Source organism: Amphibalanus amphitrite, unplaced genomic scaffold (assembly GCF_019059575.1).
Source record: "Amphibalanus amphitrite isolate SeventyFive unplaced genomic scaffold, NRLGWU_Aamphi_draft 001412F_arrow, whole genome shotgun sequence".
Classification (NCBI taxonomy): domain Eukaryota; kingdom Metazoa; phylum Arthropoda; class Thecostraca; order Balanomorpha; family Balanidae; genus Amphibalanus; species Amphibalanus amphitrite.
In genome coordinates, this window is record NW_024882905.1 from 113,878 (window position 1) to 180,630 (window position 66,753).

The 66,753-nt window shown below is 50.2% G+C and overlaps 6 protein-coding genes across 9 annotated transcripts; 1 reads left to right on the forward strand and 5 right to left on the reverse strand.

Moving 5' to 3' along the window:
• Window positions 1-531: 531 nt before the first annotated feature.
• Window positions 532-25,046, reverse strand: LOC122372877 (innexin shaking-B-like). Its single transcript, XM_043350532.1, has 4 exons — window positions 24,167-25,046; window positions 20,679-20,898; window positions 8,628-9,201; window positions 532-1,263 (listed from the first exon to the last, which is right to left on the reverse strand). Exons 1-3 carry the CDS (start codon window positions 24,713-24,715, stop codon window positions 8,687-8,689), a joined length of 1,284 nt encoding a protein of 427 aa, XP_043206467.1. The 5' UTR covers window positions 24,716-25,046; the 3' UTR covers window positions 532-1,263; window positions 8,628-8,686.
• A 1,268-nt stretch (window positions 25,047-26,314) lies between these two features.
• LOC122372882 lies at window positions 26,315-37,330 on the reverse strand. 2 transcript variants are annotated; one of them, XM_043350546.1, is made up of 9 exons: window positions 36,906-37,330; window positions 33,961-34,083; window positions 33,487-33,590; window positions 33,078-33,216; window positions 32,662-32,819; window positions 29,829-29,946; window positions 29,462-29,631; window positions 28,935-29,128; window positions 26,315-28,390 (listed from the first exon to the last, which is right to left on the reverse strand). In XM_043350546.1, exons 6-9 carry the CDS (start codon window positions 29,923-29,925, stop codon window positions 26,806-26,808), a joined length of 2,046 nt encoding a protein of 681 aa, XP_043206481.1. In that variant the 5' UTR covers window positions 29,926-29,946; window positions 32,662-32,819; window positions 33,078-33,216; window positions 33,487-33,590; window positions 33,961-34,083; window positions 36,906-37,330; the 3' UTR covers window positions 26,315-26,805. The 2 variants fall into 2 exon arrangements, with proteins under 2 accessions (XP_043206481.1, XP_043206482.1); XM_043350547.1 differs by having other exon boundaries at window positions 33,479-33,590.
• On the reverse strand, window positions 32,658-37,064 carry LOC122372876 (probable tubulin polyglutamylase TTLL2). The gene is made up of 5 exons (XM_043350531.1): window positions 36,906-37,064; window positions 33,887-33,910; window positions 33,487-33,590; window positions 33,078-33,216; window positions 32,658-32,819 (listed from the first exon to the last, which is right to left on the reverse strand). The coding sequence occupies exons 1-5, from the start codon at window positions 37,062-37,064 to the stop codon at window positions 32,658-32,660; spliced, it is 588 nt and encodes a 195-aa protein (XP_043206466.1).
• A 6,223-nt stretch (window positions 37,331-43,553) lies between the features above and the next one.
• Window positions 43,554-52,200, reverse strand: LOC122372881 (metal regulatory transcription factor 1-like). Its single transcript, XM_043350544.1, has 7 exons — window positions 52,138-52,200; window positions 51,120-51,251; window positions 50,274-50,494; window positions 49,250-49,400; window positions 48,396-48,527; window positions 47,757-47,922; window positions 43,554-46,743 (listed from the first exon to the last, which is right to left on the reverse strand). The coding sequence occupies exons 2-7, from the start codon at window positions 51,227-51,229 to the stop codon at window positions 45,598-45,600; spliced, it is 1,926 nt and encodes a 641-aa protein (XP_043206479.1). The 5' UTR covers window positions 51,230-51,251; window positions 52,138-52,200; the 3' UTR covers window positions 43,554-45,597.
• A 468-nt stretch (window positions 52,201-52,668) lies between these two features.
• On the forward strand, window positions 52,669-61,719 carry LOC122372871 (40S ribosomal protein S4-like). 3 transcript variants are annotated; one of them, XM_043350524.1, is made up of 6 exons: window positions 52,669-52,850; window positions 55,676-55,934; window positions 56,441-56,538; window positions 57,950-58,121; window positions 60,224-60,353; window positions 61,532-61,719. In XM_043350524.1, the coding sequence occupies exons 1-6, from the start codon at window positions 52,848-52,850 to the stop codon at window positions 61,650-61,652; spliced, it is 783 nt and encodes a 260-aa protein (XP_043206459.1). In that variant the 5' UTR covers window positions 52,669-52,847; the 3' UTR covers window positions 61,653-61,719. The 3 variants fall into 3 exon arrangements, with proteins under 3 accessions (XP_043206459.1, XP_043206460.1, XP_043206461.1); XM_043350525.1 differs by having other exon boundaries at window positions 52,810-52,832; XM_043350526.1 differs by having other exon boundaries at window positions 52,842-52,999.
• A 261-nt stretch (window positions 61,720-61,980) lies between these two features.
• Window positions 61,981-62,959, reverse strand: LOC122372873 (PR domain zinc finger protein 13-like). The gene is made up of 2 exons (XM_043350527.1): window positions 62,542-62,959; window positions 61,981-62,263 (listed from the first exon to the last, which is right to left on the reverse strand). The coding sequence occupies exons 1-2, from the start codon at window positions 62,736-62,738 to the stop codon at window positions 62,140-62,142; spliced, it is 321 nt and encodes a 106-aa protein (XP_043206462.1). The 5' UTR covers window positions 62,739-62,959; the 3' UTR covers window positions 61,981-62,139.
• Between the last annotated feature and the right edge of the window lie 3,794 nt (window positions 62,960-66,753).

Genomic DNA, 66,753 nt, shown 5'->3' on the forward strand with positions numbered 1-66,753 from the left:
AGAGGCCACCGCGATGCATCATGTATGCACGCAGCATTGGTGTTGGTGCACAGGCTGTGTACGCCCCTCGAAGGCAATCTAGGACAAACGGCCGTCGACTGGTCGTCGCGGCGGTCGCAGGACCCCGATCGACCGCTTCATGTGGCGGCGCCGCAGGTTATTTGCTCGTCAGCGAGGCACTAAAAATACAGTGGGCCAGTTTCAGCGTTCAAACAGTTCGATTTGCCACGCTGTAAGTCTGGTCGGAATCGATGCAATCATCGCTGCGTCGCGCGGCGTGTATCGACAGTCGTCGGCAGTGTCCGGAGGGGCCCAGCGCCGCCGGAACGGCTCCACGACGCGCCGCCCGAAGGTCAGACGCGCGCCGAGAACTGATCGACGACGAACGAATACCGGGGGGCAGCTATCAAAGTAATAATTTACAGTTCACCGTCAATGTGTCAGTCGTCGGATGGGTGCACTATAGAACGGTGCAATGACAGATGGACACGAGAACCACACAGTTCACACACGACAGAAAACACCACACAATTGGCATCACGAACGCGATCTTGTCCTTTATTCTTGAAAGTAAAACAAGAAACTCCAAAAGCTTAGATCAATGACACACTACCGCACCGCACAGCTCTGAAACGTCTGGCGGTATCATAACACTTCTAGCCGCTACATAATATCTTCATTTACATGCAAATGTAGCAGCGTTCAAACCTCAATTGTATTCATTTAAGCACAAGTGCAGATGTAATGATGGAGATACCCTTACGATGTCTACTTTTCGTGACTAGCGACACGCTTAGTCTCTTCGAGAAGAGAAGCTCATCTAAAACGCTCCTACAGCTCGGCAATCGGCCACAATAAGAGCAACTCAACTCTACCAACACATATGCACTGCCCAATTGAAGCATTACGCAATCAATCACCACGCAACGCAGGCCGACGCAGACGAAGGCACGAATCGGCTCCTCGGATTGCACAGGCGGCAGAGGCCGCCCGCGCCCACCGGAAAGACAAAGAGCACGTCTGTCCTCGCAACTGAAACCGATTCAGACACACAAAGCAGGCAAAATAAACTGCGACTTCTGGGGGCTGACCGCACGCGGGTATGCCGGCCGGATGCCTGGACGGCCGCTGTGCCGCCGGCGCCGGCGGGTTGGTCGATCATCGACCCTGTTCGGCAGCTGCGCGGGCACCAGTGTGACGCCGAGACGGAGTCGGCCGACGGCGGTGACGGGAACGGCACGTGCACCAGGACCGGGCCGCGTCCTGCCGGCCACACACGACGGGGCACCGTCAGACACCGCCGACAGCAAGGGGGGGGGGGGGGTCCGCCGACGGCTCACGGCGCTGCGGCCACAAACCCGCCGAGCCGCAGCCGACGGGCGGCGGATGGCTGCCGGGCGGGCGCGGGGGCCGTTTGGCCGCCGGCGGCGTATTTACCCGGCGCCGCTAACTGCCGCGGGTCGCCCGGGAGACTCGGGTGAAACATGCGTGCAGGGGAGGGCGCCGCGCCGCCGCCGCCGGTAGAGGCCTGCTGCCTATTTGATGAAGGCGTGGGTACTGGGTAGGGTGGAGGCAGCCTTGACCCGCCCGCGTCCTCCGCGGCCCCTGGACACCCGATAATGAGGGACATCAATTACTTGACACATCCGGTCAGGGCGGGGAAATGAGCGCACGTGAGAAAGGAGCGCCATCGTACCGGTCTAATGTGCCCAGTATCACCTACAGGCTACAGCATGTAGGTATGTACGCATGTACGTATGTATGTACATGCCTACCTTTGTAAGGGGACAATTTGTTTTTGTTTTTATTTGTTTTGTTGGGTTAGGCCCTTTCGGTCCAAATGAGACCATTTCAGAGCCGGGAGGATGATGGATATAGGGGAAGACATTGGTCTGGGCAGGCACCCTAGTGAGTCACCGGGGTTGAGCTCGTCCAGAGGACAGGCCACCCAGCCCCAAAGGGGACAAGACTCGCATTAGTTAAAGTAAAAAATTGCAAGGAAATGAAATGACAGATGAGCATGATGATTAAGGACGACACAACAACGTATATAGTAAAAGATTTAACAGCACGACAGAATGCTGATAATAATACCTTAGCCGCGGCTTTGAACAGTCCTAGTTCGCCAGTGACACTTCGGTAAGCATTTTCCAGGTTTACGCGGGAGTTTTTCTAATTGAGCCTTTCGAGATGACGTGACTGAGTTAACCTGTGCCCAAGAAGAATGTTTGTCGTTCGAAACCTCCTTATCCTAACTATTTTTGAGAATCAAGCGAAGGACGACAAACAACACCGTTGTTTTATGGGGAGAAGGGTTTAATTTTGTATGTTGCTTATACTCGCAATTTTCCACATCACCAAAGATGCAATCAAATCAGATAAAGAAAAGAATTAAAATGAACAATGGCTGCAAATAATGTAGCCAGGAGCCTGTCACTAAAAGGGTTAGAGCGTAAAGCGATCAGCGATAGTGAGAATGAGCCTACATAATGTAACCTGACAATTGAGGTTGCGTAAAGTCATGAGAGGTCCTGAAATGCGGCTCCTGGCTGAAAACGTTTCAATGGAATGAGGTGCAAACAAAAATGAATGACGAACACGTAACAACACACGCCTGTAGGCTTTTCGTTCCTCAGTAAGTGGCTACGGCGGCGAGTTAGAGCGTGGAGAAGGGATGTTTAAACATCCCCTCCCCAATTCTCAGCACGACAAGAAAAAAGAAATAAACCAACAAAGTAGGCAAACGCTACAGAGCCGCCGCCGCAGCTCAGGCGGAACTCTTATACATATGTATGTATATGATAGGCAGGTGGTACGAAAAAGCGCGCAGATCGACGATGCACAAGAAATAACCGAGCCGAAGATCGGGAATATAGTTATTTAAATGCCATGGGCTAGTGTGAATGGGCAAAAAAAAAAGACTGACAAAAATGACTGAAAATCAACCTGCTTCGGCACGTATATACCCCGCTTCCTATCATTTTTTTTTTTTTAAATAAATTTAGTCCGAATGGCTGAATGGGCGGATTTGAGGAATCAGAGCCCGCACATAGCTTGTTGTGCTGACCCTGACCCCACCACCCGATCGCGCAATTCCAGTTGTATGGCAGAATTTTGTCCGAACGTTTTACGTGCCCTCACGACTGGACACGGTCCCCTCCGCTCACTCACGTTACCTGGCTTCTGTGCGGCCCCTGCCACAGACACGCACGCCATTACACGTAGGAGCTAAATGTGGCCGCCCGCACCGGGGCTTGAACCGGGCTCTCACTTCCGGCTAAGCGTCGAATTCCGGCGCATTTATCCACTCGGCCACGGAGAGGACGAGGATGGGTGACGAGCACCAAAATTTAGAAATCATGATGGGTGACGAGCACCAAAATTTAGAAAACCTGTCACGATAATTTACGTCAGGACATTGCTGTAAAAACCTTAAAGCTGGTTTTTGGAACGATAACCACAGACCTTCATATTGCGACCCCGGATGGGTAGGTATTATACTATCCCCTATTAAAATGTCCACAATGTTCAACACAAACCCGTGCCGTCAACCTGAAATCGCTGGCTCGGCGGGCGCCAATTTTTCGCGCGTAGTACCTACACTGAAATCGCGTGTCTCAGCACCATTTATCCAAGGTGCTCAATGCGAATTAGCCGCGGCTAAGCGACAGCTCATAGCTGCGACGCTGAGCAGAAGGCACGCAACGCGCCGCACAGATTGGGGCCGAAAATACGGCGAGCCCAATGACAAGCGATCATATAATTGGATTAGTCAAATGAAGAGTTAAATACGTCCGGTAAAGCAAGAAGGGGATACTGAGACTAAGGGTCTGTTCCAGTCGCACTTCCTAACACCTCTAAACTCGTCCAAGACTGCTTCCTTGTTCCAGTGGCAGCTCTAGCCCCTACAAAGCCAAGGAGGGTCCTGCTCCAACCTCCTTTATCTTGCTCTTGGAGTTTAGAGGTGTTAGGAAGTTCGACTGGAACAGACCCTAAGGGTCATAGCCACTGAATTGAATTTGAAGTTAGATGCTAACACTTGGTGTACACTAGACACAAACAGGCTCTCCTCTCCAACTCGCTCTCCAAGTTCAGGTTCTGACATTTACTTTCACAGTTTCAGCTCACCCTTTTAGTCCATACGTTTATTGAAGTGCGGTAACAACAAATATTTGAATAAAATAAATGCAAAATTTAAAATTAGACTTCATATAAATTCATTTCCGCTGAACTGCATCAACTTCATGAGCCAGCCCCCTCGAATGCAATGCGAAGGCGACGCGATACCAAATTTTTGGACCCAGTTGCGGCATTCAACAGTGGGCGAAATTATATAGGAGCGGTAGCCTTTGCAAAATAACCGAAGGTTTGTTGTCAATAGTTAAAACACTATTCTTTAGAATTGTTTTTCTATTGAAAAACAAATCTGAGTTCCCTGAAAATTTGGCAAAAGCTGCCTGAGATCAGTACAACTTGATGCTCGAGAACACGGCTGTTCCAAAAATTCTGATTTTTTCAGGATTTCTAGTGGGCCAGGTGATCTACGTTCTGGTATGGGTCTCTCCTCCGCGGACAATCTGGTGCACGTGCCACGGGACTTTGAAAATTCCCATGTTAAACCAATGGGGAAGATGAAAAAATGCGTTCCGCGGCAGATTGCACGAAAACGATCCAAACGACCCCCTATTTTCTTCCATGCGGATCAACCACCATTCGGTGCAACCCATGGGTATGTCGCAAAGTGGCCGGAAAAGTCCAGAACCACGTGCCACGTGCCGTTGAAAATGACCCTGGTCACCCTGCACACCGGAAATTTGGATTTTGGAGTTTAGGTCATTTCGGCACACCCGCGAAGCAGACTATGACGTGGGTGACCAAACAATGGGTGTCATCTGGTCGGCAACTGTTTAAAGGGACCCTCCCACCTTCAAAAAAGTTAATGAATTGGCACGAAAGTGATGTCGCTCGGTTCAGAAAGAGCGAAAACGAATATCTACCAAATTTCATCGAAAAATATTCACCGGTTTTCAAGATATTAGACTTTTACTTTTGTTTACTTTTTGGGATCTCCGCTGTTCCTACCGACTTTATTTGAAAGTGCGGCATTTGTTGCGCGCAAAGCAGCATATACCACCGCGTGCTACCAAACGTTTTAGTAAAAAATTTAAAAATCGTTAGATCTCCGCTGACGTCACAAATTCTAAGGGGGCATACCAATGCACTAGCCCCTTAGAATCCGAAAACTGCAAGTTTGAAATTCCATATCTCCGAATTAAAGCATTTGTCGATGTTGTGAGTGCCCAAACCGGTATTTGCAGGCCATGGCCACCAATTTGGCTATCTCAACTCAAAACTAATGTTAAGGTGGGAGTGTCCCTTTAAGGTGTCGTCCAGTGGGTCAAAGTGATAGTTCCAAACTTTTGGGATCCACCATTCTGAGGATTCTCTTTGACAATTACCTACGTGTCTTGTTTTCAAGCTGCGCGATAACTTCGTTCGAAATCATGCAATGCCTTGATGGATTTTCAGGACGATGCGCTCAATATCGCCGATAACCTTTGCGTCACCAAAAGCTCGGCTTTTGACAGATTCGCGGCTCAAGTTGATACACAATTCATTTCGATAAAGCCGCAAACAGACATGATTGATTTCAGATTAGGCCACCCAAATATGGATCATTGCGCACACAGCGCCGGCGAAATCAACCAGATACGGGCGGCGGGCGCAAACACCCAGTGAATCCATCGACAGCAGCGCCAAGAAATTGGAGCCGATATGCAGTGCCGGGTGAGCCCGCCCAGTGAATGACGCCGCCCCGTGGCGACTGTCCGCGTCAGAGTGACGTCACGGGCGCCACCGCACGTGACGTCACGACACAGGAGCGTGACGTACATACACGCCCCTGTATAATTTCCCCGTCACACGACGGTGGCCGGTGCCGCGGCCAGGCCATGCGTCGTGAACGACAGAAGCCAACGGCCAGCGTACCGTCGCATGACAAGGCGCGTCATAAGTCGCATGTCAAGCCTAATAGCAAACAATTAAACGGACACGTCAGGCGCCAGAGCCGTTGCTACATAGTTCCCAGGTCAATGCAATTACTCTGATCGATCGAAATGAGTGACCATTAACCAAAATAATAGTAGTAAGCAATAGGTGTAGAGTAGATTTGTGCAACTCATTTTCCAATGCGCAAACCTGCTTATCAACATAAGGCAAATGAAAAGCCAACAAATTACAAAAAAAGAGCGTAAAGTCCCGTAGATAAGCTGGCAGAGCGTTGCCCAGTTTTGAGTCGCTCCCGCGCTCTTTACCATAAAACTATAAACTCCTAACGGCAGGGATGCGGAGCCGGAGCCGGAGTCGGAGCCGGAGCCGCCGGAGCCGGCATATTTTGCCCGGAGCCGTGAAACAATATAGCCCGGAGCCGGAGCCGGAGCCGGAGCCGCCAAAAAAGGGGGCGACTCCGGCTCCTTTTTATTTTTTGAAGAGGAAAAAAAATTGACCTAGTTCGGTTTGACAGTACAAGGCAGTAAAACATATGGTACTATTGGTCTCAAGATAAGGGCCCAGGCGACCTGTAGTTTTGGTGCGGTGAATACCCTCACCCTCGCCACAACTCGAGTGGGGGTGGCGCTGGCTGGGAGAAGGGGTGCACTCGGCCCGAGTTGTGGCGAGGGTAAGGGTATTCACCGCATCAAAACTACAGGTCGCCTGGGCCCTTATCTTGAGACCAATAGTACGTCATGGGCCATCAAGTGAATGAAAAAAGCCGAATATCCCCAGTATCCCACAGTACGCAATCAACTTCCTGTCTGCTCCTCCCCCCCCCCCACGTCTACTACATCCCCCAGAACATGCCCAGAACATGAGGACCGGTCATCAGGTGACGGCCATTGTTTTGAAGCTAGTGCAGTGGACTGCGACTCCCAGCACCGTCTCTTCCCACCCCACCCTCACCCCACCCCCCAATGCAGCCGAGACGGGTGTCAGCTTACGATGGTTCAGTGAACTCCGATTCGCGGCGACTGCGTTTCCAATGCCATCGCTTCCTAGTCCTTTGTTCTGCCTGTTCTCTCCGAGGCGCGTTTGTGCGGGGACGCGGTGAACCGGTCATGGCAAAGAGTAACGCGTATAACCAATCCAATTTTTCTTCCACCCGTATTTAATTGATTGCATAGGGGATGTACTGAGTCGGAGCCGGAGCCGCCGGAGCCGGACCATTTTACTCGGAGCCGGAGCCGGAACCGGAGCCGCCATAACATTTCACCCGGAGCCGGAGCCGGAGCCGATTTTTTTCTCCGGAGCCGGAGCCGGAGCCGGAGCCGTCTGAAATTTCCACGGCTCCGCATCCCTGCCCAACGGGGATGGTCCGCAGTTGGTAGCAGTCACCGAAGCCAGTTGAATAGACGGACAGACAGTAGCGGCGGAACACCTTCAATTAAGGGGGGGGGGGCACTGCCGACTTTTGGTCCCATTCTTTCCATGCAGCGCCCATAAGGCTAATGTTAAAATGCCAAAATCAAAGGGGGGCACGGTGCCCCGGTGCCCTCACCGTTCCGCCGCCTATGCGGACAGAGTGTGTCCGAGTTCAACGTATATCAAAAGTAGGATGCAACTTGAACTGATGCTCATACCATAGGTCAAAATAATATGAAATTCATCATTTTGATACATTGTTGGAGGAACGAGATGAGGTCAATTTTCATCCCACCTTTGATAATCATGCCCAAAGAAACGTCGCACTACATAAACTGTACAAATCATCAACTAATTAGCCTATTAGTGGATAATTTTCAGCGCAGCGAACTTCTGATCTTGCTACCAAGTACTCTTGAAACCATTCCAAGCGAGGCCACCGCACACTATCCATCCGGCCGGGTTACTCGGCTGTCGCATGCGATTTTGTCGCGCGAGTTCTGATTCTAATTCAAGCAGAATATTTCACCGTGAACATGTTGGTACCGGCTGAATTCCAAGAAATTATATTTTTGAAAGAATAACTAAAATTATTATCAGTGTGCAATATTACGTGACACACGGAAGAGAGTCAAGCAGACTACAGTTTGAAATATAAAACTACTCATAACTTGTACACATATCAGTAAAAATGCAAAATCAATTCATAATATTGCAACTTGAGTACAATAACTTAAAAGGTTGACGACTCTAAAACAGCCTTAACTTGAAATATTTACTTAATAAAGAATATTCACCTCATACGACACAAGCTTATGGCATTTCGAATTGTTAGCAACCCTCATAAAGGTTGCATTACGGAACGGCTGCGGGTTTTCTCCTGCTCAGACGGAAAGTTCTTATTCGGTCATTGCGTAAATATCGTTAAGGGTTGAATCCTTAATAATCATTTCACAATATGCGATGAATGCGCCTACAACTCTGAGACATTCGGTTGGTTATTCGACCGTGCGATGTAGAGACTCGCACTAGACAACCGCTCCTGTAAAAGCCGAACGAAGCGGCCGAATGGCTAGTGCGCGGTGGTCAATACTAATTACAGTGCGTTTTCCCCAATATTTTGCATTCACAAGATGTCACTGCTGACGAAGGTGCAGAGCGAGGTGCGTTTCATACAGAGCCCCCCGCTCAGCCGTATGGGTACTGACCTGGCATGAGGCGCTCAGACCCGGGCGGGGGCCTGCGAGCCCGCACGGCCGTTCCTGTCTCAGGCCTCCGAGTAGTCCTTGCCCTTGTGACCCAGTCGCCGGGCCAGGTCGCACATCACCTCGCTGAAGATGACGGCGTCCATGTTCTGTCCGAGCATGTAGAGCAGAAACCAGTCTCCGATACGCGACCGGCGGATGATGACGCTGATGGCGTCCCGGCTGACGAACCGCAGCCGCATCTGCAGCGAGACGGCGCGCAGCTTGGGGCTGACCATGAGCAGCAGGCGCGCCATGCTGTTGAGCAGCGTCAGGCCGGCCAGGATCAGAAACCAGAACCACAGGAACAGGTACAGCTTCTCGTTGACGATGTTGAGCGGCAGGATGCAGAGCACGTCCAGCACCTCGATGTTGCTCGACGGCCCGTACTTGCGGAAGATGCACTTGGTCATGCGTGGGAAGACGCGGACGAGCGGGTCGATGCGCAGCTCCGGGTCCTGCTCCGCGTAGGCGATCACGTCCAGGCCCAGCGTCAGAAACTCCCCGTCAAAGAACCGGTCGATCAGAAATATCTGACCTGAAACAAACACACGAAAATGTAAGCTACACTGTTGTAGCCACAACAGCACTATGCGTCTACGACAGTACAACGTGAATAATGGATGCGCTGAAAGTCCAAGGTCCCAGCTGACCGTCTGCGTGTTTGTTCACTGTTCGCCTAGCCAGTGTAGTAAAGACATTGCCTGATAACTGCTCATAATTACCCCGGTTAGTCAAGACAATGCAAAAATCCGTAGCTGTTTTCCGACAGGTAAGTCGTCAAATTCATTTATGGGGCCACCGGTCCTGGTTCACTGGGGAGGTAGGTGGAGGTAGCGAGGGTGTCCGAGACCGACACGTAAAACCACCCCGACTTGAAGGAGCCGCGGCTAGTTAGCAGGGATGATCTTCTTACACCGACTACACACCAGCCGTCCCCTTCATGGTACGCCAGCGCGGCGGCGAAGGTGCGCGGCGGAGGTGCGGATCGCAACGTGCGTCGAACCAGGGCCAGGGACGCACGGGGCCGTGGTGGGTCAATGCGACAGCACCGTTGGCCGTCGCTATACACACACAAGCCCACGACGTAACTGCACGGCCGCAGGCGATTACCGAGCTAACCCGTCCCGCGTACGAGAATGGTTTGATATATGTGACCATTTGTCACAATGACATAATGCCACACGCCTGGATACATATAACGAAGGGGGTTAGGGTATCGCCTCATATCGTCAATGCTCTGAGCGCTATCTGTGCTGATGCATATTTGCGATCCAATTCGGGCCTATGCTAGTCACAGAAAAAATAATTATTCAAACGAAGGCTAGGCGCTGGGCGGGCGGCGATGGAGCCCATCAGCCGGTTTTAGGTCAAATAGGTACTTGAGCGACCGCCTTATCAGACCTTAACCGCCTTTTTAGCTGTTATCCAGGTGCGCATAGGTCCGTATGCCTGAATTCATCATACATGCATCCACGCATAAGCATGCACATTTCACACAAACGGTAGCCTTGACGAAAGTGAAAAGTGTCGTCAGTAACCACTAATTACATAGAAGTGACTTCCGACAAATTCACAGCGGACCTTTGATGTGAAGGGTCAACACTGAAAATGAGCGGACCAAACGAGCAATCTAAAGCACTCGGTCGTGCCCAGTTGAAAAAAAGCTCAGTGACGTATTTGTTGCCGACAAACTGCACTAGGTAGTTGGTGTTGCGGCTCATTTCGGCTCTGATCGTAGCTGCCGGGCCGGGCCGACTCGTGATCCCGGCCGGCGCCGCTCCACGCCGCCGCCGCCCCCATCCCCCTGCCATGCCGCCGGCAGATGGGCCGTCCTCGAGAGAGTTTATGGCAGTGATCGGGTGACGGGACGCTTCTCTCTCCCTGCGACCGTGTTCTACAGCTGCAGTTGTATGAAAGGATGCGCTGTTACCGGAGGGACTGACCCGGGGGGAGGGGGTGGGCTGGTGTGGCGTCGCACGTGGAACTGTGTCCCCGGCGGGCCGGAGCCGTTATGCCGACATGTGCCGACCGCGTGGTAGGGTTACCAGGACGCTGTGTAGTGTGTAGCTTCTTTGTTATTTCATTACTTCCGTCGCCATCTGTGTCCTCCCGACCCAGTATATAAACGAGGCGGGAGCAACCCTCGCTCTCACTTCTTTACTTTTCGGCGCCGAGAGAGCACTGCCTCGCTCTCTCTGGCCAACTCTTCTTGTCAGTGATACTGTGTTGTCATCGCCTATTCGCCATCTGCAATACTCACCAGTTCGGAAGAATCTTGTGTTTGTGAATGGTGAAGAGTGGAGTGCAGCGGCGGATAAGAGCACGGGGAGAGTGGCACACAGTTCGCACAGTCTTCTATTTCACGGTGACCGGGTCTACTTATCATTCCTATCTGATTCCTTATTTTCCTAATACCTCTTGCTCTCTGAAAAGAGGGTTCCTTTGTCTCTCTGTAAAGAGGGCTCTATATCTAGGTCTTAACATACTCTCTGTAAAGAGGGTTCCTTTGTCTCTCTGAAAAGAGGGCTCTGCATACCCTTTTAGGTCTTAACATGCTCTCTGTAAAGAGGGTTCCTTTGTCTCTCTGAAAAGAGGGCTCTGCATACCCTTTTTAGGTCTTAACATGCTCTCTGTAAAGAGGGTTCCTTTGTCGCTCTGAAAAGAGTGCTCTTAAACCTTGATCCAAAATTATATTCATTCATATAGCATCCACTTCTGATATTATAAATTCCCAATTTCACCTCATTACCATATCAACCTATATCCTGTCAGGCCCCGGTCGCCACACCAAATGATGCGAGACGTCAACACACACACAGTTATACAGTCCACTGAGTCAAGTTGAAGAACGTCTGCAACATTTTCTGGTCCTCCGGGCCGGATGATCCCGGCCAGAGGTGAGAAGTCAGAGGAAGAGGCCCAGAGGCACAGCCCGCAGTAGCAACCCTCGCCAGTGTTCGTCAAGTGGTATCAACTCGCCCCCTGCAGGATCTAAGTGAAGACTAATGGAAGATTCAAAGGAGGGAGAAGACAGAGAGATGATGCTACGGAGCGGCGACGGCGCTGGAGCAGAGAATGGACGTGCTGCTGGAGAGTTGGGAGCCCTGACGCCTCAAGACTCAACAGAGGAAAGCAACGGGATGGCGATGCCGCAGAACAGAGTCGATGGCGGAGTGAAGGAAGTAACAGCCACCGGTGAGCTGAAGACCCTGAAGCTGCAGCGTGGTCGCAAGGCCGCCCTACTCACCCGTGCCTGTAACACGGCTGAGGTACAAATCGATCGCTGTGCAAGTGAAGAAGAACTTAGGAAGCGGCTTGAGTCCCTGAACACGGCCCTGGAAGGCTTCCTGGATATAAATGGTGATTATGTTGAAAAGGTACATGAAGTGGGTGAGCTAGAAGAGGCGGAAGAGTATGCCGCCCGGTTGACGGCACGGCACGCCTCAGCAATCAAGGCGATTAAAGAGGCCATCAAGTTGAAGTCCTCAGGCTGCTCAGCGTCCGAGACAGAGGGGAAGCCGATGTCGCTCGCTCCACGGCGAGACGGAAGTAAGGTCAGTGGGTCCCGGGCTTCAAAATGCTCAAAGGCCTCAACAGTGGCAAGGGAGGCTGAAATAACTGCAGAGATGAAGGCCCTCGAGCTGAAGCATCTCAGGGCAAGAAAGGAACGAGAAAGGCAGAAGAAAGAGCAAGAGGACATGCTGAGGAAGCAAGAGGACATGCTGAAGGAGCAAGAGGACATGCTGGAGGAGAAGGCTATGGAGGAAGAGGTTGAACGAGCGCTTGTGAAGGCACGTCTCTGCAAGGCAGCTGAGAGCGACCTTGAGTGGGAGAGACGGCACGATTTCGATGGCGAGAACGTCGCTCTGGTCCCTAGGGAGTGCAATGTGGCGGAGGGTCCAGTAACGGTCGACCTGCCTCAGCGTAGACCACCGCCACAAGAACAGCGCCGAACACTGCAACCTGAGCAGCAGACAGCCGCAAACAACGCCGAGCTGCCGAGCAGCAAGAACGAACAGCATCCCGCTAACTGGGTGACAGATGTTCGCTCTGAGCAACAGCCTTTGTTTCATCAACAATCGGCGTTTGTGAAGAGCATCCCACGTCTTACCCTACCGACGTTCCGAGGAAGCGCTCAAGAGTGGCCACGCTGGATTGGGCTGTTTAAAGCTTTGGTGCACAATCAGCCGTCGTTGTCAGACTCCGAGCGCATGGCACACCTTCAGAACGCGGTAGAAGGACCAGCTGCTCAAGCAATCAATGGCATGCTCTTCGACGGGGAACTCTACCAGGAGGCTCTCAAGACCTTGCAGGAACGCTTCGGCAGAGAGGAAGACATCATACAGGCCCACCTGCGGAAGGTCTTCACCTGCACCCCGCCATCCCTCATGGATCTCCCAGCCATGGAGCAATTCTACTCAGTCGTCCACAACACGGTGACAGTTCTTCGTAATCTGGGCTACTCAAGCGACCTAGCGAGCAGCGAAAACTTGAGAAGAGTGGTGGAGAAGCTACCAGTCGAGCTTTGTCGAGAGTGGGGCCGAGAAGTGCATAGGCTCCGGCCAGTGCGACCCACTCTGGAGGCGTTTAGCTCATGGTTGAAGATAGAAGTCGATGTCCTTAGCCACTCTGGCAGCCAGTTTGTCACAAACGACAGGACAGAAGCAGCCAAGTCCAGGGACGGTGGGACGGCAAGAAAGTCGGCATTCGCGACAGGCGTCACTTCTTCGGCAGATCCAGAATCCCGACGGGCATGCGTGGTGTGTGAGGACACGCACAAGCTCCCAGACTGCCCGACGTTCAAGGCCAAAACTACCGAGGCCAGAATAAATATCGTGAGCGCTAAGACACTGTGCTTCTCGTGTCTCGGAAAAGGGCACTGGAGCCGAAGGTGCAGGGTGGCCAGAAGGTGCGGTATCGAAGGCTGCAAGTTCAAGCATCATCCCCTGCTTCATGGCAACAAAGGACAAGCGGTACCCGACAAACCTCGCAAGGAAGAAGGCAGTAACAGCGCGCCGTTCGTGGCGGCTTCATTGAACGAGGAGACGGACACCCTGCTTCAGGTAGTTCGGGTCCAAGTCCATGGCACCAGAGGCTCGAAAGAGGTTCTTGCGCTGCTCGATACCGGGGCGCAAACATCCCTCTGCCGTGAAGACGTTCTGCGCGACCTGGGGATCACCGGACACCGTCGCCAGCTCCGAATTCAAAATGTGGAAGGAAGTGGCGTCCAGAAGCCCTCGCAGTGCGTCTCACTGACCATAAGCGCACTGGACCCTGATGGAAGGAAGAGCGAAATCCAAATCCCGGAAGTGTGGTCCGTTCCAGCTCTCAACGTGACTGCCCCTGTGGTGAAAGGAAGCCAGCTCAAGGGATGTGAACACCTTCACGGACTTGAGTTCCCACAGTACGACGGTGGGCAAGTGGAACTACTTATCGGAGCGAACGTCTTAGAAGCGGTCCTGCAAAGAGAGACGCGTGTCGGACGCCCGAATCAGCCAGTAGCAGTGAAGACCGATCTCGGATGGGCACTGACAGGATCGGTCTCGGCCATCGTTCACAGTAGCTTGCGCCAAGTCATGTCCACGAAGCTGCTGCTGACGGAACAGGAGGACGAGCGGTCTGCTGCTGTCAATGAAGGGCGGTCTACCGAGCCTTTCGGGACTGAGCGCTGCCAGACTAAACCCAGGTCAAAGGAAGGAGAAAGAGTGGTCAAACCGTTGGAGGAGAGCACAATCAGAAGTCAAGGACGATATAAGACCGGTTTGCTGGGGGCTCGATCGTCACCAGGCATCGCCAACTATGTCCTCAAAGAAACGCCCCAAGAGCACTGGAATGAAGGATGGACAGCGCCTCCGAGAGAACCCGAGCAGATCCAGCAAAGCTTCTGCATGGATGATTTATTGCTGTATGACGCAGATGTGGATACCGCCAAGCATCTGAAGCAAGGAGCAATCCGAGCCCTCTCTGATGGGGGATTCAAACTGACTAAATGGAGGAGCAGCCGGCACGAAGTTCTGGAAGGCACTTCGACCAGCGATCTGGCCTCCGCCTGGGTGCGCCGACGTTTGCAGCGGAGGAAACCTCAGGAGTCGTCTGGAAAGAGAACCTACAGCGGCACCAGGCGGCACGTCCCAGAAAAGATGAACCCGGCCGATGACTGCTCGAGGGGACTGTCTGCATCCGAAATCACGTCCGAGAGCCGGTGGCTGAGCGGCCCAGCGTTCCTGAGCGACGATGAAGAGAACTGGCCGGCGCAAGCGCCACCGCCACCGCTGACGGACGACATGGAGGAGGTGAAGTCAAACATCCTGGCCAGCGTAGTGAAGGGCGGCGGCCAGCCGGAACGTCTTCAAGGAGCGCACTACTGCCGCTGTCGCCGTAGAGCAGCGACGGCGGTGTGATGAGATGCAGTTAGTGGATGTGCCGGAACGTTTGTCGTCTCCTTAGTGTGTGTGTTTAGAATGCATATCTAAACACAGGGGGGAGTGATGTTGCCGACAAACTGCACTAGGTAGTTGGTGTTGCGGCTCATTTCGGCTCTGATCGTAGCTGCCGGGCCGGGCCGACTCGTGATCCCGGCCGGCGCCGCTCCACGCCGCCGCCGCCCCCATCCCCCTGCCATGCCGCCGGCAGATGGGCCGTCCTCGAGAGAGTTTATGGCAGTGATCGGGTGACGGGACGCTTCTCTCTCCCTGCGACCGTGTTCTACAGCTGCAGTTGTATGAAAGGATGCGCTGTTACCGGAGGGACTGACCCGGGGGGAGGGGGTGGGCTGGTGTGGCGTCGCACGTGGAACTGTGTCCCCGGCGGGCCGGAGCCGTTATGCCGACATGTGCCGACCGCGTGGTAGGGTTACCAGGACGCTGTGTAGTGTGTAGCTTCTTTGTTATTTCATTACTTCCGTCGCCATCTGTGTCCTCCCGACCCAGTATATAAACGAGGCGGGAGCAACCCTCGCTCTCACTTCTTTACTTTTCGGCGCCGAGAGAGCACTGCCTCGCTCTCTCTGGCCGACTCTTCTTGTCAGTGATACTGTGTTGTCATCGCCTATTCGCCATCTGCAATACTCACCAGTTCGGAAGAATCTTGTGTTTGTGAATGGTGAAGAGTGGAGTGCAGCGGCGGATAAGAGCACGGGGAGAGTGGCACACAGTCAGTTCGCACAGTCTTCTATTTCACGGTGACCGGGTCTACTTATCGTTCCTATCTGATTCCTTATTTTCCTAATACCTCTTGCTCTCTGAAAAGAGGGTTCCTTTGTCTCTCTGTAAAGAGGGCTCTATATTTAGGTCTTACCATGCTCTCTGTAAAGAGGGTTCCTTTGTCTCTCTGAAAAGAGGGCTCTGCATACCCTTTTAGGTCTTAACATGCTCTCTGTAAAGAGGGTTCCTTTGTCTCTCTGAAAAGAGGGCTCTGCATACCCTTTTAGGTCTTAACATGCTCTCTGTAAAGAGGGTTCCTTTGTCGCTCTGAAAAGAGTGCTCTTAAACCTTGATCCAAAATTATATTCATTCATATAGCATCCACTTCTGATATTATAAATTCCCAATTTCACCTCATTACCATATCAACCTATATCCTGTCAGGCCCCGGTCGCCACACCAAATGATGCGAGACGTCAACACACACACAGTTATACAGTCCACTGAGTCAAGTTGAAGAACGTCTGCAACAGTATTGACAGCGCTCTGAGACAGTCTGCAAAATACAGGGTGACACAAAAAAAAACGGTCATCACCAAAATTCGAATAACTTCGGAAGTTTTATTCAGATCATCACCAAACTTCAGCCACTTTAGGTCACACCTATGTAGCAGACATCCACCAAGTTTCAAGTCTTCACTACGAATACTTTTAGTACAGTGTGTGTTTTACGGACGCTCCACAATGTGCTCCAGGTGAGCGCCCCGGCGCTGCAGGGCGTAGGCACACCTGCATCTGGCGGGCAAAGTTGCCGATAACCCGATAAGAATAACGTTTCAGGGGTAGCACACTCCCTGAGCACTGTCTCCAGAGGCCATTGCACTCTGTAAAATGCACAGCCATCGGGTTATCGACAACTTTGCCCGCCGGATGCAAGTGTGCCTACGCCCTGCAGCGCCGTGGCGCTCACCTGGAGCACATTGTGGAGCGTCAGTAAAACACACACTGTACTAAAAGTATTCGTAGTGAAGACCTGAAACTTGGTGGATGTATGCTACATAGGTGTGACCTTAAGTGGCCGAAGTTTGGTGATGATCTGAATAAAACTTCCGAAGTTATTCGAAATTTGGTGATGACCGTTTTTTTTGTGTCACCCTGTATGACATACAAAGTATCAGCCACCAGCCGTAAATGGGATGCTGCTAGTTCCGCGGGCCCATCGTCAGCTTCTTTACACGCAGCATGTTGGATATGTAACTGTAATTAACGAACGTTTATGTGCGCATGTAAGGGCTGCGCACCTGCTTGGCATACAAGAGATACAAGTCATTTCCTCAGCAATTTTCTCGTTTCCTGTCGGGACGGGCTGTAGTTAGCACTCCAGGGGACGCATTATGAGCCCACCAAAACCAGGTGTACTCGATTAACCGCTAAATCCCGGCCCGGACAGCCGCCGTTCGGCGATAGCATCGTACCGCGCCGCACACGGACCGCCGATGGGCGCGCGGCGGGCATTTGACACCGGCAGTGCCCGTGGGGCCACTCGGGCGTGCGTAAACGACATCGGCGGCGCACTGTGGCCATTAGCGGCCGCCGGTGCCGGTCGGCGGCCCCTTCCGTATTTATAGTGTGGCCGGTCGATGGCCAGCACAAGGCCCGACCCACTTCAGGCACTGTATGAATGGCGCACCGCGACACACGACACAGGACACACAGTGCCACAGCGGCACACGGCACCGGCCCGGCCGTCCCAGTCCGTCCCACCAGCCGGGCCGCCCGCTGGTGGCGCCCAGCAGACTGCCGCTCGGAAGGAATTGATTGATCCAACAATCCTGTGATTTCAATCCAATAGAAATATGAATCCGGAGGCTTAGCGACTCTGTGCTGTGCAATTTTCAGCAAATCACTTTCTGAGACGTTGAAACCGTATTTGAAGCCAAGTGATTCATATTTCCCCTGACCTTATTCCCCGCTGGGTACCACTCAACTAGCTGGCTACTGTTAGCGGGCCAATTCCATTATCTAGAACACAGTAGGTACGTGTTCCTGAGAGCAACTAAATTGACCGAACCTGCAGCAGCTGTAGTAAGTGTGTCGACTGAATTTTGTAACCGTTACAGCTCCAGTTATGTAAAACATGATTTATTATGGAATGCTGCGATTTGACTCAGGTTGATGAATGCATTTTCAAGGCGAAGATTAGAAGCAAAAGATCACCGGAAACAATGTGAGTGGCTTTCAAATAACTCACTGGAAGCATTAGAAGCCACTCAAGCAAGCCGCCAGTAGTTCAGTGCCGGAAAAGTGAACACATGTCAGTCTTTACAAAATAGCACCCAATGACAACAATCACTCTCCTTTTAATTTGGAATGCATGTTTCAGTCCTTTCCCAATAATTAAATGTTTATGTGATTGTTTTAACCCGCGCCGGGCCGGTGCTCTGAGATTCCGCGCCGGGCCGGGCGGGAGTCTGAACACCCCCCCCCCTTCTAACTCGGCTCCTGGGCCACGTAGCGGCAATCGAAAGAACGTCCAAAATAAGGACGAAAACACTTCGGTCATTTTTTGGGTCAAGTGAAAGGTCAGGTCACCAGAGGTCACCAAAGGTAAAATGTTGACTATTTCAACATTTTGGAAACTGCCAACGGCTATCTCGGGAACCGATAGAGCTACAGCGCCGCGGAAAGCGCATTCGATAGCCCTTTTACAGACCTTTCTAAGTTATGTTCTCAGATTTGACTCAGGTCAACGGTTTAGCCTCCAGAGGGCAAAAACTCCAAAAATAGCCGTTTTACCAAAAACGTTTTTTTTCGGCAATAGCTTTTGACTCAAAAGAGCCATGACATTACTTTTGCCACCATCGTGTTCCTCTCGTCGAGACGCGTCGAATGACCTATAATTTGACCTTGAAATGTCAACTTGAAAATTTGACCTCAGGTCAAGGTCATGAGCTGACCGGATAAGGTCATGTTGCATATCAGTCGATCCGCAACGTCGAGCCGAACACATCTAAGGCGTCGTTTTCAGCGCTCTAGCACGCCTCTATCAGAAGTTATTAGCGAAAAACTGTTAGATTATGTTCGTGACCTGAGATGACATCGGGGACATAACGAGGGGTCACAGTTGCCATTTTCCGGCTCAGTGTGTCAATTTTACCTACATCTCGATGTTTGAGAGTGTCTAGAATAGTGCTCTTGCAAAAGAGACGCTTTTCAATTTTCTCCCCTTGACTTATACCTAAATATATGGAGAGGCCGCAAATTGACCTGACCTTAGGTCACTGATATCAAAATTCCGAGACATAAATTTTATAGATAATGTTGCTCTTATCAATCGCTGAAAGTTTCAAGGCAATCGATCAATTGGTGTAGCTATGACGAGCATTCTTATTTTTTTTTATCAGGGGAGGTCACTTGGCGTGACCTGGTGACCTGACCTAAGGCGACCTGGGTCTGAAATCTTCACAACATGTGTGGAAAAGATGCACGAACAAGTGTGCAAAAAACGGCGGCGCGATATCTGCGAAAAACCGCAGGGGGGGGGGGGTGTTCAAACACCCCCCCCCCCCGGCCCGGCGCGGGTTAATGTTCACATTAATGATTTTATCCACCGTGTTGGAAATACACACAAACCCGTGGAAACCGCACATCCGAACGAAACGATACATTAGAAGGCATTAGAGGGCAAAAGCATTGTAACGGCAACATTTAAACTCTTCATATTCCACTCTCTCATACCGCCCTTTTTAAGTCATTATGGACTTTCTTATGGACACCCCGACTCAAGTGTTTCTAGAACATTATACCTACCCATCAACATATCAATTCGGTATCGCCATGGCCTGAATGCACGTCCGGGCACAGATTTAAAAGGAGTCCCACTGACAAAAGGAGTCTCGACCTGCGAGTGGCGTCTCAAGACGGCGACCCGATGACACCGCCGACACCCTCGTATGGGGTCAGATCGCTGCATAGAGCGGACACCACCACGACAAAGGGCTCCACATCAGATAACGGGCTGCCAGCTCCCTTTCAACAAAAACACTGCGTGCCTTTTCAGAATCTCAGTCAACAAAAAGCTGGCCGAGCACTCGCCGAGCACTCGGCCATTTTACCAAGCCTTCATTACTCATCACTCATCAGGCCAGTCAGCACATATCGAACGGTCGATTCCTATACACGGCTCGGGCGTGCTCCGTCAACTGCGGGGAACGAGCCCCGGCCTGGATAATCATCTACTAATGGGGAGCGCCGACAGCGCTGATTGGAGGCCCAAACCGCGGCAAAAGGCGTCACATCGCGTGAGAAATAAAACGCCGCCAGACATCCTCCGGTCCACGGTCTTGGGAACGGCGATCACCAAAGGGTGGCACGAAATGGGGCGACAAGACTGCGGTCGGGGCATATTAGGATGAGCCGAATCGAACTCTTAGCACGCACAAGCTGGTCAGCATTATAGCCAGGCTCGTGGCACATAACCAATAACTGCACCATTCCTTACGTCATAGAGAGAAGATTTATCTTAAAATTGGGCACTAGTGGGAAGGTATCTTACTTTTCAGATGCATGCCCCAACAAGTCGAAGAGGAGAGAATGCGTTTTTGACAAGCAGCTTTGATTTCTGACTAAGCATTGCAGCATTGGTAAAAACAAGCATTAAATCATAAATGTAACTATAGCGACTAAAAAAATATATTGTAAATGTTTTAGCTCATAATTGACTCCAACTAAATAAATTGAGGAAAGATAATTAATCTCGCAATTACGCCTGTTTTGTCTCAAATAAAACTTGTATAATTAAAAATTGGACAACGAACATCGCCGATTGATGAAAGATACTCCGCACTCGGGCAGTTGGCAGCGTACTCACCTACGACATTTGCCAGGGCGAGCAGCTCACAGAAGAAGTACTTGTAAAACCACCAGTTGTGATGGCACAGGTTGATGTGCAGGTAGTCGAGAAGCATCTTCTTCTTTTGTTTCTTTTCTACGTCTGCCACGAGGCCAATGTCCATGTCGAGAAGCAGAGAGTGGATCTTCCCGCCTTCCCAGTTCTTCCAGAGCCATCGCGGGATGTAGAACAGGATCGCCTGTCGGGAGGTACAGGCCACGTCACCGAGCATTCACCGGTAACACAGAGCTGAGGGGATGCACCGCCACTGGAACACTCCGTCCCAAACAAGAGTTAGAAATAGGAGCGGATTCCCAGCCAGACGCGACGAGCCATCCGGCACAGGTGCAATGTTTGTTGAACGGACCGAATCAATCACAACTTCACCATTCTATCAAACGTAAACTGTCAATGATGTGAAAAACGAATTGTTTACATTTGAGCCTGCTTCCGAAAGGAAACAAACATTTGCACAGAGTCTCTAACAAGCTGTGACAGTTAGACGATGCGCGAACGGCTGACGCGAAATTAATGAATCGGCTCCGCACGGGGCACAACTGTTTAGATTTCGTGTGAAGCATTGCCAAGGCATACAAACAATGAGCTACATAAGCATGGGCGATGATCGTCCACGTAAGTTATCAGAGAGCATTGATCAATGGTAGATAGGGTGCAAATCACAGAGACATTCTTAACAGACAGGTCAGTCTACTTCAAAAGACTGTACCATTTGTTTTATAAAAAAAATGAATAATTGTCACCTTCTCAGCAGTGTTTAGTTATGTTTGAGCTGATTGGCTACCTGGGCTTAATCAGCAAAAACTTATCGCACGCGTTGAGAGGGTTCAGCACAAGGTTCTGATGTGGTCAACGGACAGCACGAATCCCCCTTCCCCGTCCGACTCTCTGTTAAGCACCTGCACTCTTCAACGGGCGACCATCGAGCGCCATGGGACTTAGCAATGTTGGAATTGTCGTTTTCGATTCTGGTCCCGGAGAATAAAATCTGTCTGGAGAGCCGTCCAGCTTTTAGAAGAACCAACCGTACCATCATATGTTTTGCTTATTGAATGTACTAACTGATTAGTGATTATATATGTGACTTAGAATGCTGTTACTGCGCATTTTAGGTGTAATAATAACAATTTTTATCACAAAAGATGATTTTTTTAACTTTCAGCTGCTGAAGTACAAGTTTGGAAAGGACGACGAAATCTTTTGGACCCGACCAGGACCAGAAAAGGGCCTTAGTTCCAGCATTAATGTCATGCGACTTGATTTAGACGACCCGTATCAATTATCATCTTAGGTATTTACGAATATGAAAGTTAGGAGAGAACCTGGGAGATGAGATTTGCGTCAACGTCGACGTCTCCACTTTGTATTTGTCGCTTGGCGTCAGTTCATCATCCTGAGGTATCACTGTTGACGTCTACCACTTGATCTTGAAACTCCTGGTTACCGGATGGCCACTGACCACTGCCACTGGCGCCACTGCCATCCCATCCCATCCCTATGTACACGTTCGGCGAGCAATGACCGCCGAAGCGAAGCAATTTGGTTCAGGTTCCCACTACCGAATTTCATGAGGTAACCTACAGCATTCTAATAAACACTAGAATTTTACCAACAACGGTAAAGACAGCCATATTCAGCCCGGATTCAGCCCAGATTCGGATATGGGGCATCTCGGATATTCATAAAACCCGCACGCAGAAGAACGCTTGTGGCAGGAAATAAGTGGCCCAAACCCTTCGGCGGCACTTCCAGCCGTTTGACCTACCTAGAGCAGTCAACAATAGCTACGGCCCCTTAATTTGCACAGCAGTGAGCAGATTGTGACCGATCACCCACCATCGCAGCTCGCTATCCTCAATCCTCAGGATAAACCCATCCGCATCCCCCTAACACTCCCCCTGTCCGGGCTGGCGGTCACCCCACCTGACAACCGGCGCGGTGGGGTCGGGTCCCACACCAGGACTCGTTACAATCCTCTCCGGGGTGACCGTTTGGTACGCGGGCGGACTGTCCCAATGGGGCAATCCGGTCCTACCGGGACGGTCTCACCTCCGCGTATCACTGCCAGTGTCCCGCACAGGTGAGTGTCTACGCCCTATCCAAATATCCCATAGCTCTGCATTGACCTTAGGCCGAAAGAGCTCCCAACAAACCAAAGAAGTAGCCCACACAGTGGAGCTCCCGGGCCAGGGACAGGTCGAGCGGGGCCTGGAATCAGCGGTCCAGTAATAAGTCGAATAACAAGTAAGGAATAAGTGGAGTAAGACGATAAAAAACCCTTGATTTTTTCCAATATTCGAGCAGGAAAAAGTGCGATTCAAGAAAGGGAATGGCGAGGGACATCATTCGATGGCCCACAGACCGTAGCAACTCTCCTGGCAAATGGGCCGTGCTCTTTGTTGACCTCTTTATGTCAAACAAAGGTGTCGCCGAATGGTTTGAGCCAGGCCTTCCCAACACAAGGGCTCTTTCATGTGCGAGTTTCAAGCCGATGAGAGCCATTCTAAATCTGGGGTGACTGCTGAGTCCGGGTTTGGGCTTCAAGCACATGCGTCGGTTTGTTACCATTTCACGCTGCCCAGATCAATTGAGGTTTCATAGTCGCCAGCGGTTTACAGGAAAGTTATGTACTACGGTCTATGAACTGTCGAATGATGTGCTGCGGATCGCCATTATTCCTATTCGTATCTAAGACTATATAGTTGCATACCTATTACCTAATCAGGAACTGCTGTATAAGCGTTTTTTATCTGACACTTCATTGATCTTAGGTCATCACGTGACATTTAGAGATAAAATTCATAGTTTCAGGTCATGGCACGTCGTGCGGTGCCATAGGTAAAAGCATCCCAGCCAATCCCCTCATGGGATTTTGCGATGCATCCCTTAACTGAAGCCTCCAGAGTCGAAATCGGGAGAGTAGAAAAACATTGGAAAACGACCCATGTCCCTTTGCTTTACATTCAACATCGGCACATAGATAGGTAGCGAATACCTATTCCGATCAATGCATAATTATATGTGTCAGAACCCCCCTCCCCCCACCTCCCAAGTTCAGCAGCCAACAAAGAGGAAAACGACCCAGCCCAATCCGCAATCAGCAGACTTTGGTAGTCGTTTCATAGCCTTGGTCGTTTCGATCAGCTCGTTCAAACCCCCCCCCCCCCCGGCCCCCCTTCCTCCACCCGGCCTCGTGTGAAATGATATGCCGCCAGGCGCCACTGCATTGGCATTACCTGAATGACTAATGAGCTGTGACACGCCTACTAAACGTTTATCGATCTTTCATACTGTCTAGCATCTTGGAAAAGTGACATTCCAGCTGATCCAGCACCTGCACAATTAAAGTCATGGAATACGCTGAGCTGAGGATCACGACCAGCCGACACGGACAGGCTAGCAGGGACCTCGATCGTCACAGTTATTAAGTAAAAATTAAGTATACTTACTTGAAAGAACAAGCAGAAGCAGACCCACTGGTAATACTTGATGTACCTCACGTCGTCTGGATCTTTTGGCTTGCCGATACCTGGGTACACGATCTCGCCCAGGTCTCCTGGCGTTTTGCCAACTTTGAGGTTGAACGCAGACGGAACATGGTATGTTGTATGAATCCAGCAAAAAGTGTTGACCACATCTTCAGGAATGTCCTTGGAGTGTATGCAGTTGATTGGATTTCCGACATACTGTCGCGTGGTCACCAAAAGTGAAAACGATATCAAAATTAACACGGTCACCGAGTAGTGTATCCGAAACACTGTAGCGTCCGTTTTAACATGGCTGACTTTGATAAAACTCTTGAGCCCCCGAAAGATATCCAGCATTGCGCCTATGAAGGGAAAGTGTTCTAACGGCCTCAGACAATAAAATCTCAAATCCACAGCAACACAGATCTCTGGATCAGCCAAAATCACAAACGACTCCCTTCCCACGCAATATTTTTCAGTGCGTCGGTTTTCTGCTTTACAAACATTCCCGGTAGCCTCCTTCATTCTCATTGGTCGCTGGCATTATCAAGAGCATAAAGAAAGAAAAAACGCTGCATAGATAATGTTCTTGCTGTTTGAGATCAAGTACGGGCTAGTAAATGTTTCCACGTAAATCGACGTATCAAAACGAGTGCAAAAGCGTGCTTTTTCACCAGGATGATGAGAGATTTAGCAATGTGGTTTGTTCAACACAACTATTCACTCTTTCACATGAAGAAACACACGCTCGAATGCGTATGGAGATCAGTCGAATGTGGTAGTCGCTGTCCCGTGTTAGCACACCTGACACACGGCCGCTGCCACCGACCGATCCGGCCCGCGCGGCTGCCGCCGGCCGACTGAGTGCCAGGAGCCCGGCACGCTACGGGAGCACCTATTCAGCGGCAAGGTAATAGGCATCCGCATCAATAGCACTGATGAAAATATGACATAGTAAGCGTATTAATGTTTGGTCGATACGGTATTGTAAGAGCAGAAGCGCAGAGGGCAGCCGGCAGATTACGTATCTATCACGGCATCTTATGGCTTCTGTTCAGAGCCATTCAGTGTGGCTGTGCAGTGTGCACCAACATAAAAATAAATGCAATACATTATCTGTTTCGAATCCACCCACGCTATCAATGTGTCAAACCACAACTCTTCTCCATTTTTTTTTTCTGGGTCTAGTGTCACTGCAGAACACCAACTCAGCCAGCAATTTAGTCTGGCTAAAGTCCGTTTTGCCCCGGTAACTCAGACATGCCAAATTTGGGCCAGTGTAAACGGAACACCGCCAGGGCCGGGGTTTGGGTGGAGTTCGATATGGCTCTATTCCGGCTAGTCAGCCTTTGCTGTAGCACTCCCGAGTTGGTATGGTTTCGGACCGCCAAGTCTGGCTCAAGTCCGGCTCCCTAGCTTACTGTGGCTGGAGTACGGTTAAGGTATGGCACGGCTGATACGGCTTACGCCCGGCTGTGGTGCGGGCGAGCTCCGGGATCGTGTGTCAGCTCCAGTAGAGCCCCAGACCTTGCCCGTACCTGATACCTCGGCCGGAGTAAGATGCCGTGAGCTAGCCAGAGTAAAACCAGCTACGGCCCAGGCCAAATTTGCTGGCTGGGAAGCGGAGGGTCTCAAACGTAGGAGACTAAGAGAACACGACTGTAGAGAGATGGGGGATGGCTGTTGAGTGTTGGCATCCCCGCTACCCTTGCTCCAGGCCCACATAACGACGAGGATGAACGGCGATGTTGAGTAGGTCAGATTTTGTCTCATACGTAACTTAGTGATTTTTAGTTCAGCTAGCCGATGTCATCAACAATCAAGTTGAATTGTATCGATTGACAATGATAAATATCGATTTCATATATCGATGTCTCATTTTATCCAGGGTTGCGAAGCCGATGAATTTTCCGCGACCACGACTCCGAGTCCGGCTTCGCTTTCAAAATCGACTCCGACCGACTCAGACTCCTAATGCTTAAAATGTTAAAGGTGAAAAACATTAGCTAAGTTTCGCAATTCGCATACCAATATTCATTCCAATAAAATTACAAATCCGAATTCCGAAATAACAGTTCCAAATCCGTTACCAATTCTGTCAATTCTTCATTATTCATATAGTCAAAAATATAAAATAGCGAAGTTTTATTTCCGTTGTTTAATACGGTGTGGAGAGGAAGTGGCAAGAAGTAGGTACACAGAGACGTCGACGACTTTCACACGGATGGCAAGTTGTAATTTATATTCAAGTTACTTTTGAGAGAAGACCTGGCAGAACGCACCAGCCACAAGCTTTGGTAAGCCATGATGTTCGGTATGCCAGTGGAATGAGCTGAGGAAAAGTCAAATATATTCCCACACGCAAAACCTGAGCGTCTCCGAGGCTCTAGCAATAGCCGAGCCCGCTTGCTAGATTGCTCTGAGATGTTTGTTAGAACTAAAGAGTAGCCTACACGCATCCATAAGAAATGTCAAGATGACACTCGAAACTGGACATCACACGTTACGCCCTCACGGCCTCGGAGCTGGATAGGAGAATGCGTTAGACCCCGGCCAATGGCGGGTCCGCCCTGAGCGCTCCATCACATCAGTGCGCAGGTTATCCCCAGGCGCCAGCGGTTCTACATGCAGGGCATCCACAGCTCGCTGTGGCGGCAGTACTTGGTCTTGAATTGGCGTGTCAGTGCGTCCGGCTCGTAGCGCGGCGCCTGCAGCGCGATCTTGCGCGCGAACCGCAGGTAGGCAGACACCTCGTTGACGATGGCCTTGCTGTCCACGGGGTCCTCGCAGGCGTGGCGCGTCTCGCCGTTGAAGGGGAACGTGCGACACCAGCCACCGACCTTCGGCGGCGCGAACCGCCAGTCGCGACCGTTGCCCCACTTGTTGTGGAAGGCGTGCCAGTTGTAGGCGAGCATGAGCATCTCTCGCTCCTCGCCGCCGGGCCGGCCGCACAGCGGCTCGGAGGCCGGCTTTGTCTGCGACAGTTTGACCCAGGGCGAGGTGGGCGCCGGCTGCGGCCCCTTGGGCACCAGGTAGTGGGTCTGGCAGGTCAGGTAGGAGGGCAGCCCGTTGCTGACCGGCCGCAGTGTGGTGATGATGCCCAGCTCGTTGACCATCACGGTGACCGCAGAGGCCATCGACTGGCCGCCCTCCTCGCCGCCCCAGAACGGGTTGCGCTTGTTCTGCCGGCGCGTCCTTCGCGCCTGACGCTCCGAGCGGCTGCTCTCGAGGGCGCGCGCCTGACAGCTCTCCTTCTCGGCGCGCAGCTTGTCTAGGAAGGAGCGCACCTTCAGCGGGATCTTCGGGTCGGACTTCTCCAGTTCCCTGGCGGCCTGTAGCTGCGAGCCGCGCTGGCCCGCCTCCACGGCCGCGCCCGAGTCGGCACTCGGCTCCGGGTCGGCGCTGGAGCCCACCGTACGGTCGCTGCTCAGCGTGGTGGCGCTGGAAGTCCGCTTACCCCGCGACCGACAGCCCTCGTCCGACGGAGCCTTTCTGGCTCTCTGGTACTTCCCGCCGGCGCCGTCCTCTCTCCTGAACTTGTCCTTGGACTTCCTCCTGCGGGCCTCCAGACTGCCGCTCTCCAGAGTGTCCGAGCTCTTCCCCCATTTAATGCTGGCCGGGCTGTGCAGCAGGTCATCCACTGAGGCGGCCCGGGCCGACCCGCGCCGCGCCGGCCGGCCCTCGCCGCCGGGCGGCTGCGGCCGAGCCCCGCTCCCCCGCAGCAGCACCTCGCTGCCCTCGCGTGACACGCAGCGGCGCGCGCGCAGCTCAGTCCACGACCCGGCGCCGGCCGGCGGCCCCAGCTCGGGGTCGGAGCCGGCGGCGGCGGCGCACGGCTCCTCGACCAGGCCGGGCTCGGAGCCGGCGCAGGTGGTGTCAGAGCGCGGCGTGCTGTCGCCGTCGGCGCGCCGCCAGCAGTCGAGCGCCACCGAGCCCGACGACATCTGCCGGTCCGAGCTGTAGATCACTGTCAGACAGTCGTCCGAGCGGCGGCGCCCACAGTCCGGCCAGGTGTCCGTGTCGCTGGCGCTGGCCGCGTCGTCGGCCCGATCCGAGGCCGTGCGCTGTTTGAGGCGCTTCTGGCGCACCGAGGACGAGCTGGCCTCCTTGGTGACCGGCTGTGCCGCCTGCTGCTCATCCGCCTCCGCCTCCTTCCTCCGCCGGCGGGCGGCGTTCTGCTCACGGATCTCCTGCACCGTTTTCGGTCTGCAAACAACACAAAGGTCACCAGTATCAGAGGTTGTTAGCCGAATCGACTGTCCTTACCGACGATGACTCAATGCCAGCAGTCCCGGCAACACTCCATGCTGCGACATTTAGCCTGGTCATTGCGTTGGCTATCGAACGGTCCCCTGAATACACGTAACGTGGCTTACACACTCAGTTTGTTTGCATACTCCAGGCCACCACACAATGTTGCACTCGTATATGATGTTCTATGTGTGCTGAGTCCATAAGGTGATACGAATGGAATGACAAGACGAACTTTTGGAAGAATATTCTTAGAACGCTTACTGTCTTCCAACTGCGAGTCAAGTCCAATAAATCATTATTATGTTCTAATAGTTGGCAACAAATCGTCTTTTAACTACCATATTACATTACGATCTAATCTAGCCAGCCTGACGTCGGCCGTCACAGGGTACTCTCAAACAGACCGCTGCCAGTGAGACCGCCGGCGGGTCCCACCTGGCAAATAGTTTCTCGTCTGGCGCCCACCTGGTGAAGAGTTTCTCGTCTGGCGCCTCACCTGGTGAAGAGCTTCTCGTCGGGCACGGGCCACTGCGGCGAGACGGTCGGGTCGTTGAGCGAGGTCGGCAGTCCGATCAGGTCAAACAGGTCGTTGAGCAGCGGCTTCTTGACGTAGATGTCGACGTCGCTGTCGGCGGTCAGCGACGGGCTGAGGTTGACCTCCATCAGCCAGGGGCGCAGGTCCGAGTCGATCTGAGCCAGTCACACACAGACAGGAGGCCGGGTCAACAGACGGAGACACTGACACTGCAGCACTGCATCGCACTGCGTCACACATTCACTGGATCTCAGCTGTAAACAGCGCCATAAACAGCGCCGCTGAACTCGCTGATTCACGAAGTTATCGGTGCCGAATAAAACACGTGATCAAACTATTGTTAACACGGAAAAGAGAACATCATTTTCTAAGGACCTTTGTGCCTTTGTGTAACCTTTGTGCATTTAGTTATCCATAATATTCGACCGGCATCTGACATTCCTTTCTGACTTTACGATGCTCCGGAGGGAGGCACCGACCACATTTACCAGTATGTCGAACCCGTAGAGTTCGTAGCAGTTTCGGGTGACGGGCACGTCCTGTATGTGGCTGAGGACCGTCAGCGAGATGATGGTGTTGACCCGCTGCCAGAGCAGCCAGTCCTCGACGCCCATCTGGTGGAAGTAGTGGCGCAGCTGCGACAGAGTCCACTTGCTCCCTGGCGGCGGAGCGGCGCACCGGTCAGCAATCGAATATGCATGGAGTGTCTCCGGTCAGCGACCAATGGCATCGCTATTACACAATGACCTACCGTCTAAACTTGAGGTGTTCGATATCCACATCCAGTCATCGATATACTATTCTTGTCAAAACCAGTAACCACATCAGTCGTATGACGGAAGCCCTGATACCAACCTGCGCCAATTCGTTCCTTTTCTACAAAGTAGGCAGGTCCCAGCTTGTTTAGAGACGTATTGGTTAAATGTGAGAACTTGTTATCCAGGTACATCATTTGTACTTCTCTGTGCTGAATCTGTGGGCAGCATAAGGCGATGGACATTGTAATTGCGACACGCAGCAGTAATTCTTAAAGGAAATAGTTCACTTTTTTTTAACATGGGTTTTGAACTGGAATAGCAGTTCCGTAGCTTGGGCTGAGACGAGCATAAATCGGGAGCTTTTACAGCCCAACGATCACCCTAGGCAAAGATATTCTATTTTTCGTCCCGAAAAAGGTGTCTTCCGTTGAGGATGTGTGCCTTGCATATATTTCCATCCAGTATGAAAAGAGCATGGGTCCCGAAAATTATTCAGAAACTAGAGAAATTATCTACGAGAACTCTAGAGAAATTCTCGTACTGATCAATTAGGACATTCAGGGGAACATTATCAGATCGAGCAGATCGCCCAAATGCCGGTGGCTGCGATAATTTCTCTGTTTCTGAAGAATTTTCGGGACCCATGCTCTTTCATACTGGATCGACTGTGCCTTACAGAAACTGAAAAGTTCTTCCTATATCAAAATATAGAAAATAATCTTTTGTTATAAAAGGTTTTATTTTCTTTGCTGATTATTTGAACATAAAAAATAAATCCGTTGCAAAAAAAATAATTTCGTGAAAGTGAACTATTTCCTTTAACGGTTCTCGACAGAGCAGTTTATATAGTAACCGTCACCCATTCTCGACTATTCATTGAGAGAGAAACATTTTTCCATACTAAGGACATATCAAACCTCGTTTTTGATCACCCACCCCTGTTTCGAGCTGGCGAGGTCAGCTCTCGATGGGGAAGCGCCCGAGAAGCGATAAAGTTAAATCCCGCCGGATTTATCGTTAGCGCGGCTCATTAGCCTGTCTCTCAGGACGGGCTGAGACGCAGCAGCGCGTCATCTGACGGCCACTTGACAGTAGCAAACTTCACAGCTTCAGAAATTATCCCACAATTAAACTAAAGACAAACCGTCGTGGCTGGGTACATGAGGTATTAGTGGCTATAAAAATTCAAACAACGTCACCGCGTGCCGCAGCCGATCGCAAATCATCAAGGCGGGAAGCAGGGTTTTCACGAATCATTCTCTTTGTTTTGTTTTGTTTTGTTTTGTTTTGTTTTGTTGGGTTAAGTTCTTTCGGCTGGGCGGGTCCTTTCTCTTAAGCGAATGAAGCTTGAAGATGCTGGAGCAAACACGCAAAGCACTTTCGGGGTAAAATAGTCACGTATCTCCACTTTTGGCAGTGCCTAACTGCTAAACGCTAACGCTGGCCGCTGGGAACCTTATCTACAGGCATCTCCAGCAGGTCATCCGTTCGATATGTAATGCGGCACAGCATAGTTGCAGGCGTTGTACACTAGTGACATCTAGCGGCGAACAGGAAAACCTTAGCTCCGTGCGTAAAAAGGAAAGATGAGCGGAAAGTTGATTATACCTTAGGTCAGGAGTTAGGAGTCGATGGATTTTTGGTGACTCCGACTCCGGCTCCAGCTTCAAAAATCTACTCCGACTCCAGCTCTGACTCCGAATATTTCGCTAGTCAAGCTCAAGCTCATGTCGAAGATCTTTCTTTTGCCCGTGAAACAATCCTTTGTGCTTTCCAAAGCCTTACATTTAAAACAAACTTTATAAATAACCTACAAAACTAAAAGCAGGTTCTGGCGTATGGGCCAGCTTGTGCTTCTTTTTTCGCTGAAAACGCTCGTCAAAAACAGCAGTAGGTACCTATGGCCTAAGCTTCGACAAAAGCTATTTTGGAAAGGTCAACAAGCTAACTATTCTCTAGGAAAACATGTATAGGGCATGTTATGTTAACTCCGACTCCGCAGTCGGAGTTGGTTTTTTTTTTTGCGGCTCCGACTCCTACTCTGACACATTAGCCCTGCTTTAGGTCGCATTTTCCTGGCTTTTTTCATTATTTTCCTTATCAAATTTGAGGAAAGTACGACGGCAGCAAAAATCCATTCGTTCCGGGTAATAAGACCCAATCCAAATAAAATCAGACGTTTTATCACAGGCCACTATTTTTCACACCTCCAATAATCCGTCGGAGGGCCAGAAAAACTATTTCTGTCCTGGGTGGCGCGGCGTTTGGAAGGCGGCACCGTCACGCAGCCCCTCGGCCGGCCTCATTCGCCTCATCCATTTGGGTGTCGTTGCCGGGCCAGTGGGTGCTCGCGTGTCGCCGCCGGCACACCGCCGGTGTCACGTGACAGCCCCGTGTGCCGGCCGGCCGGCGGCGCGCACCGGTCACGTGACGGCCGGAGACCGTCCGTCGGCCGTGCGTGACGGACGGTCGCCGGGCGGCCGCTCCACTTTTGGGAGCCGCCGTGTCGAATACGACAGCAAAACCGTCAGAAACCAACGGTCGCAAATGGCCCCAGGTAATCTCAGAGAGCCGCCGCCTTCTGCATACTGCATTGGGTGGAGGCACGTTTTTGAGCTGCTGTCGCATTTCATGGAAAGGTCGTACTTCAGAGGTCGTACTTCATGGAAAATTAACTTCACCAATATTGCAAGAGTGAGCGCTGTTGCGTGTTCAAAATTGCTGATGAAGTGGCAGGCTCATTTGACATGCAAAAGGTCCGCGTAATCACTGCGAAGTACCTTTGATGCTAAAAATAATATCACAACGATGCACTGTTCATCAATATAAGAACCCCACCAGATTGCACGAAAGGAAAATAGTGCAGCAGAGTCCGGTGTTTTTCACAAACACACACCTTTCTCCACCCAATGTGTCATTTTCCCGCTCACCTGGCCAGCCCCTCCTCGTAGAGGTAGACTGTAAGCGGGTGGTAGGAGGGTATGCAGGCGTAGATGCGCAGGTCGAACTTGTAGCCGGCGATCAGCAGCGGATTGTGGATGTAGCGCTGCACCACAGCGTTCGAGTCGTACTGCAGCGTGGACAGCTCCTGTCGGCGCGACACCACGCTCATCAGCGTCACTCCCGGCTCACGGTAACAATTGTAGGCATCGAATGACTTTTGGACGCGTAACTCACATCAAAATATTTAGAGGCATGTATGTGTGATGAATCGCAAAACCTACATCCTGAGCCAGCGGCCATCCCACTCCATATTCATAAACCCCACGACATTCACGTCGCACGGCGGTCGGCTCGGTCCGCAGCCCCGCCTGCCTGTGCGTCCGCTCAGTGGGCGCCCCCTTACCGAGAATATGGTGATGCCCTTGCCCTGGCTGGCGCCGACCGGCTTGCAGATCCAGGTGGCCTTGTCGCCCTCCTCCAGAATGCGCGTGTACTCGGCCACCAGTTTGGTGTAGTCGAGCGGCAGGTTGTACGTCTGTGGACTGCAGAGCGGCGGTACAGGGCTGTCGGCCGCCACCGGCCTTACACCGATCACCGCCTACATATTATATACCTAACCACAACAGCGTGACTCACTCAAATCCAGGTCTATCTATCTCCGAAACAAATACCTACTATGCAACACAATGCGAATCCGTCAGCAGTCACCAAACAACAAATGCTATGAAAGCTGTATGACTATGGAAAGTCGATAACAAACACATAAGCATTTATAAGTGTTTTTATTGGTCATTGTGGCATTACGTTTTCACCTGTAGTTGTAGATGTTGCCGTAGACCTTGTTCATCCTCTGCAGGTGCCTCGCCAGACAGTCCTTCCGACAGATGGAGTTGGCTCGCGGAATGTGGTTGACAAACTGAAAAGACAACCGCTGCGTAAAGAAACGGTGACATGCACACTGGTTTATGTTCGAGATGGGTAATTCCTGACAAAGAAGCGCCCGATCAACAAAACTGCAGCCCAGGGATTTATCATGGATTAACTCATGAACGCATCATCCATGATCAAACTAACTGAGTATCTGGACTGAATTGTTCGTGTTCGGTTATGCTGCCGGGAAATCCCGATCCTGCCCCTTACCTGCCACGGCTGGAGCAGCCGGTGCTGGGATATGGAGTAATGAGAGTAGAGTTACCAGATGCTGCCCCTTACCTGCCACGGCTGGAGCAGCCGGTGCTGGGATATGGAGAAGTGAGAGTATAGCGTTACCAGATCCTGCCCCTTACCTGCCACGGCTGGAGCAGCCGGTGCTGGGATATGGAGAAGTGGGAATTGCGCCACCAGATATTCCAATTATCCACGTGATGGGCATCCTCGTCAAATAAAATCCAGCCGCGATCCAGACAAACCTGAAGGAAAGAGAAGCATCACACTTACGCGAAACCTGAATTGAGCGTAGGTACGCACTTATTTGAGGTTTGTCTAAAAAGTAAGTGCACAATCAAGACACGATGCAGTCCAGTGGCGGATCCAGGGGGGGGGGGCAAAATGGGCATTTGCCCCTCCCAAACAGCATAATTTTAACAATACGCCATGGACGAGGCATGGAAAGAATCTAAATTGTTATGGTTTGCCCCCCCCCCCCCAAAAAAAAAAAAACTCTGGGCTGGATCCGTCTCTGATGCAGTCTGCTAGCTCACTTCGCTGCGAAAAAGGCGCTCAACTGCGGTAAACATTACCTACATGCCAAACGTCAGCCGGTCTCGCTAATGTTTCCGTAAGCCCTAACATGTCAATTTATTTTGTTCGCGACCACACCAGAATTACCAGACGCTATGTGATAAAAGGGTCACACGTCACAGACCACTTTTAATACACCAAACTGAGTTTGTAGTGTTCAAGTTGTTCCGTGAAGCAGCCCACAGGGACCCGAGATGCCTGGCGGGATCGATCCTTGCTATCCATATTGCATGCATGCACTTTGTGTACCCAGCTCACGCGGAACTGGTTTCCGTTCAAACCAATATATGGACCACTCAGCTGTTTTGGACAGCAGTGAACTTTTGAGAATTGCGACCTACTTCTAAGTTTATCGACAAAACTTGAAAACCTGGCTGCCGGCGCTGACGGACCGAAAATGCCAGCGGCGACGAGCATTAATAAGGCCGCATTAGCAATTAGTCACCTCGAGGTATTCACCGTCTTCGTTTACGCCACATCAAAGGCGTTTGGATGGTTCGGGGAGAATTTACTGGGGCGCCAAGACACTGTCAGCGCCTGTTTTACTGGCACGTTCCGGGAGCCTTTTGCAGGGAATTGACGTCTGAGGGCCGATGTGCTTCAGCGCTGATCGCCAGCCCAGGCGGCAAAACACGTAATGAAGGCGGCACATTTGTCAAAATATAAACTTATTTATTTCTTCGCTGCAAATCAAGTTTACCAAGCAGCTGCATATATGTGCTTGGCCGAGGAGCCCACAGAGGCCGGACCCAATGACCTCGGGTCTGGCTCCGGCGTAACCTGTTGAATCGCCGTTTTAATTTTAGCTTCTTTCCGTTTAATCTACAGCCCATGGCAACACGATGGGACCGTTCCTCCATATCACAAACCAGATGAAGGCGGTAGCCAGTGCTGCAAGAAGCTGTCGGTTTCAATGACAATACATATGTCAAGCACAACGGCAACCGTTTTCGCATTAACAACTGTAATTGTGTGCCTTCTTTAAAGGAAAAGGGCCACCTTTAACATGGGGATTGAAACTGAGATAGCCATCTTGTAGCCCGTGTCTGAAAACCAGTCTGTCTACCTCCTTACGGCCGATTTCGGCCTCCATTCGTAGTTATCGGCAATTTTAAAAGAAAATACGCCAGGAATGCGTCCTTATCCCAGGAATGCGTTCTTATCCGACAACACAGCCACCCGCGGCGAGGCTTTGGTTTTTTACTAATCAGCTCCAACCAGCTCAGCTTAAACCAATCAGCTTATCTGAATTCTGACACAATCCGACGAGTCTGTTCTGAATGCTGATTGGCTTGAGTGTGACGTCATCGCTATGCCATCATACAGTAGGTGCCGTAGAGAGTATCAACATAGTACCAATATGTTAAATGGTTTTAAATACTTTTTCGCGAATTGTGCACTTCTGGCACCAGTTTTAAAAGAAAATGAAAAATAATAATGTCAAAATGAAAAACAACGATATCTTCATATTTCACGAAGGTGGCCCTTTTCCTTTAACTCGGCTGCATTCGCCAACAAACGGTTCCGAAGCGGCTCGTGCCTGACAATTACGAAAAGTTATAATATTGCTGCCTGGAACGGGAATCGCAATGAGATGATTATACTGGCTACCGTTTGGTTGAGCTTAAATCGATCATAAAATTGGGGAATTCGTAACTGGCCACCAGCTCAACATTTCCGTAACTTTAATATCCGGCAGGACCAGCCCGAGACTCCTGAGACACGGACTTAACCATTTACTTTAGCATGCATGCATAACAATCCATTTCTTTTTTAATAGCTTAGTCGTCAGCGGATCAAACCAATAACCATCATACCGCCGTTAGGGGCATTGCTCATTTGAAAATAGGAGTTGACTGCTGAATGATCGAGGTACTTACCTATTTCCCCACTAAAGGACAATCTTATTGCCAATATGTAGAGGATGCCTAATTAATAGTGCAATAAGATTGATGTAATAAGGACCTTTGCCTAATACCTAAGAAAGTAATAGGTACGGATAACTTACCACTTTTGGGAATAAGCTGGCTTTAAAGAGCAATGAATATGTTAATTCCCGGAGTGAACGAAATTATGCGCGTAGTTAGATATAAGTAGGTAAGAACCAAGTGTTTTAATAAGCTAATAATCAAAGGCCTAATTTGGAAGGAAGACGGTGTACGCCAAAACACCGAATAATTTCATCACGAATCGCAATTAACCAGTTTTAGCATGCCTACAGTGATTATCATGGCATATAACGTATAACGCCGTCTCATTGCCAGCCCAATCCCCCTTCCTAAACTACACTTAGCAGGACCGTCACCTTTGAATTATCTCCTTCAAAACAATCCTCTAGCAGTAGCTGGCAGCAAAACTAAGCGTTCGACACTGGCAGACTCTAAGAGCAAGTGAATGAAAGACTGTGAGCCTATTGGCAAAGGTAGCAGGCACGTAAATGGTTACATGTCAATTTGAATTGGATGACTAATCAGACCACGCTCCTACTCACCTGAATAAGCAGGTCAGGTCCATTCAGCTCCGTCCTTCCCGAAACGCGGAACACAACCGGACGATCTCCAGCGATGGGACCCGTTAGAATCATGGGTCCACGGTTGGAGGGCGAGGCGGCGTCTGGTCGCTCACCGACGAACGGACCCTCCCTGCGCATGCTGGCTGAGTTCGTTCAGCCAGTCAGCGTAGCGCCTATCATAACGCTCGTACACTGGCTTCCCCGCCCTCTTACGCTATTGCATTATAAATGCCATCACATCAGGAGAAAATAGGGAGCTCGCAAATAAAGACACCACAGATAGCGGTCATTTAGTGGCGTCAATTCGTTTCGTTGATCGTTTTTAACGCAATAATTTTGATTTTATGCATCAAACAAATGACTTAATTGTAGATCCTCGCTCTTTTTGTCTACAAAATAGTGCAAAAATGCAAAACATGTATTTCAAAAACGACAAGACGCCAACGCACGTGAATTAAGTCGAAGGAACTCTCAAATGAAACCGAATGAAAAAAGGAAACTTGATTTACCTACACTTTGTCCTAAGCAAGAATAGGTACACGGTACCAATAGGTAGTTGTTTCTAGTGTTGAAAATCATAAGCCTAGATTTAAAGCACAATTACACAAAGCTGAAACGAAAGGAGATTACAACAAATGGGATGATAAGGTTGAAATATACGTCAATATAAACTAGTTTCCAGTCAGAACATATACGTTAATTGTCATGTTGCACTTGGTAATACGAGCAACATTCAACAGCGGACACTAGATGGTTTCTACACTGTTCGGACACTAGGGTGTCTGAACACCCCCCGTCTAGCTCGGCTCCTGGGCCACGTAGCGACAAGCGGTAAGCGGCATTCGAAAGACCGTAAAAAAATAATGACGGAAACACTTGTCATTTTTTAGGTTAGGTCAAAGGTCAGGTCGCCAGAGGTCATCAAATGTCAAATTTATTCCATTTTAACAATTTTGGAAATTACCAACGGCTAACTCGGGAACTAATAGAGCTACATTGTCGTGGAAAAGCGCATTCGATAGCCATTTTACGGAACTTTTTGAATTTGTTCTCATATTTGACCTCAGGTCAATGATTTAGCCTCCAGAGGACCAGAGAGCAAAAACTAAAAAAGTCCGAAAAAAAGTTTTTTTTGTAATAACTTTTGACTCAAGGGAGCCACGACATTGGTATTGCCAGCATCGTGTTCCTCTCGTCAAGACGCGTCGAATGACCTAAAAGTTGACCTTAAAAGGTCATTTTGAAAATCTGACCTCAGGTCAAGGTCATGACTAGACCGGAAAAGGTCATGTTGCAGATCAGTCGATCCGTATAGTCGACCTGAACACATCTGAGGTGTTCTCATTGCTATACTATGCGTCTATCAGAAGTTATTAGCGAAAGACTGTTAGACCCCCATTTGTGACCTGAGATGACCTCGGAGATATAAGGAGGGGTCACGGGTGCCATTTTCCAGTTCAGTGTGTCATGTTGACTTGACTTGTTATTAGGTGTTTGAAAGTGTTCAGAATGGCGTCCGTCCAGAATCGACGAACTTCAATTTTCTCCCATATTGGGGAGATCGCAAAATGGACCTGACCTTAGGACATCGAACTTCAGAGATAAACATTTTGTACAGACTGTTAGTCTGATCAATCGGTGAAAGTTTCAAAGCAATCAGTCACTTGGTGTAGCTATGGCAGACATTAAAACTTTCAGGAGGTGAGGTCACTCAAAGTGACCTGGTGACCTGACCATGAATGACCCAGGTCTACAATTTTCACAACATGTGCGGAAAGATGCAGGAACAGTGTGCCAAAAACACAGGCGCTCCGCGCCGCCGCACCGGCTAGATATTATGACTGGTTTGGTCATCCGTCGAGTCGGTAACGCGGTGTATGGCGCAGCGTCAGCAGCTCTGCCGGCGCGATCCGGCCGGATCGCGGCTATGCTGTCCCGCCCGACGGCCGTGTGGTGCGGTACAGTATACCTCCCAGGCAGCGAGCCGCGGTCCGCCCGCCGCGCCGCGGCCGATCGGGGGTCTGCCGGCCGGGCGCGGCGCTCGCCGGTCGGCATATACCTGCACATTGCAGTGTGGATCGCGGCCAAAAGCCTAATGTGCTCTAGCATGATATCCCGCCGGTTTTGCGTTTCATTTCCGGTTTCTGAGGGCTTCGGGTCACGTCGTAAAGTTTATCTCATAGCACAGGCGGCGGAACGGGGTTGGCACCGGGGCACCGTGCCCCCCTTTGATTTTGGCATTATAACATAAGCCCTATGGGCGTTGCATAGAAAGAATGGGACCAAAACTCGGCAGTGCTCCCCCCTTAACTGAGGGTATTCCGCCGCCACTGTCTCATAGCGATGCGTAGCGCGACCTACACTGCCACAGTGTCCCAAAATTGAGTTTTGTCTTGGGTGTCAGAGGGGAAATTACCCACCAAAAAGAGGGGAGAGAGTGAAAAACTGCTGATTCGATTAGATCCAACAAGTGAAAAACGTAGGATGCTTGATGCTGATCTGGGCATCCACCCAACTGAGGCCTCTTGCACCAAAATCCTCTTGCACCAATGCTTAGATTATTTTGCATCGCATAACCAGTCCAAGTCTCAAATGTAACAATTTGCGTGCAAAATTTAGCAAGCACATGTAGGATAATGTATTGGGCTATTGCAAACAAATTTACCACCGTTAGATTAGCTTATTCTGAAACCGGTTTTTCGATTTTACCTAGCTAGGTAGTTTGGTGCAAGAGGCCTCTGCTCTTTCTATAGGTAAAAAATCTAGTTTTTTTTTTTTTTTGGTGGGAGTGGAAAATTGTTCTTAAAAATTGGTGGTGTGAGTGGGTAAATGAATTTCATTTGGATGTCGTTTCCCACCCAAATCGACAAATTTTGGGACATTGCACTGCCAGTCTATCATCCCGATAGTAGTTCAAACCTCGGTGTATCGCCTGAGAGAAGCAGCACCAACAATTCGCCTATTCCCGTTTTTAATAGGACTTTGGATACATACATGTGACAATAAATAATGACATGGAGTTAGGACAGATTTGTGACCTCACCTTATGAGGCAAGGATAAGTGTAGATAAGTGGATAAGGTAAAGTGATAAAAGCATCTGGAAGGTTTTCAGGTCAACAATTCGGATAGATTGACCTTTTCCGGTCACGTAATGACTTTGACCTTAGGTCAACTTTATAAGCCGGTATTATAACCCGCGCCATGTGGCCGATCTCATAAAGCTTGGTAGTATTTCACATTAAGGCGTATGTTACGCCCTAAGAAACTACCCCCTCCAGAGATGCGGTGGTTCTACTACGATCGAAGGCGTACTCGTATTATGCGCCCTCCCATGGTCACACCCGGAATTGCTTTGTGAACCGTTTGGGCGTAAAATGAAACCAAATGGTTGAAAAACCGTCAGTCGCATTTTACGCCCTTTTATGAATCTGCCGCTGGTGGGAGTTTCAGCAAACTTTACAACAGGGTGGGAAGGGGTGGGTGAGTGAGTGAGTGGGGTCATGTATTTGGCCACATCCGATGATCTTGAAAACTAAGGAAGCTTAGAAAGACGTGGCAAAAAGCAATAGCTAGCTAGCTATAAGAGCTTCAAAATTAGCAGGAGTCATTGTTTGATCAGGTCACCGCTGAAATCACCGGAGGCCACGAAAAAAAATTATCACGAAATAAATCCTGTTTTTGACAATTTTCATAAATCGACGTATATTGTATAACTCGCAAGCCAACGGAGCAAGAGTCGCAGAAAAGCGCATTCGATAGCTCTTTCAAAACTCTTCCATGACCGTGTCCTTAGATTTGATCTCAGGTCAACGGTTGGGCCCAAAGACAGCAACAACCACCAAAATAGACGAATTTATCGAATAATTCTTCAAGTAATTTTTGCAATAACTTTGGTGTTAATGATAGTATGAAGTTTATTTTGCCACAATTGTGCTTCTCTCGTCGAGAAGCATCGAATGAAATAAAATTTGACCTCTAATGGTCAACTTCAAAATATGACCTTAGGTCAAGGTCATGACCTGAATGGAAAAGGCCATGTTGCATACCTATCCATCGATCCGTATTGATGACCTGAACACATTTTACGTAATTTCAGAAGTTATTGTCGAAAAACTGCTGGCGATCTTTTATGACCTGACATGACCTTTTGAGTGACCGCTGACCATCAGCCGCACCCTGTCCACTGCGTATCGGTAGAATGATCATATTTCTGTAAATATCTTGTAGTTTTGGCGTTCGTTCAAAGCAGGAGGCATCTGCACTTTTCCCCATTGCCTTATAATGGTGAAGTCACAAATCTGACCTGACCCCAGGTCTCGAAAAGAAATATCTGAGATCGACAAATTGTTGATATTGACACTTTCGTGCAATTCACTGAGCTTCAAAGTTCTAGAACATAAGCTGTATTCTTGACTTGACGGGATCGCACGATTAGAACTAAAGGTTGTGAAATTTACGGATAACATTTTTCAAACAATCTATCGATTTTCCCGAAATCTGCTCAAACCGTTCCACTCACTGATTCACCATAAGGATTGCTTCATGCCGGCGTTTAGACGGCTCTTGAACCTGTCGCGCACATTGACCAGAGCTGCACATGACCCGAATTTCCGCGTCACACGCTCACACGAAATTTCCGAGAACTCGGAAACGTACGCTAGATGCTAACCTTAGCATCTAGCGTACACAACTGGTGAAAATGAGTAAATTTTATGCCTAAGAACCAACATGGAAAAGAGATTGAAATAAAGCAATGGCATATCCAAGCCTGAGGTCAAAGTCTTAACCCTCGCCGGACCTATTGGTTTTCTACATACCTACGCGCCGGCCGACGGGGGAGGGTACGACCCCCCTCGCCGTTTCGCCCCTAGTGGAGCTAGCGCTAAGCGCGTCACGGAAAAGACGAGCGTGTGCGCCGTTACGAGATGCAGAGGTTGATACCCGATTTTAAGGTCCTAGGTCAACCGGTGACCTCTGAGGTCAGGTCAAGTGTCCCAAGGTACGGTTCAGTTTTTGGTGAATAACTTCGCAAAAACGGCCGCAGAGCCGCGATTTTGGCAGCATCGTGTTCGTCTCGCTCAGGCGCGTCGAATGATATACTTTTTGTTTGGGTGAGGTCAACTTAGAGTTTTGACCTCAGGACACGGTCAGGTCAGCGCCCCAGGTCACGAAGTTGGTCGAAGGAGGTCATGTCGCATATCATTCGATTCGGCAGGTCTTCCTGAGTCCATTGGTGGCTTTCCCGACTCGCTAGCTCAATTTGATCGGGAGTTATTGACGACAAACTAATATGACCCTCATGACGTCATAATGACGTCACGCAGGGTCAGCATTGTAAAAGACCTTGCAAGGAGTGCATCAAATCACGATTCTGTGTGCTTGAGGTAGTTGGAGATCGTTCCCGGCGCCAGAATAGCAGTTTTCAATTTCCCCACAATGCAGGTGAGGTCACGAAAATGACCTGACCTCATATGACCTTAAGGAAAAATCCGAGATATACAAGTTGTGAGACTCGTAATGGATACTAGATCCTGCAAGTTTCATTTCCCTGTGAAAGCTCCTGTGGCAGTGAGGGCGTTGCGAAGTTGCGACATCTGAAGACCGTGCGGAGGTTCACTTATGACGTCATAGGTCAGTGACCTGACCTGACCCGAAAATGTGGTTGGTGTAAAAAAAAATCCGGCTTGAATCAAAGGTCAGGTATGCCAAGTTTTAGCTGTCTATCGCCAGCGTGTTCGGAGCTATCGCGAACAAACCCTATGGGGGGGGGGGAGGGGCGGCACCCCCCGGCCGGCGAGGGTTAACGATTTTTATGTTTTCGACTGTGACGATGGCTAAAACTGTCGTCGACTCCGGTCGATTCCAGCTTCAGTCATTTGCAGAATACCTACGTATTAATAATTATACCATCGCCATTTTCCCGACCTCAAAATCTCACTGGATCTGTATCGCTGTATCGATCTCAGGGCGTGCCCGGTCGGAGGCTGGTGGGGGGGGGGGGGGGCGAGCTGTCCTGCTCTACCCCCTCCCCCCGGGAGACACTAATACAGTTATTATTTTGAAGCCTAGTGTTAAGCCTTTGGTAAGTTTTTATTTGCATTTACATTTGAAAAATATGTCTTAGACGCCACGGAAAGAAGATTTGCCACTTCTTGCGCGAATCTAATGAATAGCGACACAATGTCGGTCATATAAATCGAAGCAATAGTTTTAAAAGACTTAAGAAAAAAGAGTTGATCGAGATAGTAAAGAAATTTCATGGCGATTGCATGATGAATTCTTAGGCTATCGCCAACAGTTGGCAGGAGCAGGCTCCAGCCAAGGCTCCAGCCAACGGAAAGGATAAACTTCAAATAGTCTCAGAAAGTTTGGTAAAATCGGAGGGGTAGGTTCAATATGGTCATTCTTCGGTCCACTTGACACGGAAACCAAGGTTTTGAAAACTGAAATAGGTATTACTGGTGCCCTGTATCGCAGGATACCGGTCACACTCAATAGCAGTCTGTCAGTAGTTCCCACTTTCCATTGAACTACTGACAGGCTGTGATGCTGTGTCATGTTCAGTAATGTCTCCAGTCCATGCGTGGATATTTTAGAAGCAATATCAAAATTTTGCTAAACGCCCATTGAATTAAAAACTTTATTGCATAACTTGCAGGAGTCAAGGGTTTCTACATATGATTATTATCCAGAAAACTGATTGGTTTTGGTAAGCTACACAACGGAATAAACAGCAATACCAGGCAAGCGGCCCTTGCAAATAAAGATAAACAAGCAAGAATAGATTATTATCGATGCCACCATTAACGACGCAAAAACGACAGCACACCTACGTAACATCTGCTGCCCTTCTCACTGGCACTCACAAGTCGGAGCGAGAATCGACCCCTTCAGCGAACCGGGAGCACAGCCACACCACTCGACTGGCGGGCTCATAGGCGAGCCGGGACGACCACCGCACCACCGACTGGCGGTTTAACATCATCATGAGCATCCCATTTATCAAGAAAAAAAAAACGCGAATCAACATAAGTTGGAACTGGTGCAAAAGCACTTCATGAGCGAACCGCGCAATCGGTATTAGCGTAACGGTAAGCACACAGAGCTCTTAAAACCATAGGATGCCAATGCTAGATATAGTGACGTTTCATCGACAGACGTCAAAATGATAATCTGACTGTGTCGCAAGTGAATAACATTCGATCGGAAATTTATTGACGCCATGTGAGAGTAGAGAGGTAGGGTGTAGGGATCAATAGGGTGACGATGTAGGCATTGGCTATTTTTGCCATGACATTTTGGTTTCATACCGTAGGTGTTCTCTCGGCGAAATTTCTGAACATAGCATAGGACAGCGGCATTCAATTTCTCATCTGTACGGGTAACACCGCCGCCGTTATCGAAATGGTTACAGCGGACCAAAGGATGTTACAGCTAACCAAATCTGCCAGTTTTGCCTGTCGTGAACCGACGAGAGCAGCGACATTGCCGTCTCACCGTCAGTTTCGCACCGGGAAACCACGACTGCCGAGTCAGGAGCCCTCCAGCAGAGCGGGGAGCCCCTCCAGCCGATACGGGAGCCCTTCCATTGAGATTAGTAGTCACATCTCTAGCGGTGGAGGCTCGTTGGTCAACCACCTCCTACAGGCAATGGCTGGTTAACAAACCTAACAGAAATCTTCGATAAAACGTCACGATATCCAGCTGTTGACATCATCCGGGCGTATCTGCACATTTAGGATCTCTAAGTTCAAAAGAAACGACAAAGAATTAGGTACTTGTTTGCAAATCTTCACAGACTGAGGGATTGTGGTTGCCTTGGGAGGCTCAGCGCTGATAAAAGCAGCAGGAGCTGAACTTCACACAGTTGGTTGGACACTCTGGCGCGACCTTCGCCGTCAGGGCAAACGGCCGCGAAGACTGACGGCGACCGGAACATGTGACGCGAATGGCAGTTGGCTGTGCACCGGAGCGCATCGGTACTAACCACCAGAGGTGGAGCCCGCCGCGGGAGGGGGAAACCGCCTACAACTTTCCCTAATTAGTGACTTATTAGGCACAACAGCACCTACCTATAGCTAAGGCTTAAAGTACTGTGATTAACAGCAAATCATCCAAAGCAATCATGGTACTACCTACTAGTAACCGCCTCTTGAACACGCGCATTCAGCATAAGAATAAATAAACGAACTAGCGTTTTACACATAGCCCTGCCAGTATGCTGACTTAGTCACTATATATTAATGAAAGATAGTTTGTGAACTTATCGGATAAGCACATATTGCGTAACTGCTTGGCCAACATCAATAATCATAACTGTAGCCTAATGGAACAGTCGATTCCAAGAGGAACAACCGTTCGAAGGTCTCATGATACACGAAACACTCCGCTCCCTGCAATCATCCAGCAACGACACTGTGCGCCGAACACCCGCCCCCATGCACCGAACGACGCGAAAGCGTAAGCGTACTAAGCCATCTACTCTAGCCGAACTACTGGCGAAATCGCGTAAGGCGCAGGGCGCTTCGTCTACTACCACTACCGCTAAGGCTTCTAGCAATACGCTATAGTTATCCGTGCCTCCCCCCGTGTAACAATAACTCGGTCCGGCGGCGGACGGCACGAACTCGCCTGGCGTCGGCTCCCCGGGCGCTCCCGCCGGCCGCCGGCCTAGGCGGCGCTGTCTCCGGCGCCGCTGTCGGCCGGCCCGCCCAGCCACTCGGCCATGGTGTCGGTGTTGGACGGCTGCCCGGCCGCCGAGGCCAGCAGGCGCAGCAGGCCGTCCGCCGACTGGGCCGGCGGCGGCCCGTCCTCGCCGCAGCGCAGGCTCGGCTGCTCGCACGTCAGCAGGGTGCGCAGCACGCGCAGAAAGTCGCCGATACCGCCCGACGACGCCATGCGCGGGAACATGGCCTGCAGGAAGCTCTGCAGCAGGCCCAGCTTGTTCATGCACAGCGTGACGCAGCACGGCTCCGCGGCCGAGCGTCCCAGCAGCAGACTGTCGTGCAGGCAGGGGCCAGTCGTGCTGCCGCCGCCGCCGCCGCCAGCGCAGGCCGTCGTGCCGCCAGTCGTGCTGCCGCCGCTGTCGCCGCCAGCGCAGACCGCCGTAACGCCACTGCTGCCACTCCCGCCGCTAGCGCAGGCCGTCGTACCGCCACTGCCACTGCCGCTGCCACTGCCAGCGCAGACCGCCGTGGCGCCACCGCCACTGCCACCGGCGCCGCAGGCCGGCCGCGGGCCCGGCAGCGGGCTATCGTGCGAGCCGCCGCCGGTCGTCGCGCCCCTGGTCGCTGTACCGCCGCCACCGCCGCTTCCGCCGCCGCCGCAGACCGGCCCCTCGCCTGGCGGACAACACTCTGGCTGGTTGGGGCCGCAGCAGGCCTGGGCCGGGCGGGCGGCGGCCGCCGGCCGGGCTGTCTCGCACGTCTGCACCGCAGTGCTGGTCCGCCGGTTGGCGATGGCCGTCAGAAGGGCGGTGGCGGACAGGTCGGACGGGCTGAGGCCCTGAGAGCCGGCGGCCGGCGGCGGCGGGCCGCGCGGGCCGGCCGCCGCGCCCGGCGCCGTCACCGTGACTGATGCCGGCGGCTCGTCCTCGTCCTGTACGCCCGGCTCGGCCACCGTCACCGTCAGGTCCTCCCCGATCGGCACGATCAGCGGCGTGCCCCAGTCGACAGAGGACACCCCCGGGACAGCGGACATCCCCGGGACAGCGGACACTGCTGGGGCGGCGGACACGTCCTCCTGGACCGCGGACACCTCAGGGGTCGTTGAAGCGGACGGCGCAGCCGACTCTGTGCTGGGGCCGGCGGAGACACCCTGGACAGAACAAACATATGTCAGGGTCGGTCACTGGGCACATGCGAGCAAATAATTTACATGCCGGCAGGAAAACAAGTTCATCATTTTAGCACGTCTATTGTCTTATTCGATGTTGATGAACTGACATTTAAAAATCAAAGGGTTGAAGTTATTACACTACCAGTATAACGCCTTTTGGGGCGACTAACGGAGCGAGCGAGAGGGTGAGCCTTGCACGTGCGAAATTACGAGGGGGTACCTCCAACTGAGTTGTGCACGGCACCCTACTAACCGGTCTCTAGCGATGTGCCAAATTTGAGCACAATCGGCCCAGCCGTTCTCGAGATCTGGAAGCGGCACCCTGCACGTGCGCACGTGCAAAATGGGTCCCAACTGACTTTTGCACGGCACCCTACTAACCGGTCCCTAACCATGTACCAAATTTGAGCGCCATCGGTCCAGCCGTTCTCGAGATCTGGAATCGACCCCTGCACGTGCGCACGTGCAGCAGCACCTCAACTCTGGCACATGGATATGCATTGCATAGTGGGTGCCTACCTACATGCCAACTTTCAGCGCAATCGGCCAAGTAGTTACCGAGATATTGCAACAATTACAAAAGTGACACCTCTTCGTTTTGCACGTGGCACGTGCATAAGGGGTCACCCACATGCATCGGGAATAGTCCAATACTTGGTAGAAGGAATGAAGCTACCCTACAAAAATTACCGCATGTAAATCGGTCAAGCGGTTGCTGAGATATAAGCCTCGCAAAAGCGTGACCACGGCCGGCCGGCCGCTCATACTCAGAAATTTCAAGGAAAGACTACGCTCGCTTCGCTCGCTCCGTAACCAAAACAAAGTCCACATTCAAACTCCACATTTTGAAACTCCACATTCACCACACCAAATTTCACATTTCCACTACTGCGCCATACTCATGACAATGTGGACCTAATCGTCCTATCATATCCGATGGTCGGCACCGCACATGCCAGTACCACGGTACACAGTGCCGTCAGTGCTCCTACCTTGTGGTGGCGCAGCACGTGCATTCGCTGCGCGGACCGGGTGAGGAAGCGGCGCCCACAGTCCGGCTGCCGACACACGAACGGACGCTGCTTGGCGTGGGTGCGCTCGTGACTGCGCAGGTGGTGGGCCAGCGCGAACGAGCGCGAGCAGCCCGGCACAGAGCAGCTGGGGAACGAGAGGAGAGTGGTCAGAGTGTCATCTGGGGGGTGGGGGGGTAGAGCAGCCCGGCACCGGGCAGAGCGAGGGAGGAGAGTGGTCAGAGTGTCAGCTGGGGAGGGTGAGAGTGGTCAGAAGGTCAGCTGGGGAGGGAGAGAGTGGTCAGACGGTCAGCTGGGGAGGGAGGGAGTGGTCAGAAGGTCAGCTGGGGAGGGGAGTGGTCAGACGGTCAGCTGGGGAGAGGAGGGAGTGGTCAGAAGGTCAGCTGGGGAGGGACAGAGCAGACAATAGTCACTAAACCGGGCATGCGCAGCGGCCAAAGAAGGTTAATTACTGGGCAGCCGAGAGCCAAGGCCATTTTCTATGCTAGCGGAATACGGAAAAGCACTCCCTTCACATTGAAAAACACAATTAATTTAGACACAACGGCGGATTATTCGGACATTTACAGACATGAAATGGTGATGGAGCTCTGAACGTACCTGAACGGTTTTTCGCCCGTGTGAATGCGCTTGTGCTTCTTGAGATCGGAAAGTGTGGTAAAGAACTTCAGGCAGTCTTGCTCCGAGCAGTTAAACGTAGTGCCCTCGTGAATACGCTTATGAGAGTTCAGCCTGAAACGAGGCAACAACAGCAAATTACACTCACGCAGTCCATCGAAGTAAAAATGGAAAAGACTTATCAAACAACCGCAGTCTTCTACAATGAAACAAACGATAAAACAAAATAACGAATCTATCAAATAAAGCATGAAGATTGAAGAAGCCCGGTCATATAACGACAGCATTCTTCCAAAACATAATAAATCAAATGAATACATGGCATCCACCAATAAATACAAAAATACCGTTTATAACACATCAGAAATCAACCAAATCAACCAAACAGTTGGCACACACACAGGTGTTCGTTTGCCGGTCTCCCGCTGCCCGGCTGGACCATTGGCAGTGGACGGTGGTGCTCAGTTGGGACGGGGTGACACGTGTACTGGCCTCAGTGTGGGACAGGCGGCGTCTGACCACCTGCCCGCCGGCACTCTCCGCCGCGCTGGACCGCCGCCGCCGGCTCCGACCGCCCGCCGCCGGCTCATAGCGAGAGCAGCGATCGTACGAGCGCAACCATCGACCGGGCCATACACATGACCATGTGCTAGCTACCATCATCCATTTTCATGACTGCAAAAGGTTTACCCGTCACTCATTTTATCGATCAGCAAACAAAGTGTTCACAAAACGGGTTCATAAGTCTGAAGCGCCAACAATCACAAAAAACACGCCCATGACATGATCCGCTGCAGCGACAGATCCCGCGCCCACCCGCCCCGTGTCAGCGTTACCTGTAGAGCGTCCGGAACGTTTTCTCGCAGCCGGAGATGTCGCACCCGTAGGGGCGCTGCTTCGAGTGGACGCGCAGGTGCACCTTGAGTCGGTAGGACGTCATGAACATCTTGCCGCAGCTCGGGTCCGTGCACACAAAGTTGTACTCGCCTGCAACGGTGCGAGTCAGAATCAAACACGCGAAAAAATGCCTCAACAGCAGGTTAAAAACTTATTTTGAAAAGATAACAAAAATGTTGTAAATGTTTTTATAACGATATCAGTGCCGATTCTAAAAATTCTCGAAAGTGGTTAAATCTGATAAAAACGTAACGTGCGAATAACGATAAGGATATGTACTAGGTAGCGTCATGTACAGTACGACAAAATTTATTGCACAATATGGACATACAGTGACAAAAATGAAAGCATGTTTGGTTTCATTTCTCATTTCTAAACATCTAACCGTTGTTATATAATGGTCCTGGTCACACTGCACGTGTTTTATGACCGCTTATCGCGAGATGTCCTCTTTTCAAAGATATGTGCGATGCGATAACGATAAACAGAGTAAAAAAGTGGTCGGGTCCAGACAAGATAAGCCGCGTCAAGCGGTAAAAACTGACTTTATGAGCTTGATAATGTCCTTGCCAATATGAATCAAACAGGGAAAGTGATCAGACACCTGACCAGATGTCTAATCCCCAGAATTTTATTACCAGTGCACACCCCAGTAAACTACTGACAGCCATAGGAAGATGTTTGTGCTGAGCTGGGGCTGCCTGGGCGCAGCAAATCCGCCGCCGCCCTAACGGTGACCTTGACCTCCACCGTCTGCTGCGGCTCCAAAGCCAAGCCAGAGTGGAATTGGGAGAGCTCGGGCACCCCCAGCTCGGCAGTCGGCACAAACCTTTACTTATGCTGACAGATTCCCGACAGTACATAAAACAGCATGGCACAGCACAGCACACAACTGACAGCACAGACTTACAGCACATCCCTGCTGACAGTCTGACCTGTGCGCCCTCCGGCCGGCAGTCTGACCTGTGTGCTTCTTCAGGTGGGTGGTGAGGTTGCCGCGTGTGCTGTAGGAGCGCGTGCAGCCCTCGTAGGTGCAGTGCAGCCGCTTCACCTCTGTCAGGTTGGTGTTGGGGTCGCGCGAGGTGAGCGTCATGGTGGCGTGGCTGGGGTCGGACGGCATCGCCTGCAGGCCCGGGTGCACCTTGATGTGCACCTTGTCCGCCTGCACCGTGTGGTGGACGTACCTGACGGCGGCGCGCACAGTCGGCCACGTCAAATATACACACACAAATGTACTGTCAAATTATGTTGTTACCACTCAAGTCAATGAGACCCAGGTTGTAAAAGACAAAACGTCAAATACTCAGAACTTTTACATCGCAGTAGGCAAAGTCGAAAAAAATGAGAGGTTCATTTTGGGAAACTATTCTAACGATATCACTTTCACTCACTACTTTTTGTGAAAGAAAGCACAGTCCCGCAGCTCAGTCAGTAGAGCGTTGGACTGCGCGTGGTGAGAGCACGCGTTCCCGGTTATAATAGACCGTGTTCGAAGCGCGACGGGCGCCTGGCGTTTATGGGCCTCCTGACAGGTATGGTTGCGGTTGGTGGCAGGCCGTAGTCAGGTGAAGTCAGTGAGGGGACCGGCCGTGCGCGGCTATGTGCGCACGCTAAACTTTGGGCTCCAATTTCTGCCATAGAATTGGAATTGCACAATCGGAGGGTAGAGGGCAGGGTCAACGCAGCAAGCTTCGCTTAGCGGGGACTCTCTCCTTGTGAATTCTTCCATTCAGAAGGTTCGGACTAAAAAAAAATCTAAATCAGAAAAAGCATTAATGGAATTTCGATGAGCCATGTTTTACATCTTACCCCATGTTCTCCTGTGATCCGGATGAGCTACCTTCCTCATACTTTGCTTCTTGCTGAGAAATATCTTCATTTTCCAAAATAAGAAAAGTTTGCATATCTTTGTCACTCATCTTTATCAAATGGCGTTAGAATCTGTGAAATAAAATCGGTTATGATCAGTTGCTTCTTAGCACTTCCTGGTAGTGAGTCAGAAATAAATTAAATCTGTAACAGATAACAGCTACTGTAATCCCTGACCATCCCCAGCGACCCCAGGGAGGTCGGACTCTTCTCCATGCTTCCACTCTCTGATCCGGGATGACCGGTCACCTTTATCCAACGTGACCTGGGAACTTGGGAACAAGCTCCGCGTCGGCGGCGCATTAAAGTGGCAGCCTTTTTCATTTCAACCTCCCTTGGCAGGGGCGTATGTAGAAAACCAACCCCCTCCCCCCTGGTGGTAACACCTATGCATATATGGGCAGAGGTTGTTTATTCATGAATAATTCATGTAAAAAATGTCAGATCACAACAGACTGTATTGTATTGTATTGTATTGTATTGTACAATCATGAGCGATCCACATTCTGAAAGTGTGTGGCGATTATTGCTCAGAATCCTTATCCGCGATTACTAAACTGAAACCTGACTTGTTTTGCGATAGAATATGCAAAACATTTCAATAATTAAATTGTGTGCCCTTTCACACGCCTTTGCTTTCTCTTTCTTTATCTGGGTCTTTCTCATCTTTACCATTATTATTGCTGGAGACGCTAGCAAATTTATACTTCATGCCAATGACAAAAAAACATGCTGTGACATCAACATTATCATTTTAACTGGAACCAAAGTGTCTGCTATAATGCTTCATTGCTTTATTCAACCATTGGCATAGAAAATACAGTTCACAGCAGCAAAATGCTCATCTTGGGCCCGAAACCTGGTCTGTGATCAGTCACCCCGGGTATCATTGTCACCCCGTTTTACGGTACGCTCCCATGCCCCTAAGGGAATCTTGCCCTAAGGCACCCACACTCACACAAAGCAAACTATTTCAACCGACCAAGGCCGTGTATAACAACCGACTGATGCAAGCGATGCAAGTTACAAATAAAATAAAATCAAATCAAAATAAAATGTTTGTTTCCTATTCGATTTTTGGACGCCGGTGAAAACAGGGCGCCGGAGGGCATATTGGTCACGTGACATTTGGAACTGCTCCCGCTCCAAGGGCCTTCTATACCTATGCCAAACGTCACGTGTAAAATTCACGAAACTTGATCAAATCGCCCCAGGCGCCCTGTTTTCACCGTCGTCCCGATTTTTCCTCTGCGCCATGATGAGCATATGTGCGCCTTTTTCATCTTATTTGTATGGAGCCTATTTCACTGCAGAACGTTGAAATATGCTTAGGCAATTTTTTGTTAAAGTTTTCATCTTAAAAGTCAAAATATTTTCAAAATAGAAGAAAAGAATATTTCTCTCCAACAATTCGGTACAAACAAACAATTCAACATGAAACTTTTCATCGAAAGCAACAAAACAATATTGCATTAGAATAAAACAAAACAAAAAATGAGGTGTATTTATGAGATGAAAAGTGAAGATGAATTGTGTAAATGTTTTAAAAAAATAGAAGTGACAAAAATTTCCTGACAGTTTAAAAATGATATTTTAAATTCCTTTCTTATTGCTTGTGAGTTTGTTTTTCTGGCAACGCAGCATGTCCTTTCTGTAAGCGCCGCAATCATGGTGGGTCGACAATCGTCGTTTTCTACATTTACTTGTTGTTCTCGCAAGCAAAACTGGTTGTTAGTCACGATTACTTTTAAGATGAAGATCATTATTTCTTTTAAATCGTTCAAGTAGGCTTTGCTGGTGCCAGATGTCAAGTTTCTCATGTAGGTAACTCAAACTCGTCTCGTCACATCTCTGTTCGGATCCCTGTTGCCGTGGAAGGGTACCTAAAGGTTATCCATTATTACTTATGTGGTTAATGTCACACTATTTTTTGATGTGTTGTGCCATGCATTTGATGCTTGTGTGGGTAGTTTTTAGAATTATCACTAGATTTGCAACATTAACCCCATTTGGGCTTGGTCTGTTATTGTTTCCTGGCATGTTGACTTTAGATGCTATGATGCTAGGGTTTGAAGGAATATGCTCAGAATGTACGGATCTTGCGACTGCGAGATTGAGCGGTAGGTTTTGCACATTAACATTATGGTTATATCTCAGAAACAAATTGTTCTACGATGAAGCCATTTTACATGATCATGGCCGGCTTGTGAACCAACAAGTCGATCGCATCTTCAACACTTAAAGCTGACGAAGATATAGACTGAAGTACACTAAATTTTCTAGGTGCAAAACCTATAGCTAAAACCTGCTAGACCTTTACCTCAATTGGGCTGGGAGTAGGTCATATTAATTTCTAAGCTTTGTGAATTGGTCCTAAAGCCATTGAGACCTGAACTAAGGAGGATATTGAGATGGTCAAAGCGATTGAATTGAAGGATTATTGTTGAAAAATGAAAATAATTGTGTGCTGATAGTAAAGGAGTTGACCTATGGTTGCAACAAGTTAGTAAAAGTAGAATGTTTAGGGTCTGTTCCCGTCGCTCCTCCCAAAAAATCTCGGATGAGGTTGGATGAGCTTGGAGGAGAGCCGTTTCAGAGGAGCCACGGGAACATTTTCGCGAGGAAATCAGCTGTTTGCGGGCTGTAACGGTCGGCGATTTATGGCGCGCAAACATAAATCAGGAGATAATTATCGCTTTCTTATAAAATAACCTTAGATTTATATCAAGCCTTACTATTTAAAGATATCCAATCGTCATCAATCTCTAAAATCATTTCCACTTCCCTCAAATCTCATTTATAAACAATTCACTTTTGTATTACGTGCGCCAAATATGTCTACGCAAGAGCCTCCTCCAAAAAACCAACTTTCGTTTGGGATGAGGGAGGAGGCAAATAGTGGTGGTGAGATGTGAAATCAAGATGAGCTTGGAGGAGCTTGGAGGAGCGACGGGAACGATTTTTTGAAACGAGAGGAGGTTAGAGGAGCTTGGAGGAGGTTAGAGGAGCGACGGGAACAAACCCTTAGACAGTTAGCAAACTGTAACAGAGGGTAACTAAATAAGGTAGGTAGCTTATGTTGTCCACTGGCCTTATGGTGTTCCATCCACCACCACTAGTCAGTAAGAAAAAGGCTTGATGGATATATGTTTAGATTAGCTATGGATTAGCTATTTTTGTTTAGTCAGGTTGATAATGTCACTTAATTTGTAGTGGCATTACTGAAATTTCATTAAATTTGTTAGTGTCATTGATATGTTAAGTGATTAGAGAAGAAAAATTCAACACTTCCTTTTAAACAAAATGTTACATTCTATGGATGGCTGGTCAGCTATGCTTTCTAGTCTACTTTAATTGTATAGTTACTTAGCTTATTTAATGTTAGTATTGAATCATATTTACATTTATTATCAGGGATTTAAAAGTAACTTCTTTTAAATCCCTGATACTTCTTTGTTAAATAAAACACACAAGCGGCATTTATCATCAAGACTGAAATATCACTTATGAGCTTGAGTTATAGATTTTACTGAGAAGGCATTGTAGGAACAATGTTAAGTGCAGAGGCTCTATACAAAGCACCAAACTCCATGCTTTAGGCCACAAAATTGGGCTGCTGTTGGAAGAACTAGCTTTAGTGTAAGGTGTGTTGCATAACTGGAGACAGTGTTCTAAAATTGAATTCTGGTTGAATATGCCAATGAAGAAAAAATCCTAGGATAAAAAAGGAAATACCCATAGTATTTTTGCTGAAAGGGCATTCCTCCATTTTCAAAGCAAATTGATAAGAGCAGGATTTAATCTAAGAAACTTGACAGGATCTGAAAGCAAAGGATGTGGATTCAACCATCAAGTGATAAGCTGTTTTATAGCTGATCAGCTGATAGCTGATTAGCTGTCAAATAGCTGTTTGAATACATAATAAACTTTCCAAAGATTAAATCATGCCACTTTTTGTTATTTTGGGGATGAAAATATTTTCCTCATTAAGTGTGATTTTCCACCCTAAGTTCCCGTGCCATTTCTTTTCATTCCATTCCATTTCAAAATTCCTTAGGTAGTAGGTACTTGTAGTCACATGCCAATTGTAAACTTTTCTTTTGTAAAATCCTTTTAGTTAAGACTGCTGAGCTTGAGTCATTGCCATCAATGTGGCTTTAGGCCAGTTTTATTTAGGAAAACCTTCAGCAGCAGTCATTTTTGCCTGAAGTCTCAGTTGGATTTTTTCTAGTCCTCTTATTTTCTCGTATAAGTAGTTCATATTCAGCTGTTTTTCAGATTACCAGGAATAGCAGCTCACAGCTGGTATTTTTGTTTTTCTTTTCTTTAGGTGTCCACTGGTCTTCCTACCATATTTACCATTTAATATTTTTCTTTACCATTTATTGTTTTTCTACCTTTCTTGCCTTTACTTTTTTAATCGGTTTTGACATATGTATCAAAGGCGAGATGCATTGCTATTATATGTCAGTACTAATGACAGTGGCTTTTTCCAGGCGAGAGGACCGAAGAAGCACTTGAAGCGTCTCAATGCCCCCAAGGCATGGATGCTGGGGAAGCTCGGGGGCCCGTTCGCCCCGCGCCCGAGCTGTGGCCCCCACAAGCTGCGGGAGTCGCTCCCGCTGCTCATTTTCCTGAGAAACCGTCTCAAGTACGCCCTGAACGGCACAGAGGTGAAGAAGATCCTGATGCAGCGATTTGTCAAGGTTGACGGCAAGGTCCGCACTGACGCGACCTTCCCCGCCGGATTCATGGGTGAGTTTCATGTTTGCAAACTTGTACAGACACACTCATACACCCATCTGTACACTTGTGCAACATTACTCGAATCAGTCAGTTACCTACTTCTCCGGGCGCCCAAAAACCCCATTTCATCATCATCATCATCAGTCAGTTACTTCAACATTGGGTTCAATGCGCTAAAGTCGTTACTTTGATGATCGTCGCTGGTTTCCGACGACTTTGGTCTGGTCCGTGTCGTTGCTCCTGCTGGGGGTGCAGTGGAGGTAGCAAGTAGTTGAAAGGGGTGTCCAAAGTGTTTGTTTTGCCTCGTTTGTTGCTGGCCATGTTGAAAATGTGGTGTTGATGATCTTTCTCATCATATTCTCCCATGGCAACATGAAATGACCTAAACCAAGTGTTTTGTTCCTTTGAGCATCTCACTCCTAACTGGTCAGACATTCTGAGGCCCGTGTCTGTCGTGTGGTGGTCGTGTATGGCGTTGTATCACCAGCCTCATCAGCCGGTGTCTCTGCCCCCAGACGTGATCACCATTGAGAAGACGGGCGAGAACTTCCGTCTCATCTACGACGTGAAGGGACGGTTCACCGTGCACCGCATCACCAAGGAGGAGGCATCGGTGAGTGAACCGGCCGGCCGGACAGCGCACCGTCGTGTTGAAAACGTGGGCACGATATACCACTTCTGTCCATGTTCTCCCGCGACTACAGAGAAGCGACCATAACCAAGTGGTGTGCTCCGCTGATCACGTCACTCCTAAACGGTCGGACATTGCTCAGCGGCTATGAACCTTTTTTAATCGATTAGCGTTTTGTATCGGCGACAGTGGGCTTTGGGTACTGTCTGCTATCGTCTCATCTATATTACTATTTGAGGAGGGTGCGTCTGTCCGTTACCGAGGTCCCGACTTGGTGCTGCTTTGCGTGGACTACAGGCCAGACCGTTGCACCTAGCCCGGTGAAATTTGCACAAATCATAGATCAAGGATGCGCGACGTGCCTTTGAGGGGTCTGACCTCGATCGGGTCGATAGGGAGCGCGTGGCGCGTGCCCAAAAAGTGCAAATTCGCGTCATAGACTTTACATGTATAAATCGGCTTGCGAAATCAGTCGAAAATGGCCAAATTTGCCCGACACGCGCCACGTCCCCGTGAAATATCTCGGTAACCGTGGGCCCGATCGGCACGGGGAAAACAGCATCGTGTAGATAATTGAACGGGCTATCGAATGGTGTGCGGTGCAGGGGATGGCACGCGCCACGTGCACTGGGGAGGGCACTTTTATTTGGAAAATTGACGTTTTGGACGGATTTCGGAATTTATATTATTTTCAGGTGACCGTCAGACGGAGCGAGTTGAAACAACGCCTATTAGCAATAAAAATGTACCGCCTCTCATGGAAAAATGTGAAAAGCTGATTGATCCAAATCAAGGTGGTACAAATCACGGGAGAAAATGGTGTTTGTCAATTTTGTGCCACTTTATTTATCACACGGGTTTGCTCCATGATCTGATATCTCTGGCAATTAAAAATTAGCACCGTTGGAAAGAGCATTCAATTCTGTCCAATATTCACTCTTCATTTTTGCATGACGGGCTACAGTATTCTTAAAAATGTAAATGTTCCAAACCATTACATCGTCATTTTTAGCGAAATTCATCGATGGCCCTCAAAAGACTTCACGCCAGTTTTCGAATCATTCTTAAGTAGAACGCATGATAATACGACACGGGCACCTCGATGCGATGGATCTTTTTTGTTTCACTACAAAATGTTTGGCCGTCAAAAAGCAATCGAACGAAATGGACACCAACCAAATCGACACAGACCAACCCAATACCCACGGGTCAAAAATAACCCTTCTTTGCGTTGCGGAGCACGCGGGTAACCCTAGTCTTCCCTGTATTCTGGGCTCCTCCATACCATCATACTACCAGGCTGTTGCATGAAATAATTCGTGTCAGGCACCTGGAAACCTCGAGGCTGATTCACGACCCGCTCGGTAACGTCTCTCCGTCTGCCCGCCCGCAGTACAAGCTGTGCCGCGTCAAGGAGCTGCGCGTCGGCCCCAAGGGCATCCCCAACCTGCTGACCCACGACGGTCGCACGATCCGCTACCCGGACCCGCAGATCAAGGTCAGCGACACCATCCAGCTCGACCTGGCCACCGCCAAGATCAAGGACTATCTCAAATTCGACACCGGTGAGTTCCGTAGGGCGGCTAGGTGTGTTAGGGTCGGTAGGGTGGGCTGTGAGCGCGTGGGACACAAAGCCAGTTCGAAGACGCGCGGCTGTGCACTGCGGCCGCGTGTTCAAAAGCTCGGCGACAGTGATGGCTCGCCGACGGTCGCTGGCCCCGGCCCACATCTGGGGTCAGCATTACCAATGACGAGTACAATTCGTTTGAGCTGCTATGCTACCTGCTAGGAGAGTTTGCTGATCAACTACCAGTGTGTTTGTGTCTGTGTCTCAGTGTCTGAACTGTAGGTAGACCACCAACCGGGGAGTTTCGCCCGATACCGTGTGTCTGTGTGTCAGTGTCTGTGCGGCTAAACTGCCAATGTGTGCATGTGGCGCTCGACTGCCACGGATTGTGTGCGGTGTGTTCTGGTATACTAATGGTGTGGGTATGACAGCAGTGCACAATGCACCTGTCCTTTACATATGTTACCATGAGTGTGAGCAAGTGTGGAGTTTGTTGGATGGGCGAGGGGACGAGAGGTGGGAGACTGCACCCGGCCATTTTGTGATTCGGTCGGTGGCATTCACACGAAGCCATTGTTTATCAGGACTGTGCAACAGTTGGGGAGGCTGGTCAGCCTCGGACGTTCGAGCTCCGAGTCCGGACCGGCCGAATCCATATTACGTCTTGCGTCCAGAAGCCAGTCACAAGCCGTTCAGTCGTCATACTCCAGCGTAACTTACTCAGCTCGATTCTTAGTTGAGCAGCAGGCTGTGGTTACCTTTAGATTGTGCATAGTTTTACGATTATGTTACTCAGCTTCTTTTTCGGGCAAAGCTTTTGCAGATGTGGATATGATTGTGGAGCTTCTCATTTCTGTCGAACCATGGGATCGTTATAATGCGCATATCATGCCCAGGGATAAGTCTAGGCTACAATCTCAATGTTAGGAATAAATTTGTGCGCATTCCAGGGTATATCGCCTGAACAGATGATCCGTCATAAATTCGTCGCATTATACGCCGGTGTTCGTAAACTGAGGCAAATAAGAGGGCTATTATAAATGTTATGCATAGCAGCTCATAGATGACAGTGGACTTGATAGACCTGCGGCAGAAGTCTACTGTTATCGATTATTGCACAGCTTGATAAATACCGATGCCAGTTCGAAGACGCGTGTTCATATTTTCAGTGGACGCGTGTTCAAAAGCTTGGCTATAGCATCCTCTTTCCAACGGTCGCTGGCCTCTGTGCCCGTCTGAGGGCAGCATCACCAATGGACAGGACACGCGCAGACGATATTTTGTCCTCCCGAGGATCTAGGGTTGCAACGGTGATAGATTGTCGGCGGTGTGTAACATCACTTCGCCCTATTCACTACAATTCACGAAACTCAGAGAAATAGTCTGACTGAATTTTATCAAATGAAAATGTTTGCAAAACCGTCAATTGGTTGAACTTGAGAAACGTCTGTTCTTCAGCTTTGGCCTTGTGAAAAAAAAAACTTAAAATATTTCCGGATATGCGGTGTATAATATGATCCATGTGCTAGGACGTGTCGGCTAACACATGGTCGTAAGCCAGAAACATTTTACCTACAATTTGTATGGAGCTTTATTTGTTGCTTATTGTGCTGTTAGCTGTCGTTCTCCTACAGTGAAGTATGTTATAAAACTGCAGTATACATACACACTTCATAGGCAACAGTGGACCTACAGGGTATACATCTATGCAGGGGTCTAGCTGTTGTCGATGCACAACTTGACAAATGTCATTTGCCAGTTCGAAGACGCGTGTTCATATTTTCGGTGGACGCGTGTTCAAAAGCTTGGCTATAGCATCCTCTTTCCAACGGTCGCTGGCCTCTGTGTCCGTCTGAGGGCAGCATCACCAATGGACAGGACACGCGCAGACGACGCGCTGCCGACCTTGATGACTGCTTTGTGTTTTGTGGGCGTCTGTCTGCTAGTTATCTGTGGTTTCGTGTTAGCATTGCGCCGTGGCTTTGACGTTAGATATAAAGCGTTGTCAGTGCCTGTTGTCACTGTTAGCTAGGACCAGTTGCACATTGTCCGTGAAATGTTCCTACGTAAACTAACGCTCCTCTCCGTAACTGTCGGCAGGTAACCTGTGCATGATCACCGGCGGCCGTAACTTGGGTCGTGTCGGCACCATCATCCACCGGGAGCGTCACCCTGGCTCGTTCGACATCGTGCACGTCAAGGACACGGCCGGACACAAGTTCGCCACCAGGTACGGTCCCCCCCCCCCCCTCCGCGACACACGGGCTAGTGACGCCAGACCGAAGACGCGCCGCCACCAACTCTGTGGAGGCGCGTTCAAAATCTTGGCAACAGAAACGGCTCTCCAACGGTCGCTGGTTTTGTGATTCTCGTCCAAGAGCAGCATTACCAATGGAGTGTACAATTAGCATTTTTGTTCAATTTCCTGTATATTTCTGTTAATGTCACCGTGAACAGTGGTGTATCGTTGCTCTCATTACGGAGCGAGCGAAGCGAGCGGAGTCTTACGTAGAATAACGGAAATTTCTGAGTATGAGCGGCCGGCCGGCCGGCCGTGCGGACGCTTTTGCGAGGCTTATATCTCAGCAACCACTTGACCGATTTACATGCGGTAATTTTTGTAGGGTAGCTTCATTCCTTCTACCAAGTATTGGACTATTCCCGATGCATGTGGGTGACCCCTTATGCACGTGCCACGTGCAAAACGAAGAGGTGTCACTTTTGTAATTGTTGCAATATCTCGGTAACTACTTGGCCGATTGCGCTGAAAGTTGGCATGTAGGTAGGCACCCACTAGGCACTGCATATCCATGTGCCAGAGTTGGGGTGCCGCTGCACGTGCGCACGTGCAGGGGTCGTTTCCAGATCTCGAGAACGGCTCGACCGATTGCGCTCAAATTTGGTACACATTTAGGGACCGGTTAGTAGGGTGCCGTGCACAAGTCAGTTGGGACCCATTTTGCACGTGCGCACGTGCAGGGTGCCGCTTCCAGATCTCGAGAACGGCTGGGCCGATTGTGCCCAAATTTGGCACATCGCTAGAGACCGGTTAGTAGGGTGCCGTGCACAAGTCAGTTAGAGGTACCCCCTCGCAATTTCGCACGTGCAAGGCCCACCCTCTCGCTCGCTCCGTTAGTCGCCCCAAAAGGCGTTATACTGGTGTTATTTCACGGTAGGCACATTGCCTTTCTGAGTGCATTTTTGAAGGTGAACTTATATGCTCGAATTTCGATCTTTTATACTCATGATGTATTTTATCGCAGTTTTTTATTCAAAGCCATTTTTATTCTGTTTAGTGTTCACTTTTTCTGGTTAGTGTCCGTGTAGCGTCCTCGTTGCGTGTGGTGGCTGGTGGCAGCCACCTCTCGCAGCACATGTGTCGCTAACTGCGCTCTGTGCCGTCGGCAGGCTGCACAACGTGTTCGTCATCGGCAAGGGCACGCGCGCCTACGTGTCGCTGCCCAAGGGCAAGGGTGTCAAGTTGTCGATCGCCGAGGAGCGCGACCGGCGGCTGGCGCAGAAGAGCTAGACGGCCATCACGCAGGGCGGCAGAGCGCTATTTCACATCGCCCAATACACGACCAGACAGAACGTGAGATGTGTGTTAGTGGAGATGGGCTCAGTGGCTATAGGGTGGGTCTGCTGTGGGGGTGTGGCAGTCCAGTCGAGGACCGGGACTCCGGGCCTGGGTGACCGGAGAAGTGGAGGCTCGACAATCGCTCGGTTGGGAACACGTGGAACGTGCTCCTAGACACGGCAGTGGAAGGGATCTGACGTGAGACGAAGGAGAGTTGAAAGTAAATTAGGGTGGGTGGAGTCCCAGCTGAGAAGCCAAGTTCATTCTACAAAGGCATTGCCTCTTTACGATATGTATATTTGTACAGTATTTGTTCACGCATTTGGTAGGAACACTAGCATTGGTACACACGCATTTGTACGAACAGTTTGGCATTTCTGAGATCACCTGAGTGGCTGTATCGACTCGACACCGTTCCGAGCGCGTTAGCCCGGCTGCGCTATGTGGCCGGCGGGTGGGCGGTGGCCGTCTCGGCGGCCCCGGCCGGCGTCTGCCCGTGTCGCGACCTCATGTGTCGCTCCAGGTCCCGGCGCCGCACCAGCACCTTTCCACAGATCTCGCACCTGGCGGCATAGGGACGGTGTCGGAGCGACCTCCGCGGCAGGGGGCGCCCCAGGTCGCTAGTCGCTACTGATAAAGCCCTAGCCGGGTCGGCAGCTGCCTGTTAATTACTTGTTCGATCGAACAAGTCGTCGATTAAGTGCGCTAAAGACTGACAGTAAGGATATGAGCACTCCTTTCCGCTATTAGTTGGTGTTTTTGCAGCCTTGCTGGATTCGTTCTGAATGAATGCGGCCTCCGGCACAGTACCTCTGCTGGCTGCAGGCACTTTGTTCCTCACCTGTAGGGCGTCTCGCCGTCGGCGTGCAGTCGCACGTGCTTGTTGAGGTTGCTCGGGTCGCCAAACGGGCGCGCGCAGATGCGACAGCAGAGCGGCTTGTAGCCCGTGTGCGTGCGGATGTGAATCTTGAGGCCGTACTTTCGCGAGTACAGTTTGCCGCAGTAGAGGCACACGTGGCCCTTGCTCGAGCGGCCCATGCTGGAGACGAGCGACTCGACCTGGGCGCAGACGTGGCCCGGGCTGGGCGAGGGCTGAGGGGGGCCGGGCGGCCAGGCCAGCCGGCCGCCCCGGCAGCCCACGGCCAGGTGCAGCTTCAGCGGGTTAGGCTGCTGGAACAGCTGGCCGCAGAGGTGGCACCCGTACCGGCCCCCGCCTGTGAAGGGGAACAGGGGGTGTCACTCAGCGGACTTTTGAGTGGTCAGGGAGCTGTCCCTGCCTAGCCTTTAGGGGTGGAAGACGCTGGGAAGTTACGAGATGACACGTGGGTGGGCATAGGCCCTGACCCCGCCTGTGAAGGTGGGACAGAGGAGGTCAGTGACCCCGGGTCACTCGGGGGACCTGTGTAGCGGTTACAGGGCCTGCCACCTGGTGGGGCGGAGGGAAACGCAGACAGACGGGGGCGAGCACGCTTCCTGCTGACGGAACGCAACAGACAGGACGCCCAGTGTATGTGTCATGGATGGAGCATTGCTGAGTGGAGCATTCTATCAAGGGGCATTGTTTCTGCATTCTACGGTGTATGTACCGTAAGGTTCATTAACCCATTTACGCCCTTCGTTCATCGTTGCGTTTTCGCAACGCAAGCAAGCGTCGACGTGATCGAAGCTTGAGAATTGTGTAAAAGAGACTAACCGATGAGACAAGTTTCAGCGTATGTAGCATGGTTGTGCGCATGATGCTACGCAGTTACAAGTCTGTGCGGCCGGTAAGTTACTGCCTAGAGCTCCCAGAGGGAGGTCGAAGGTTTTGTGAGTGATGACGTCACGAAAACCAAGATAAGTAGGCCAAGTGCTTAATAATATCGTAATGAAAATTGTGTAAACATATTCTGCAGAGTCCCTACAATAGCGTAGATATGCATTTTGTTCAGAAATAATGCTACAAAAAGGGTTTGTGACTATTTTCAAATATGACTACGGTCGCGTTGCGGGAACGCAACGAAGGGCACATCGGAAAGACAGCGGTGTTGCGAAAACGCAACGATGGGCACATTGGCAGGGTAGCGGAAGTATGAATATCAACAGTAGACTTCACTCGTGATACGCTGTGGGTTCTCTCTTTCTCTCCCCATCTTCCTCCCTCTCCTCCTCGTTCCCCAACTCTCTCCCTCCCTCCCTCTCTCTCTCTCTCTCTCTCTCTCTCTCTCTCTCTCTCTCTCTCTCTCTCTCTCTCTCTCTCTCTCTCTCTCTCTCTCTATCTCTATCTCTCTCTCTCTCTCTCTCTCTCTCTCTCTCTCTCTCTCTCTCTCTCTCTCTCTCTCTCTCTCTCTCTCTCTCTCTCTCTCTCTCTCTCTCTTTCTTTCTTTCTTTCATTTTGTAGCCATGAGGCTGTAGCGGCGGAATATCTTCAATTAAGGGGGGGGGGCACTGCCGACTTTTGGTCCCATTCTTTCCATTTCCATTTCCATGCAACGCCTATAGGGATAATGTTAAAATAGCAAAATGAATGGGGGCACGGTGCCCTGGTGCCCCCTCCCCCCCCGCTCCGCCGCCTATGCCATGAGGGACGTGTATAGGATAGGTATGTCTAGTGCAAGGTGCGTTCGCACGTAAAATGTTGCGACACATTTCATATTTGCTGGCTCAAACAGCCACAAACACTCCTTTCTTTTTCTCTCGCAGATTATCGGCCTCGGACTGTTCGTTCACCAAGCAATGTGTTCCCATGCATCTGAAAATCGCATGGTAGGAAAAGGACTCATGCATCAAACGGTCGGCGATGCTAACGGAGCTGAGAGATAATTAGGTCCTTTGGAAATTGGATCTACTATGTACATTGTGCATAAATAATAAACAACGGGGATGTATTCTGGTATCAGGCGACAGATAGGCATCGCCACTCTCTGGATAGAATCTGCTGACTACCAACATTTACGTTAGAAAAGATAACTGAGGGTCGGCAAATAGTGGGATAGGCCCCCTCTGCGGGTAGCTGAGCCCTTCGGCAGGGGTAATGAGGGCGGACCTGGAAAAATAATAGTTTTTAGGATTCATAACTCGCATAGATTCATAAGCTGCTTGATGTGGATTGTGGAGTATACGCTTGTTTTCTTACTTTGATATGCTTTTTATCTAATCAGATCATTTTTAGAGCTAGCAGGATTATTGGAATTAGGGGAGACATTTGTCTGACCGGACACGGTTAATCGTAGACTGGAGACTGAGCCCAGCCAGTGGGCAGGCCACCCATGACCCACCCCTTCCCCCCCTCCCAAGCACTCACTGCACCCGGCTACAGGCGCGCTCCTATGTGAGCTGCCCGATTGCGATATACGTTGCCGGTCCAGTCCGGAACAGGGGGGTTGAGGCGTGGAGGAGGATTCAACTATCCTGAAGATGGAAAGGACGGATTGACGTCGAATCACCATTCTGTCCTGGCATTGTCTCGAGAAAGAGGTTACACGTGAAGGTCGCTGAGAGTGGGGCCATGAAAATTTTGGATTAGGTGTAAACATGATAAACTGGGAGTCGATTTGTTGTGATGCGCTACGCCTTACGCGGGTTATTTGTTAGAGCCGGATCGGTCCTTTTTTTTCTTTTTGCTGAGAGTGGGTACGACTAACCTGCAATGGAATTTAACTTTACTCCTAGGAGGGTGGTTAACAATGATTGCGGATATACGCGCATGCGTGAGGCACTGGTTTACTCCCAATCCTCCGTTTAATTGTATTAGTATGGGGTCTGATAGGTGGGGGTAATGGCTCTGTCTAGCTTCCAAAAAGAAAGCATCACCCTGGCTACGTGTCGACCACAACTTTAAATGAACAGCAATGGACAACGTAAATGGTTGATAATGACCGTGTTGCCATCTCCCCGTTCGCGAATCATGAAGTTATGCTTCCTCACCGAGGCTCTTAGGCGGGTTATAGAGCACGGCGGATGTGGGTTCCGCATTTTCAAGCAATAGTTGTCAACAGTTGATTGATGTTTTGTCAAAACATATTAGCATATACGGCAGTTCAATGTACTTTATGTCCGTCTGATGTGCCCGTCGTTGCGTTTTCGCAACGCTGATGGCGCCCGGTGTGCCCTTCGTTGCGATTTCGCAACGCATGTTTTTTACGTTTTTCTCGAAAAACTTTTGCTGCAGGCAAAAATTATTTTCGATTCCATGCAAGGCCCTGGTAGGAGCATAACATATTTTGATTTCGTCGATTTTCATGATGGTCAATATTCCTGGGCATAAATGGGTTAACATTTCACTTCATTTACAGTGTTCAAATAGATATTATCCGCGTCTTGCATTTCACCTGCAACATGGTCATATATAATACACATTACACAGCAGAACACACACCGCTAGGCCACTGGCTGCAGAGGCGCGAGCCGTGTTGTCGGGCCATTGGCTGCCGCGGGGGGGGGGGAGGGGCCGGCGCTGAAGGGTCACGCCAGGCGGTAAATTGATCATCTGTCCATGTCAACAAGTAACGGTGGAAGGACCGATCGACCGACCGGCGCCGGCTGTCCGAGGACGGGATTAGTAACGACTCCCAGACGGGATGAAATAGGCGGACTTACTACACCGTGTTTACGTCAATACCATCACATTTGGTGTTTATCACGGTGACTATAAATAGTGCTTATGATAAAGCAGTGTTGACCGCTGATGCGTGCTTTTACATGGTTTGGATTAGAAACAGGTCCGTGCTCGCTTCGGAGACGGACAGGATATCCCCTTATGATTATGGCCCCGTCTGGAATGACACACAGAAAAACAACACCGATGCTGGTTGGTGGCAACAACATCTAACGGAAACCGCTCACCATGGTTGTAATGACGTAATGTGTAAACATGACATGCTCAGTGCTCACGAACTCTGAGCCAGAGCGGCGGCGGCGGCGGGGACTCACCCTGTATGTTGCGCAGTCCGAGGAAAGGTACGTCGGCCAGCTGGCTGAGCTCGGCGTCAAACCAGACGGCCAGCTGGTCGCCGGGCCGGACCGGCCGCGCCGTGCCCGCTCGTAGAGCGGGGCCGCTGCCGCCGGGCGGCGC

Bases quoted from the DNA above. Each gene is read 5' to 3' on its own strand.
- LOC122372873 (XM_043350527.1), bottom strand. From the start codon at position 62,738: ATGGGCCGCTCGAGCAAGGGCCACGTGTGCCTCTACTGCGGCAAACTG. The intron at 62,264-62,541 runs GTGAGGAACAAA...CTATGCCGCCAG, and splicing joins GACGGCGAGACGCCCTACAG to GTGCGAGATCTGTGGAAAGG.
- LOC122372882 (XM_043350546.1), bottom strand. From the start codon at position 29,925: ATGATGTACCTGGATAACAAGTTCTCACATTTAACCAATACGTCTCTA. The intron at 29,129-29,461 runs GTAAATGTGGTC...TGACTGGCTCAG, and splicing joins TCTACGGGTTCGACATACTG to ATCGACTCGGACCTGCGCCC. The intron at 28,391-28,934 runs GTGAGGCGCCAG...TGTTGTTTGCAG, and splicing joins GACGAGAAGCTCTTCACCAG to ACCGAAAACGGTGCAGGAGA.
- LOC122372871 (XM_043350524.1), top strand. The intron at 55,935-56,440 runs GTGAGTTTCATG...CTCTGCCCCCAG, and splicing joins CTTCCCCGCCGGATTCATGG to ACGTGATCACCATTGAGAAG. The intron at 60,354-61,531 runs GTACGGTCCCCC...TGCCGTCGGCAG, and splicing joins GGACACAAGTTCGCCACCAG to GCTGCACAACGTGTTCGTCA.
- LOC122372876 (XM_043350531.1), bottom strand. From the start codon at position 37,064: ATGCGCAGGGAGGGTCCGTTCGTCGGTGAGCGACCAGACGCCGCCTCG. The intron at 33,911-36,905 runs GTGAGTAGGAGC...TCCATATCCCAG, and splicing joins GACCTGACCTGCTTATTCAG to CACCGGCTGCTCCAGCCGTG. The intron at 33,217-33,486 runs GTGAAAACGTAA...GCCGCTCTGCAG, and splicing joins GGCAACATCTACAACTACAG to TCCACAGACGTACAACCTGC.
- LOC122372881 (XM_043350544.1), bottom strand. From the start codon at position 51,229: ATGAGTGACAAAGATATGCAAACTTTTCTTATTTTGGAAAATGAAGAT. The intron at 49,401-50,273 runs GTCAGACTGCCG...GCACCGTTGCAG, and splicing joins CCACCTGAAGAAGCACACAG to GCGAGTACAACTTTGTGTGC. The intron at 47,923-48,395 runs GTACGTTCAGAG...CTCGTTCCCCAG, and splicing joins ACGGGCGAAAAACCGTTCAG to CTGCTCTGTGCCGGGCTGCT.
- LOC122372877 (XM_043350532.1), bottom strand. From the start codon at position 24,715: ATGAGAATGAAGGAGGCTACCGGGAATGTTTGTAAAGCAGAAAACCGA. The intron at 20,899-24,166 runs GTAAGTATACTT...ACCTCCCGACAG, and splicing joins GCTTCTGCTTGTTCTTTCAA to GCGATCCTGTTCTACATCCC. The intron at 9,202-20,678 runs GTGAGTACGCTG...TGTTTGTTTCAG, and splicing joins CGCCCTGGCAAATGTCGTAG to GTCAGATATTTCTGATCGAC.